At 30.3% G+C, this 69016-nt stretch overlaps 5 protein-coding genes and 1 pseudogene across 9 annotated transcripts; 2 read left to right on the top strand and 4 right to left on the bottom strand.

Moving 5' to 3' along the window:
- Positions 1–9885: 9885 nt before the first annotated feature.
- On the top strand, positions 9886–16273 carry LOC108489158 (lysine-specific demethylase JMJ28). Of its 4 annotated transcripts, none has more exons than XM_053019864.1 (13): positions 9886–11652; positions 11727–11872; positions 12184–12289; positions 12392–12524; positions 12626–12689; positions 12784–13525; positions 13839–14168; positions 14464–14997; positions 15074–15146; positions 15229–15314; positions 15505–15624; positions 15711–15778; positions 15889–16273. In XM_053019864.1, the coding sequence occupies exons 1-13, from the start codon at positions 10954–10956 to the stop codon at positions 15911–15913; spliced, it is 3126 nt and encodes a 1041-aa protein (XP_052875824.1). In that variant the 5' UTR covers positions 9886–10953; the 3' UTR covers positions 15914–16273. The 4 variants fall into 4 exon arrangements, with proteins under 4 accessions (XP_052875824.1, XP_017648970.1, XP_017648971.1 ...); XM_017793481.2 differs by having other exon boundaries at positions 15883–16273; XM_017793482.2 differs by having other exon boundaries at positions 12781–13525.
- A 201-nt stretch (positions 16274–16474) lies between these two features.
- Positions 16475–20142, bottom strand: LOC108489159 (uncharacterized). Its single transcript, XM_017793483.2, has 5 exons — positions 19831–20142; positions 18098–19436; positions 17748–18017; positions 17437–17592; positions 16475–17101 (listed from the first exon to the last, which is right to left on the bottom strand). The coding sequence occupies exons 1-5, from the start codon at positions 19836–19838 to the stop codon at positions 16982–16984; spliced, it is 1893 nt and encodes a 630-aa protein (XP_017648972.1). The 5' UTR covers positions 19839–20142; the 3' UTR covers positions 16475–16981.
- A 6634-nt stretch (positions 20143–26776) lies between these two features.
- LOC108488035 (transcription factor MYB102) lies at positions 26777–28649 on the bottom strand. Its single transcript, XM_017792353.2, has 3 exons — positions 28380–28649; positions 28144–28273; positions 26777–27682 (listed from the first exon to the last, which is right to left on the bottom strand). Exons 1-3 carry the CDS (start codon positions 28510–28512, stop codon positions 26998–27000), a joined length of 948 nt encoding a protein of 315 aa, XP_017647842.1. The 5' UTR covers positions 28513–28649; the 3' UTR covers positions 26777–26997.
- Positions 28650–37674: 9025 nt separating this feature from the next.
- On the bottom strand, positions 37675–41780 carry LOC108488589 (putative PAP-specific phosphatase, mitochondrial; annotated as a pseudogene).
- Positions 41781–46774: 4994 nt separating this feature from the next.
- On the top strand, positions 46775–50535 carry LOC108487294 (vesicle-associated protein 4-2). 2 transcript variants are annotated; one of them, XM_017791597.2, is made up of 8 exons: positions 46775–47331; positions 48174–48244; positions 48411–48492; positions 48639–48757; positions 49288–49365; positions 49474–49593; positions 49690–49753; positions 50143–50535. In XM_017791597.2, exons 1-7 carry the CDS (start codon positions 47070–47072, stop codon positions 49747–49749), a joined length of 792 nt encoding a protein of 263 aa, XP_017647086.1. In that variant the 5' UTR covers positions 46775–47069; the 3' UTR covers positions 49750–49753; positions 50143–50535. The 2 variants fall into 2 exon arrangements, with proteins under 2 accessions (XP_017647086.1, XP_052876228.1); XM_053020268.1 differs by lacking the exon at positions 50143–50535 and having other exon boundaries at positions 46781–47331; positions 49690–49925.
- A 1615-nt stretch (positions 50536–52150) lies between these two features.
- On the bottom strand, positions 52151–56308 carry LOC108487547 (sugar carrier protein C). The gene is made up of 4 exons (XM_017791917.2): positions 55925–56308; positions 55522–55844; positions 53538–54167; positions 52151–52766 (listed from the first exon to the last, which is right to left on the bottom strand). Exons 1-4 carry the CDS (start codon positions 56055–56057, stop codon positions 52287–52289), a joined length of 1566 nt encoding a protein of 521 aa, XP_017647406.1. The 5' UTR covers positions 56058–56308; the 3' UTR covers positions 52151–52286.
- Between the last annotated feature and the right edge of the window lie 12708 nt (positions 56309–69016).

The raw sequence follows: 69016 nt of genomic DNA, 5'->3' as shown, positions 1-69016 counted from the left end.
GCACACCTCGCCAGATTCCTTTTTAAGAAATATATTTATATTATTTGATATTTGAATTTTTTTTAATCTCAATTTAGTCCATAAATTTTTAATTCAATATTTACTTAAAATGATATTATATGTCTTAATGAATATTTTACATGTGTATTCTATAATTGAAAGCTCAACTATTAAATTGAACATTTAAACTAAACTCAAGCATCAAATAGTATATTAACCTTAAAAAATTCCCGCTAAGGGGTTGATTCCTTATCCACATTCCGTTTGTCCCATGAAAAGACAAAATCATTTAGATTAAAGGATATTTAAGAGAGTGACACATGACCGTTCTATCACGCTCATGCACAGATGTAGAAGACCCAAAATGGCTCACTTCTAAGGTCCCTATGGTAGACACTTGTTCCAAGGAGTATAAAGGAATAATATTTGATACACTATTAGTACGTGAGTTTCATACACTATCAATGAATAACAATAAGGGCGAACAAAATTCGATTTGATTTGAAACAATAAAAAAAAATTCGAGTTAATCAAATTGATTTGTTCAAGTTATTCGAGTTAACTCGAATAAGTAATTCGAGCTTCGAGTTGAATTGAATTTTAGAATTCGAATAACTCGAATAATTTGAATATTTCGAAGAATAAATTGGTGTAAATACTCATTTGGTCTCTGTCAATCTTGAAAATAAATAAATTGATCTTTCTCGACAAACATTAAAAAAATTTTAAAATAATTTTTAACCACTAATTAACGCGAGGGACTCTTGCCATCTTACCTAACTTTCCTCGTGAATAAAGCTAAAAGCGAAGATAAATTTGACATTAAGTTTACATATATTTTAGCCAGATGGGAGGGAGTATTGTCATATTCAAAAGTCATTAAAAAGCTTTTAACTAAGGAAGATAAGCTTATCATTCCTAAAGATAAGATTAATTTCAAATAAATTATTTAAGTTTATTTTGCAGAATTTATATTAAGTGATTTTTCTTAATAGGTAAATATTATCTACTGGATGCAGGTCTTATATTTAAGACGTGAATTTATTGCACTATTTATAGGTACATTGATATTATTTGAAGGAATATTCCACTCGTGAGCTTAAAAATGTTGAAGGACTATTCTATAAATAGTACTGTAAACGGGCCAATTTGCCCGGGCCCACGTCAGAATCAAAATACAAAATAAAGAAACAAAAAAACCAATAATTAATTAAATGTCATTTTACAGTCCAAAGCCCAAAATTAATTCAAGACCTTAAAGCCCAAATAACCCCAAATTAAACCCCAAAATTACATCGGCCCAAGAGGTCCAAATTTCTAAAACTGGCAGAAACCCTAAGGTCTACGTTGCGCCGCAACCAAGGCTCCGTACGATGCCAGCGTCGTGCACTCCGTACCGTCTAGCAGCCACGCCTGCGCCAACACAGTCCCGTACCCGAGCGCCTTACACCCGTACCTGCAAAAAAAACAAACGAGCAACAGCAGCATATACCCAATGCGAAAGCAAAGAAAGAATTTTGTATATTTATTTTTTTTTTCTATCATTTTCGGCTATAAAGCAAAAGCATTCGATCATTGTATTTTTTTGGATGCACAATAGGCAATACAAAAAGACAACCAATATCGGAAGATGATTTTCTGATCTAAATCTCCGGGCTTTCTTTTTGTGATTATTCTCTTGTTTTGTGTTATTTTTTTTATTTTTTTTATTTCGAAAGCAAATAAAGTGAAGAGGAAAGGACCTTACCGTGCGAGCAAGCCATGGATTTCTTCTCCCTTCTTCGTTGAAATCGGAGTTGATGAGGGATTTCGGGCTAAGATTCCTTCAGGCTCGAAGAGTCCCACATGGTGAAGATGAATCGGCATTTAGCAGAGGGGATTAGGGATTTGAAAATAAGCAGAATGAGTGCTTGTTGATTCGGTTGGCTTAGTCCATATAAGAGACTGGGAACGGCGCCGTTTTGACCAATTTTAATGGTCTTGATACGACGTCGTGTGGTGGCTTTCACCCAATGACCCGACCCACGCCTGGTTAAGACCCGCGTGTTAGGTCAGAGAGGGATATTTGTACCTTAAGTCCTTTTGTTCAACCTTTTCCTTTGTTTTAAATTTATTCCTTTAATTTACAAGCGAAGTCAATTCAATCCACACTTAAACGCAGCACTTTGGGATCTGGCATATTGCCAATTTTAGTCCCTATGCATCCGCGTGCGTTAGGCTTTAGTCCTTCCTCTAATTTCAGCAATTTATTGTATTTATTAATTATCTTTTTTGTTTTATTTTTGCTTCAATTGAGTTTCTTTTATTTATTCATTACTTTCAGCATGTTTTTCATTCTTGAAACCCTTTTATTTTTGAAATTTTACTTATTATTCACCATTTAATATATTATCTTGGAGTATTTTATTAAGTTTTGCATGGTTTTAGTTTGTTATTCATACTTTCATTTATATATGTAAATATATCAATACATGTAACTATATATATCTATTTATTTATTTTCTTTTAAATTTGTTTGTTTAAAATGTTCTTTTATATACACATATATATACACCTTCTAATAAGGTTAATTCTTTTTATGCATTTTATTAATTTAATATTATTTTACATATATAATTCCTTTTAAATTTATTTTATATATTATTACATGATCCTACATAATATATTTTTAGGTTATTACTACGTAAGTACATATATTTATTGATATCTATATTTGATATATATGTATATATATTATTATTAAATCTATGTATTTTATACATATAGTTTTCTTGATATATATATATATATATGTAAGCACGTTCTTAAATCCATTATATAGTTTATTATAAAATTAACTTAATCTTGTATGTATTTCTATGTTTTTTACAAAAGATTATTTTCAAAGTTATTTATGCATGTAACACCCCTTACTCGTATCCGAGGCCGGGCTAAGGTACGAGGCGTTACCAGACAAACATACAAACATTAAACTAAAATACGAGCCATAAAATTTTATTCATATTTCAAAGCGTTCATTCTCTTACACATAGTCCCTTATTTGAGTCTACGGAGCCTAAAATATACTTTAGAAAGGGTTTGGGACTAAACCGAGAACTTACGAAAATCTTGGAAATTTCATGCTTTAAGGCTCCACACGCCCGTGTCCCAAAGTCGTGTTCCATACACGGCTGAGACATATGGTCGTGTCTCTGCCTGTGTGGAATATACCTAGGCTATTTTCCAACCTTTGGTCAACCTTGATCTCTTACACACTTATACAAAATCAAAAGCATATAACATGGTATTCATTTAATGATTATAAATCCTCAATTAAACCACAAACATAGCATTTGTATGTCATCATACATGTGTCTCTCATACTCGTTTTACCTTGTTTATTATAGTACCACTTATACATTTATACCAAGATTATCATCTTACCAAATATCTTCAGCTTAATCATCAAGCATTCATATTTAAAGCTAGATCATATCTTTATAAAATACCACGATTCAGATGCGCAGAATAACATGTTTGCCTGAAACATTTCAATTCAATTCCATACCCAACAAGCATTACATTGAGACTAGTCATATATATATATATATATATACATGTCATGATACATAACATTCTCTTTTTGTTTTCTTATAAACACATATCATTTATTTCATTATATCAATATTTAATATACCATAGTTTCCATGTATTCCACATATATTTATTTTCCTCCTCCTCCTCTCCATTCCACATCCTTAATGTATATAGCATTCTTGTAAGTACGATTTCACAATTTACTAATAAATGTTCACATCAAACTGTCCACACGAGTCATAGTCACTTAATTATTTATAATTCGAGCTACAGAGCTCCAAATTAAGATCCGTAAATTTCCCCTGAAACTAGACTCACATATCGTTCCACCATAAAATTTTCATTATTTTTGGTTTAGCTAATTAGTACAGTTTATTCATTAAAATTTCCCCTGTTTCACTTTCTGACAGTTCTGACCTCTCTTCACTAAAAAATAATTATCTCACAGTACAGAACTCGGATAATGTTCTTGTTGATTTATCTTAAAAATAGACTCATTATGGATTTTAAAAATATAATTTTTAGTCTCTAATTATTTTTCTCCAAATTTTTGTGATTTTCCAAAGTCAGAACAGGGGATCACGTAATCATTCTGAATCAGTCTCACGAAAACATAAATATCTCAAAATATAGAACTCCTTTGCTTTCTATGTTTCTTTTATATGAAAATAGACTCATTAAGATTTAATTTGATATCTCATTCAGTCTCTAATTCAATTTATACTATTTTTTGTGATTTTTCAAAATCACATCACTGCTACTGTCCAAAACAGTTTTATTGCTAATTCACTCTTTCACACTTTCTTTGTATTAACCTCATTTTAACATACATATCACAAATCATTTTCACCACATTTCATACATCACAAGTATAGGCCCATGATCACAAGGTCACCATAAAATCATCCTCATGTATAACTTACTTGTTTATAACCTTACCACATCCTGGTCACTTAATGAACACATCATTCACGTAACCAAGTTCCTACAAATATTCATCACAAAACTCACAAAGCAATACATAGAGAGTCTCCTGTTGAACACTTCGGATCAATCCTCGATACTTGGTGGTTTCAGCACATAGCTCCACCCATCATATAGTTCGGCTCTCTTGTACACATAGTGAACACTTAGTACCACCCATGTGACCTAGCCAGTTTATCTCGTAGCTCTCTTGTCTACATGGTGTCCTTCACTTGGAACCACGCATGCGACCTAGATACATATATCCCGTAGCTCTCTTGTCTACATGGTGTACACATAGTATCACCCCTGCGACCTAGCTACATCATAATGTCTTGTAGCTCTCTTGTACACATGATGTGCACTCAGTACTATACATGTGACCTAGCTACATACCATCTGTATCATCCAATCTTTCAGAAGGTTCAACCGGATTTCTCTCTCTTTTCAACAATTTCACCAATCAAGTAATTATCCACAAACATATTTCCAATATTTTTATAAAATATCATAATACAAGTAATAGTGATGTATTACTTACATATAAACTTACATCTCATTTAATATCAACGCAATAACATTAAATTACACATTGTCTTATTAAAAATCATATGAACTTACAACTTCCCATAATATTCATAATCATAGAAATCACATTTATGTATGATAATTCAATGCACTTCATGTACCATAGACATATTTTTAAATCAATTCATAAACTTGGCACCATAATCATTTAATTTAACATAATTCAATTAATTCACTAAATTTAACTTTCAAATATAAATTAAACATTATTGTTGTATTATTATCATACCAACTTACATACTTTCAACACCTCAAGATCATAGTAAATATATCAATTTTACATTGAAACATGCATAAATTAATGCTTATTATACATATGAACTTACCTTGATATTAAAACGGCTATTTTACCAACTTTCCCAATTTTCGATTTTTCTCTCATTCTAGGTTCAAATCTTGTTTTCCGGGATCTAAAACATCATATTTTACTTATTTAATTAATGTACTATTCAAAACAGTCCTTAACTCGAACTTTTGAAAAATTACAATTTTGCCCCTAAACTTTTGCATATTTACACTTTTGCCCCTAGGCTCGGGAATTAAACTTCATCCCTTATTCTTATGTTTTATGACATGATGATCACTTTTCCCTTCTATGGCAACATCAAATTCTCACTCTAACATATACTTATGACTATTAGGTATTTTTACCGATTAAGCCCTTTTGCTCGTTTTCACTTAAAACCGAGTAGCACAAGTTGTCTAACATAATTTAAAACCTCATATTGTATCATAAAACACCAGAATACACAAATTTTACCTATGGGTATTTTTCCAAATATGAACCCTAGGTTGAATTATTGCTAGCATAAGCTAAATCAAGTTACCGGGACTCCACAAACGTAAAGAACTTAAAAAATAGGGTTAGAACGGACTTACAATTGAGCTTGGGAAGCTTGAAAACCCTAGCCATGGAGTCTCCCTTGGTATACACGTCCGTGGTGAAGAAGATGAGCAAAATTGGCTTTTAATTTTGTATTTTAATTCATTTTATCCCTAAATGACCAAAATACCCTTACTACTAAACTTTCCAAAAATTCCATCCATGTCCAATTTTTGTCCATAACTTAGAAATTGGTCAAATTGCTATTTAAGACCTCCTAATTAATATTTCAAATCAATTTCATACTAGAAACTTCTAGAATGCAAGTTTTGCAACTTATTCAATTTAGTCCCTAACTTCGAATTAAGCACTTTATGCATAGAATTTCTTCATGAAATTTTCACACAATCATGCAATCATATCATAGACCTCAAAATAATCATAAAATAATTATTTATATCTCAGATTTTGTGGTCCTGAAACCTCTGTTCCAACTAGACCAAATTTTGGGCTATTACAATGCATATATTTTGTAAATCTATTTTGTGTATTACGTCTCATCATGTATTTTATTATCCTTTCATATTATATATTATTTAAATTATCACATATTTTGTAAACCCCTAAATGAATTTGTGTTTAAAATATTTTACATGCAATTTGATTCAAACTTTTATTCTATAATATTTATTTCAATAATTATATATTATTAGCTTCTACATAATTTCGTCAATTTATATATTATATGTTTTAAAAATATTCATTCTATAATATATATTTTAATGATTGCATGTGTATATTAAGCTTGTCTTTACAAATGTTTTTTATTCATCAATCCTCAATTCATATAGTGTATCGTGTACTTATCATTATTCTAAAATAGTTTTATACCATATTGCTTCTTCGATTTGCATTTTGTTTTTGTGCATCTAGTAGTAATCATTTTATATTATGCCATGTCTGTTGTCGTTGCATGTTATGTATTCATTGTTTTATATTGTCATGTTAATTATTCTCCATGCATGATCGAAATTGAGTTATATTTCCAAGTTAGTTATACTTAATTGTTTAAGTGACTGTTAGTTGATTAAATAAATCGTATTATCTTCATTCTTCCGTTGTCGTACTTTTATGCATACATATATTATCCCATATCATTGTTTTCCACTTGGTCTACGAAATATGGTTTTATAAAATCCAAATTTTTATGATTAGTTTCGTCTTATTTCGAGTCGAATTAACGTACTTTAAGCTAGTTTTATAATCATTCATGTTTTCTAAAAAATCCTTTAAAACGAATGTGATGTTCGATATTTGGCAATTCGCGAAATTGTGCCCTAACGTGTTGGGTTGCAATTTCTCGTTTGCTCAAAATAATCAAATGTCCCTTTGGAACTTCATTCATGTTTTCTAAAAACTCTTCAAAACGAAGGTAATATTCGATGTTTGGCAATTCGGGGAATCGTGCCTTATCGTGCTGGGTTGCGATTTCCTGTTTGTCCAAAATGATCGAAGATTCCTTTAGAATTTCACTTATACTCTTTAAATTATAAAATAAGGCAATGTCTGACACCTAGAAATTCGAGGAGTCGTGCCCTACTGTGCTGGGTTTCGATTTTCTCGTTGGACTAAATAATTGGGCATCCTTTTGCGGTTTTCAACATATAAATTTTTGGAAGTCAAAATTTGTCATGTTTTCGAGGGCATAAAGGATCATGTCCTATTGTGCTGGATGTGGTGCTATATTCCTCTTAAGCAAGAGAATTTTGATGACCAACTCGGGTTATTCAAATATTATCAAAAGGGAACCACATTTCAAAAACATTTTTAAATCTTAGACATAAGGACAGTATTTAATTGATTTTGTACCAATTTTGGGCGTAGTGAGGATGCTAATCCTTCCTCATGCGTAACCGACTCCCAAACCCGTTTTCTCAAAAGTTCGTAGACCAAAATTGTTGTTTTAGTAAACCAGAAATGTTTTATTAAAATAGCCAAATTCTTAGGTGACCCGATCACACTAAAACAGAAAGATCGGTGGCGACTCCATGTTTTATTTTCAAAAGTCGATTCCCCCCGTTTTTTCATTAGATTTAAAATTTAAAAAAAAAGGGATGGTTTCGACAAGTACAATGATGAAATTGTATTTTAACTCTCATTAAATTTATAATTTATTTTCAGTCAAAAAATTTTTAATTACATCCTTAATTATAGGAATGTAATTGAGCCAAGTCAAACTCGAATAATAACAAACAAGAGCTCAAACTCAACTCTAAATCTAAGACATGATACTCAAACTTAAGCCAACATTATTTTTTAAATTCCAAAACTCAACCAAATTGCATAACCTTAAGTCATGATAAAATTATAATTCAATTTTGACCCCTAATATAAAAATTCTAACTTCGTACGTTACATCCCAGCCAGGTCGTCACTGTAATTTGTTAAGCCCGTTGGGCTTCTGTTTGCATGTATGGTGCTTAATTCATTTATGGAATGGTTCAATTTAAACATGCATAAAGAGAACCAATTGTAATGGGCATGGATTTCTCCATGGAACTGTACATGGAAACTGAAATTTATAATATCCAAATCATACCCACTAAGACTCCTCTTTAGATCTATTCATGAATTAGATAATAGATTGAGCCTTTTTTTTTTGGGGGGGGGGGAAAATTGATATATCTTTACATGATGAAATCCTTTTATGATATTATAGTTGTTATACTTCCTTACGGGCTTAGTCTAGCCCACTTAAATGGTCTTCTTCATTGAAATGAATAAAAACCAGCTCGAGATTAAAAAGATAAACTTAAACCTAGTTCAAAATGAGCTGAGTTGAGTCGATTCATGAACGATGATAAGTTTTTCTCTTAAATTTCTTATTTAAAAGCTCAACCCAAATCAGTATGGTAGCTTATAATATGTGGGATTTGATATATTTTTACAGGGAAAATATTGTATGAAATAGTGACGCCACATCATCTCTATCTCTTTTCCAATAGTTTAATGCCATATCAATATTTTTATCCTGAAAAAAATCAAATCCAAATAAAAATTCAAACATTCACAATAAAATTACTGATTGATGTGACATTAAATTATTGAAAAAGTGATAATATTACTGTTTCATACAATCTCTTTTTACTTTTACATGGTGAAATCTTTGAAGATATTATAATTGCTATATTTTCTCCTATCTTATCAATTCATGTTTTCTATATAGATATATTTAAAGTTTTATTTTATAAAAATAATATATAAATTATAAATTTTATCTCATTTTATCTCCAAAACATAATACAATCCGATAATAATGAAACACATAATATGCTCTTGTTAGACATTTTATACTTTTTTAGGTAAAATAAAATAGAATTGATGACATAGGTATCACTTCGGACAAAATATAAGTATCTAAACGAGAAAAAGTAGAATAGCTTAGGAGCCAATTTTGTTAACACGTTACATGATAAAGGATTAATATCTTTAGAGATGATATTCTTAATAGAGGATAGCCACAAATCCGGAAAGAATTAATTTCCGTGAATTATAGAATAGACCCCCAAAAAAAAACCACTAACACTATTGCAGAACCAGCTGCGACACCAAGAGACCCTTAGGCCTTAACTTAGAGTTGGTATATGGAAAAATAGTTGCTTGCAATTGTGAAAAAGAGCCAACCATTTATACAATTTTTTTTTAACATACTATACTATCTCTAGAGAAAGTTATGGCAAACCATACAAATGAATTCGATAGTTGCATTGTTGGTGTTAAATGTGGTAAAGATTCCAATCCAAGAAAACAAAAAGAAAATTAGTACAACTACTCCAAGCAAACTTCATTCAAAGAGCTGCAGACAAATTGAAAGGTGACTTAAATATTTCCCCAACGTAACATATATATATATGTATATGCATGTTGATCGGTTGAATTAAGTTAAGCATTTACATATATTATCTCAGATTGAAGAAACATTGTTGAGTGCAGCGTTGATGAGCTTTTTTTCTGTTTTGATAAGTTCATCAACACTGCATTCAACGATGTTTCTTTTTGCTCTTTCCACAACAAAAAAACACCCTTTTTTTCTGCAATATTTTGTGACTTTGTATTTGTATTGCAGCTTTGATGGTTAACCCCTCAATGCCAATAATTTTTGTGTTTAAAAGGTAGCGTTGGAACCAGAGAGAAAATGGGACCTGCAATGGTCAATTCAGTATAGCAAGAAAAAGGATGAGTTTTTCAAGGGTTCCACAAAATTTGCATTGATATTGCATCACTATTTTATCATATATGTTCTGTAGAATTCATGAAAAAATAGTTTAATCTGCAGCAGCATTCTAATGCTTGTTGAGTTGAATGATAAGAATTTCGGGTTTGAATAAGCAGTGAGAGAACTTTATTGTTATTTCGAGATTCGGTTTAGCTCGATTTTAGATTTGTGTCTTGCACTTAAGAAAGAAATCTGCAATATTACTGTTCTGCAACATATGGTAAGAAAAAACAAAAAAACATGAAATTGGTATATTTTCTGCTGCAAATTAGCTAGAGGAATGGTCAAAGACATTCAAATGAATGCAAAAAAGGGAAAATTTACAAAAAAAAAAATCCCCAAAAAACAGCTAAAAGAGACGTTTATAAATATTTCACTTATTAAAAGCTAATTAATAGAAAAAACTCAAAAAACAGATAGCTTTTTTCGATAAAAACTGTCAAGCTTTCCTCTCTGTGCACCATTTGGAAAGTTTCCAGGACCAAACCGGACTCTATATTTCTTCAGAATTACCATATCTGCCACTTTCCCTTTCACTCTTTCACACATACTCTTACTGTTCCCAATAAACCCTTAATCTTCAACTTTTTAAGTTTTTAACCCTTCCAAAAAACTGCTTTCTCCTCTTTCTACTCCAAACCCAAATCTTTTTCCCTGTTTTCTCGAGAACCCCATTAGTTTTTTCCCGGAAAAGATTTGATTTCTTATCCGGGAAAGTTAGCCAAACATGGGAATGGAGGGGGAAGGTGCCATACCGGACCATCTCCGGTGCAATCGAACAGACGGGAGACAATGGCGGTGTAAGCGACGTGTAATGGAAGGGAAAAAGCTCTGTGAGCTTCACCATATCCAAGGCCGTCATCGACAGAATAAACAGAAAGTGCCGGAATCCTTGAAAATGCAAAGGAAAAAGAGGAAAAAGAAGGTTTTTGAGAAGAATAAGCTTGAAATTAGGGCAAAGTTGCTGAAATTAGCGAGGCCGGTGAAGAGGAAGCGAGTGATCGGAGGGGAATCCGAGGCGTTAGATGAAGCTGTTCGTAAGATGAAACTGAAGAGAGGGGATTTGCCATTGGAGCTTATAAGGATGGTTTTGAAAAGAGAAGCTGAGAAGAAGAAAAAGAAAAGGAAAGAAAGTGAGTGTAGTGATTTTGATGATGATGATGATGATGATGATGATGATGATGATGATGAAAAGGGTGACTTGATGAGAGAATTGCCTAATGGGTTAATGGCTATTTCTTCGTCAAGTCCACATTTTGATAATGCAGGTTCATGCTCTGGTTCTGGTTCGGCTTCCGGTTCTGGTTCTGTTTCAGGTTCTTGTATTAATGTTAAAGTAGGAGAAACTGATAATAATGCTGTTGCCATTACCAGAAGGCGGTTTCGGTCTAAGAACATTGAGCCATTACCTGTTGGTACATTGCAGGTAATTTGTATGGTTTTATTTTGAAATTTTTATTAATATCTTCTTGTTCTTTTTGAATTATGGGATTCTTGCAGGTTCTGCCATACAAGAAGAATGGAGCAAATTTGAGGAGAGGGAGAAGAATAAGGTGCCATTGGTGTCGAAAAGGCGGTGCTCCTAATTTGATCAAGTGTTCTAGTTGTAAACAACAGTTCTTTTGCTTGGATTGCATAAAAGAACAGTGAGTGACCCTTTTATTTATTTTTAGTTCTGTTTTTGAATTGTGATTGTAATGTAGATATATCATATATGTTTGTTTATTGACAAAGAAGGCAAATCCTGTGCTACATGAGAATGTATAGTTTATCAAAATGCAATAGCTTTTAAGGCATAAGTTCCTGTTTCAGCCAACTTGAAATGATGCATTCAAAATGTATTTAGCCTTTGTCTCATCACTATAATTTGAATGTGGTCTATAATGGATTTTGAACCATTTGGTTGTGGTTAAAACATGGATGTTTATTGACTCTTATGATGTTGAATCGCATACAGCTATTTTTTTAAGCGAGAAGAAGTTCAGGTAGCTTGTCCGGTATGCCGTGGAACTTGTGGCTGCAGGGCCTGCTTAGTGAGTCAACATAGAGACGATGAATGTAAGGTCTGATATCATCTGAAACACCTCAATTTTGACATGCTGCTTGCATTTTTCCACACAGATATCTAATGTTTCACCTAATACAAAAAAGTATTTATATTTCAGGGGTTTCTAAGGGACAAGATCAAAGTAGACAAGGTGTTAGATTTTCATTATTTGATCTGCATGCTCCTTCCTGTTTTTAAGCAAATAAACCAAGACCAGAGTGTTGAGATTGATGTGGAGGCCAAAATCCAAGGTAATTTACAATGAGGCATCTTGATTTTTTTTTTATTTTTTTATTAAAGCATTCTGTTTTAATCAGTGGAAGAGGTTGTGATGTCTTCTTGTGTATCATAGGCAAAAAACTGTGTGATATTCAGGTTCAACCTGCTGAATCTGGTGGCAATAAGGAATATTGTTGGTATGCTCGTTGTTGCTTAAAATGTATTTCATAAAATTTATGTAATTTTGTCTTTGGTTGCTCTTTGGTGATGATATTAATTCTGGAGCAGCAGTTATTGCAAGACTTTCATTCTGGATTTCCATAGAAGCTGCCCAAAGTGTTCATATAGCCTCTGCTTAAGTTGTTGTCGGGATATCTTTCAAGGGAATTTATTCGGAACTATCAAAGAAGTTAACTGCAAATGCCCAAAGAGAAGGAAAACTTGTTTGCCCGGTATTTGCCTTTCAGATAGGAAATCTGTAAGAATAACTAGGCAGATCTCTGACAGTAGGTATTCTGATTCTTCTGTATCATTGCCTAGTCAGAAAGCTCCTGATGGCAGTGTTCCTATCTCATGCCCACCTAGTGAGTTCGGTGGTTGTGGTGATGGCCTTCTTGATCTGAGATGTATTTTGCTGCAAAGTTGGTTCAAGGAGCTGGAAGTAAGTGCCGAAGAGATAGTTGGCAGCTATGAATTGCCGGAAGCATTTGATACTTTTTCATGCTGCTCCTTATGTCCTGCGACAGATGATGAAGCCAAAAGGGTGAAGCAGTTGCAAGAGGCTTCTAGGAGAGAGAATTCAAATGATAACTTCCTATTTTACCCCACTATATTGAACATTCATGGTGATAACCTGGAGCACTTCCAGAAGCATTGGTGTAAAGGCCATCCTGTAATATTTCGGAATGTTCTTCGGACTACTGCTTTAAGTTGGGATCCAATATTCTTGTTTTGCTCATATCTTAAGAATAGTGTTGCCAAAGCTGAGAATGAAGAGCCAAGTAAAGCTACAAGTTGTTCAGACTGGTTCGAGGTTAGCTTTCTAAATTACAATGCCATGTCAAATTACAATTTTTGGAGTTAAAAAGGAAGATAAACTGGTCCTCTTTAGTTCATCACTCCATCTCCATAATCCTAATATAAGGCATTCATTAAAGTGCATTTAAACTTCCATGTGCATCTATCTTCTTGATTCTGTCGTATGCCCACGGGTTCTCAGATTTCTTGCTTGTCAGTCATTTTGTTTTTCTTTTAAAAAAGGATCATGAGAGTTGGCATTTAAGTTCTTTTCATTATGTTTGGCTGCCTTCTAGGATCATTAAATTTTGCCTTATATATGCTGGCAGGTTGAAATTGGTATTAAGCAGTTATTTTTGGGGTCATTAAGGGGGCTGGCACAATCTAGTATGTGTGATGAGAAGCTGAAACTGAAGGGCTGGCTTTCTTCTCCTTTATTTCAAGAACAATTCCCGGATCATTATTCTGAAATCATTCAATCTTTACCACTTCGAGAATATATGAATCCTGGAAGCGGCATTTTGAACATTGCTGCAAGGTTGCCACAAGAAATCACAAAGCCTGACCTAGGTCCATCTGTCTCTATCTCTTATTGCAGCGGTGAGGAACTTGCACAAGCCAATTCCGTGACAAATTTGTGTTACGGTTTATGTGATATGGTATGTCTATCTCTATCCTTCTCTTTTATCTTTGTCATTTTATCCCATTTGGAACTTGGTATGATGCACATTTTATTGAAGTTATCTTGACTTGAACGTAATTTGCTTTTGCGCTAAGATAATTGTTAATGAACAGTTTCTATATGTGTGCCTAATTGATCGACACAAAGCTTATATAATATAATTATTGTGGAGACCCTTTAATTCGTATGTTCATTATCCTTATTGTAAACATCGTACAGATGTAAGTAACCTTTTCTGTCTATTTGTGTTTCTTTCCTCCCTCCTATTCCAGGTTAATGTTTTGGCACATGCTACAGATGCTCCTGTTTGCATGAAGCAACTTAATAAAATAAGAAAGTTAATGAAAAAGAAAAAATTTCAAGACGAAAGGGAGCTTGCTAAGACTCACCTTGATCAAAAGATGGCTAATGAAGTGAAGGAAAAACCTCAGTCAAATGGTGAAAACATAAAAGTAGGATCGAATGGTATGATCAATAAAGAAATGCATTCTCGTAACACAGTTCCAAAACTTTCTCGATCACCTTCTGCAGTGCATGATGCACATGATAAGGAAGACAGCTCTGACTGTGACTCTGATTCTGATTCCGACTGTAATTCAAATTCTGAAGCTACACTACATCCATGCGATACCATTCACGGCTCAGAAGCATTAGAAGATCAGGAAATCTTTGGGAAAAGAACAGATTTGGCTAAGTCTTGCGGTGCAGAATGGGATGTCTTCCGCAGACAGGATGTTCCAAAGCTTATGGAGTACCTTAGAAAGCACTCAAATGAGTTTGGTCACACATGTGGCTTTCGAAAACATGTAAGACCAGTTATGAGACTTGCCAATGTGCTAGCAGAATGGACATAATGCTGATTGTTTAACACTCCTGCTGTAGGTGGTTCATCCAATCCTCGATCAGAGTTTCTTTCTTGATACAAGTCACAAAAGGAGGCTGAAGGAGGAGTATGGTGAGCGTACTCGGTTTTGTTATCTCTTGTTATAATTAAGGACAAACTTACTGAAATCCTTTTGACCTTGTACTGCTTCTAGAAATTGAGCCCTGGACATTTGAACAACATGTTGGAGAAGCTGTAATAATTCCAGCTGGCTGTCCATACCAGATTAGAAACGTTAAGGTAACACGTACTACCGATATCTTTAGTCTTGAATAACTGTTACAGAACTTACTGAATGAAGTTATGTGCAAATTTTCATATGCTTCTCCAATTTTGCAATTTTATGAATTACAAGTTAATTGTTTTGCTTAGAAATTTTACCAACTTATATGGCTGTAAGTATTCTTTTCTTTCCCCTGACAACCTGTAGTCCTGTGTTAATGTGGTTTTGGACTTTGTTTCACCGGAAAATGTGACCGAGTGTATCCGGTTGATCAATGAATTTCGTCTGCTTCCAGACGATCATAAAGCCAAAGCAAAAAGGTTTGAGGTAAATTTTCAAAATATGACTTAAGTTAATAGTGTTCATTTTCTGTATTAATGCAAATATAATTCTGGTTTTGCTCCTAAAATCAGGTTGAGAAGATGGCCCTGTATAGGATTAGTACAGCAATAAAAGAAATCCGCGAGCTTATATGTTCAGAGTAAGTTGCTTTTGGAATTATTAAGGTCTTTTATGTGCAAATAGCAATGATATTCATTAACTTCCACTGAAATTACAACTATAACATAATGTCTCATTCTTGAGGTTTAGGTCCAGTGCTGAGCTCAGTGAGTAGTTGAGGATGGATTAAAAGAACAATGGCATGTAATGTAGGAGATTCTCAGTTTATGGCTATTGCTGCTGGCGATTTCTGCTGTTATGGTTTTTTCCCCATTTTTGAAGAATTGCTCTCAGCAACTAGCATGTGGCATTCACAGAGATTTTGATGCAATTGTCCATTCTCTCTCTCCCCCCATTGTCCATTGAAGTTGAATTATATGAAACTCGGCCAGTTTGCTGCAATTGAATTTGTAAATGTGTAATATTCATCAACCATGTACTTACTATACCCCAGGATGGAAAATCATTCATACTATTTACTTTTTTCTTTGAATATATAACCACAGTTAATTTCTCCCATTTGTTCATATGAAAAGCTTGAAATCTGTACAATTGTCAATTGACTCTTGCTGTTTTTTATATTAAGTGCAAAACCATTAGTTTATTACTATTAATTTTATTAAAAATTTCATGTCAAAATGTGATATACGATCTAGTTATACAAAAGAATTAGTTTATTTTTTAATTTAATATGCTAAGACTAATTTCTCTAATTTTTAAGCAATCTGAAATGAAATTTAGAATAGGACCTCCATAAATGATATTACAGCAAAGAACAAGAGATTTACAGCATAGGAAATGTCATGTGATGCCCGAAATGCATTACAATACATATAGCTTCAACTCTAAATAAACATTCCAACCCTAAACTAATTAAGTTTATCAACTGTTTGTCCATCCATTTTATGCAATGAATTTAAAGAAAAAAGAATAGTTTTTTGACTTTTTATTCCTCTCGTGTTGCCCTTTAACTGCTTTCACCTGTGAGTCATCAGGGCTTAAAGATATAACGGCAATGAATAGGGGATAAGTAACAAATAATTACATGTGGATGAAACTTCACATAGCTCAAAATTTCAAGTTAAAAGATCAATGATCCTCATTATGCTTTTCACGACCGGTATATTCTAGCGTCTTGGCTCTATCAAAATTGTTTCTTTTTTTCTTTTCTAGAAACAGAAATACATGATCCTAAAGATCCCTTGGGAGGACGCATTTGGCTAACCGTACTTCGGATAATGTTCTATGGAGCCATCAACCCATCGATAGTGTAAGAAAGAGATTTTGCCCAGTCAGCTTTGAGTAGCAATGTTTGTAGTGTTTGCATTACATCATATCCTGGATCAAGTTTCCTTTGCCAACCCTACAAATTTAAACAAGTACCAAAATGTGATATCGAATTAAATCAATAATCTAAAATGGTAAAAATGACTAGGTTTATCTTCATATTATGAAGGCATTTCTGCAAGTTGGAACTAGGACTATTATGAGACAATCCTTAGATGGGAATACATAACATCTATTTTACTCTGACGACTATGAAAATATCTATTTATTTTATTTCCTGCAGAAAAACAGAAAGCGCGGTAAATAAGCATGAGTAAACATACGGACGGTAAGTTATTTCTAGCAGGTAAATGATGCCAAAAGTAGAACGAATTCATATAAGACATCTCAAATGTTTGATCAAGACGATACCTCAAGAACCAAAGTTGTGACCATCACAGTGCATACATTGCCATCAATATTGACTTTATGACGCCTTACTTTCTCAAGCAATTCTTGCATGCATTCAGCCGGATGGACTAGATCACCCTCCGGAGTACCCCAGAAAGTGAAGGCTTCTTCTACTTCCTGTTGGAAGTTGGAACAAGGTATTAAAAAACCAAGCAGAAAAAGAAATTCTAAATTGGAACGTTTATGACTGACCATTAATGCATTCATCTAAAATGACAAACCAACAGATGATGGAGGATAAAGAACGGTTTGGGTTAATCTATATACATCACCTCAATAAAAGCCTTCGGGTTTGGGCAATTTTGTCTTTGTGATAGTCTAAGCGTGCACTCTGCAGCAGTACGGCCATCTCTACGGGCAACAGCCTTAAAAAATTCCAATAAATTAACACGATCACCCTTTGAAAGTTCAGCAGTCATGCCTACATCAAGGAAGATGACATGAGGCTTTGTTTTAAAAAGCTGTTTCCGAGAAGCCTTGCTTTGAGACACCCGAACAAGGATATTTCCCGGATGCATGTCAGCATGAATAAAGTTGTCAACCTGAAAGAAGAGAATTATAATCTCTAGAAAACCAGAATTGCCATACTTTAATTCTCAAGCAGACAACATAAAAACGTTACCAGAAGCATCTTTAAAAGTGCATGAGTTCCAATATGAGCGAGTGCAGACTTAATCCGATCATGTCCTTCAAGGCCATCAACATAGTGTGCAACACTTTCCCCTTGCTCATAAGTTTCCACTAAAACAGCGGGATGCACAAGTGGATACACAGGCTTAGGAAAAGAAACATCCCTCCAGCTTCGGAAGTTGTATATAAAACGGTTCAAATGGGCAGCTTCCCTTGCAAGGTCAACTTGAGACATCATGAAAACAGCAAACTGCTGGACACTCTCATCCAATCTCAACCATTTCAGAGTAGGGATGAACGTTGATAACTTAGCCACTGAGTTGATAATCACAAAATCTCTCCTAATTGATTCACCAACACCAGGATGCCTAACCTTTACTGCAACTACCATGGGCTTGACCCGCTGACCAGGATAGCGGAATCTCAAAGAAGCCCGGTGCACCTGAGCTATACTTCCAGATGCCACAGGTTCTTCTTCAAAAGCCTCAAAAATTTCAGATAGCCTACGGCCAAATGCTTTTTCAATAGTTTTCTTTGTGTAGGCAAAGCTATGCTCAGGAGCTTTGCTGTGAAGCTCTGACAGTTTGATGCATAGATCTCTAGGAAAGAGATCTGGTCTTGTTGCTGCCCATTGACCCCACTTTATGAAAGCTGGACCTGCTTTTTCAAGTGAGCGATGCACAACTTCAAGCCACATTTTCCTGAACTGTGGACCAAATGCGTCGGCAAATGGTGCCATTATTATGCTAGGAGAGAACAAAACCGCAAGAAACAAAGCTCTCACCAGCAAAATAACACCTTCTACAGCTGAAAGTAGTATAGCAGAAACAACAGCGTGTCCATCTCGTGCACGCATTGATAAAGTATTCTGTGATGGGTAGTAATCTGTTTCTATTAAAGTCCTCTGTGCCAATGCTATTCGTCCACATGTCAAGCCAAAAATACCAGGTACTATCAAGTGCGAGTGTGACAAAGCTAAGCTGACTGCTTGAGCAGTCATGCTTATCTGAGGGAATGTTCGACCACCGGCAGAACATTTTTGTGTAAGCCTTTTCCAAGCAACTTGGGCACGATGAGTTACTGCACTACTTGCAGAAACGAAGGAACGGTTCTTGGCAAAATAACCTCGACACAACCCTTCCTTTGTATTCTGCAACAAGATTGGAGCCTTTCCTCCACTGTTGAACCTATAATGGGAGAACACTCTATACTGTGGCAAATGCAACCCGACAGAAACCACTGTCGCATACTTCCTAAATTCCGAACGGTTCGACCTCTGGTTCGAAATAGCAGATTCCACAGCTTTCCTAATATTTGCAAATCTCAAAATTCTGCATTCCAACAATTCACTCATCATCTACCATGTAAATTATGAAAAACCTTAGAACCAATTCTAAATCTTACACAGAAACACAAAAGTATTAAAAATCCAGTCTTCAATTCCACTCAACAAAACAGCAAGAAGTTTACTTACTTCATTTCAATAAAATTCAAGCCTTTAATGTAATAATTCAAAACAATTACACTTTGCTAAAGCCCAATAAACAGCAGACTAAACCTTCTTCAATAACATTTCATTTTTTATTTCACTTTCAAACTGTTTATAACAACAAAAAAAAAAAAGAAAGCTTTAACACCATTAAACACAAGTAATCCCCCAATAAACCCAAGAACCCTTAAAAAAACCCAGAAAAAAAATTAGAAATAAAGGTTAAAGAGACGAACCTGGACATGGCGATATAGAGAGAGGGAAGGTAAAAGAGGGAGCTTTGAAGAGGCTACAGTGCTAAGGCGGTGGAAAATTGAAGTAGCTGAAGAATATGCTGTTGAATGCATTTTCTCATGGATGATTCTCTTCTGATTGACATCAATTTTGTGATGTATAATTTTGGTCCAACTTCATTTCTCTTTCTTCTCGTGACCTAGCGGCGGTAGAGGAAGAAGAGAGAAGGAAAGAAGAGGAGAGGAGAGAAAGGTCAATGGCTGGCTTTGATGGGCCAAAACTTTGATTGGTTTTCATGGGCTTCATTCATGCTAAAGCTTGATCGGCCTCCCCCATATCTTAAATCCTTTAAGCTAGAGATGTTAATTGACTCCAACTCGAAAATTCAACCCGAATAAAAATATTTAATTAATTTTTATTAAAAAAATTCGATTTGATGATAAAAAAATCTTAAAATCACTCAATCTAAACTTGAAAATAATTTAAGTCAAAAATCTCGTGAGCTTAGAATAACTTAAACAAGATGAAATGATTTGAACTCGAGCTCTAAATCCAATAAAAAAGCCTCGAAATGATTAAACTTTAAAATCAGAAATGATCTGAACTTGAAATGATCGGAACTTAAACTTGTACCTCCGACCTAAACTCAAAAATTTGATTCGATTAATTTGAACTAAAAACTAGATTCAATTATTAAAAAAATCAACAACTTAAACTTATCAAACTTGAACACGAAAATGACCTGAACTCAAAATGACTATACGGAGCGAATGCAATCTCTGAAATGGAGATTTACACTTCAACTCCCTTAAAACCATTAAATTATAAATTTATATATGATAAAATTACAATTTACCCTAAAAAAATTATTTTTTTTAAAAATACGAAATTATAAACTAATAAATGATAAAATTATATTTTGACTTCTCAAGCTACTCGAATCCAAAATGACACAAAATTAATTATCAAACCTGAATAAAAAATCAAAATAATCAAACTAAAATACTTTTATTAACAAACTAAAATAATCCTAACTCGATTCAACTTAAACAGTAAGCCTTTATCCAACCCAAAATCAACCTGAGCTAATAAATTCACTAAGAGTAATGGCTAAATTGTGACAGTTGAATTCATTTGAGCCCATTAATTATTTACCGGAGATAAGCCTTAATTTTGGAAAAACAAAAAACCCTTTATGATTTGATAGGATTTTGTACCCAAAAGATTGGCACCTGTTTTGCCTTCAGCAAATTTTGACCAACTTATTTTAGGGTATTCATACTTCCATTAAAATTAAATTAATCGATCGAAATGATTCAACTCATTTAATCGATCGTTGACTGAATTTAATTCGGTCGGAAATCAATTAATATTTTTTAAATTTCGATTATCAATTAATTCGATTTGAAATCAAATAATTATCCGAATTAACCAAAATAAATAATATATATTATATAATATATTTTTATATTAACAATTTATTTTTGAACTATTAATTTTATATTAATCGAAATAAATATTATATATTATATTTTTGAACTATTAAATAAATAAAATGAACATTAGTAATTCATTTTTAAATATATTTTATAATTATTTTAACCAAAAATAAAAAAATATAAATTTCGATTAATCCATTAACTAGCTGAATTAACTGAAATATTTCGGTTTAATTAATGTATTTGAAAAAAATTCAGTTTGATTAATGATTAAAGATTTTTACATTTCGAGTAATTCAATTAATAACCAAATCGACCATTTAATCACCCTAGCTTAGCTAATGACAATTTCCACCTTATAAAAAAGATAAAGCAATTTTTCTTTTTTACTCACACACTAATTTTGAAATTTGACAATTTTTATATTTATTTTTAAATTTAGATTTCATTAAAATACGATTATACGATATTCTTTTGTGAATTTTTTTAAAAAAATTCATATAAAAATTATTATAAATATAAAATATATATTTTACAAAATTCAGATAATGACGTAATAAAGTCGGCGAGTATCATATTATAATATTTTAATAGAAACTAAACTTTAGAACTAAATTGAAAAAAAAGAAAAAAGACGACTAAATTCAGAACAAGAATAGTCCAACACCAATTAACCATTTCTAAGTCATTTTCCAGATAGCTAGCTAGCTAAGGTTCGATTAACGAAATTTTACCATTGTCCAATCACATATACACACACATGTATACAATCGAAAAAGTCTACTATCTTTGCTCACAATTCACATTACAATACGTTTTCTTATCGTCACATCTACGAAATATTCCATGTTTTTGACATATTAGAATTTACCTTTCATGCTTTGGGGTCAAAATTTTTTTATATTATAGGATCATAATTGAATTATAATTTTATAATACAAATTTTCATCATTTCATATTTTATAATTTTATAAATTTTAAGGAATTAAAAGAAAATTTTACCACACAAAACATCACCCTTAATGACATATCATTTAAAATAATATATATTGTTTATTTAAAATGTGGAATTTTTATAAATGTATTGTTGAGTTGGTGTCCAATTGATAACCAAGTTGATAAACATTCAAATTAATTAATAATGATAATAATGGTAGATAAATATATTGAAGGTGTTTGGTAAATAGAGTTTTGGGTATTTTTTTTAGTTGATTTGGGCACAAATGGGAGATTAGGTAGTCAAACCCTCTAATTGTAGTGTTTGGTAAATGGAAATTTACAAGAGCTTATTAAGCTAAAACCTCTAATACAAAAAACACTCTGATAAACAATTTTTTCACTGCTGATTGGGAATAAGATATGTGGAATGACATATTTGACAAAAATTACTCCTTTTGCCACATCCTCTTAATTAGTAGCCTCCATTCTCTCATTTTCACTTTCACCTCCAAATTAAATCCAAAAAAATTCACTAATTGATTTCCATAATGGATGTTTTAATTCCTTGGTAATAGTGTTTTATTTCAATAATTTCACCTAATAAAGACTTATTATAAACAAATAAATACTTAACAATAAAATGTGTCATACCCTTATTTATCATTTTACACATATCAAGTTTTAGCTAAGTTTTACCGAACACTTTTAAATAAACAATTAATAGAATCAATTGGTCAAATCAGCTACTGTAATTAGCAATAAGCTATCAGCTAATTGCCAAACAAAACCATTAACTTATTTAGATGATAGATTAATTAGCATCTACTATATTGACAATGCATGCATCAACTATAATTTTTTTCCCTTTTTCAAAAAAATCATGACTTTTTAATCTCACATTCCAAATTAGAAAAATCTTTGTCACAAAGACTTTTCTTTCTTAAACACAAAATTCTCCACATTTTCCATATAAGATTTAAAAAAAAAAATGAAGTGAAACCCTAAATGCATAATTAAGACAGGAATCCCACTTTCGAGTGTATTTCAACATGTTCGAAAGAAGAAAATGTCTTTGGTCGGTCGAGAAATGGTGTACTGTCTATTTCTCAGGCTGTGGTCGGTTCATAGTCAAAGAACCTTACCCCTTACCTTCATAAACTCAAATTTTTCTACCATAATTGACACCTTAAAACCCTAATAATATCCTTATATTCAATTTTCTCTACATTGGACGTACAAATTACGTAAACCTTACATGGGAGGCTTTGACTTTTATAATTGGTAAAAGAGGAAAAGAACCTTCCAAGTCTGCTTATAAATAGCTATTTATTAAATTAAATTATGAGTTTTAATCTTTCTAGTTGTGATAATTTGTGCTTTCTACTTTTGATAACATTACTAATAGATCAAAATTGAAAATATTATTAATCGTAAACAATTAACAGTGTTAATAGTATTAACAAATTTATGGATATTCACATTGTTTCTCTAACAACAACAGTTACTAATGTTATTAATTTGGATCTACTTATAATGTTATTAAAGTAGAGGGACCAAATTATTTCAAACTAAAGTACAAAAAGAGATTAAATACAAATTACCAAGAAGCTGTTGGTTGAGGTGGTAGATGTGCACAAATTTAAAGGAGTAGAATTTTACCATTATATTAATTTATAATATTTAAAGAGACCTTGAAAGTAAATTTATCATTTTGAGAACCAAAGATCCTGCTTGCCTCTTTGTAGAAGTCTCGCGCAACACAAATTCTAACTTTTTGGAACGTACATTTATCGGGAGAATTTTACCATTAATCTCAAGTTTAATGTGACTTGAAGAAACCCTCGGTTTAAAAAAACTAAAAAATTTCAAATTATAAAGTGTAAACAAAATCGTGTCGTCTATCCATTGTGTAAACAAAAGTTGGTTGCGGATATATGTGAAGAGATGAATGTGATCAAAGGCTTTCCAATTTCCATCCATATATATTTCCTTGTGTTCATAGTTTCTGCGTATGCAGAAATCAATGCAAAAAACAAAGCCGAAATAAATAAAAAAAACTTATTTGAAGCAAATATACGATAATATGAGCATCCATGCACGAGTTTCATGTGTCAAAAAAGCAAAATAATATAAGAAACAAAAACAAAAACAATGTGAGAAGGTAAAGATCCTTCTTTTCTTAATCAGTGGTCGAGGATTCGATTTTTATCCTGAATATGGAACAGCTTTAAAATTAGCGACCAGTATCTATCTCTTAATGAGCTTACAGAATACGAAAGATTAATTACTGAGTTCGTTCCAATAAATACCTTGATAAGAAAAAAACAACAATTGTTGAAAGGCAACAGCAGTATATAAATAAAGAATATGTACCAAATAAACTTTACCAAGTGGGAGCCAAAAATTAGAATTTATCTTTATATTAATTTATAAATTTATTATTTTTTAAAGAAATTAATGTTAAAATTTTACAATTTTGGGGTTCAAAGACCTACTTATAGGTAAATTCATAAGTTTTTTTTTCTTTGGGAAGAGAGGCTTGTTTAAATTAATTTTAATCGACCTTAAATTACAAATTAATGAAAATCTTTTAATATTGAACTAATTTTTTATACAATATAATCTTAAACTTATACACTCATGTATTACATTACTAAATAGGTGAATTTCTGAATTGAATCAAACTTGAGTTTCATCCTATATTAATATATTTTTTTAAGTTTCACTATTATAAATATAGAACATAATAAAAGAAGAATCGAATAAAACTTACACATGACATACACAAATAATAAAATTAAAATCTACATGTCATAATTACACATTATAAGATTTGAACTTAAATACTCAAATATCAATACTTCTATTTCATTTGGCCTAACAAGCTTTGGTGCACAAAATTAAGTGTGAACTATGTTAATCATGGATTAATATAAAATACTATTAATTAGCATGATTATGTGATTTTTCTTTTTTGCATAAAGACAAAGTAGTAAGTAATTACATGTTAATGACAAGTAAGAAAGTCAATGTTAAGGTTAAGTGTGGTTACCCGGTCAACCGGTAAGGCTTTTAAGTGTTTCAAAAAAGTCAAAAACCCCATGCATGATTGAGTCCACGTGTCCCCTAAATGCTGACGTGATGAGAGATCATTAAGACACAAGAGCCCCGCCATGTTTTTTAATGGTGGTCCCCTACACGAGCCCTTATGGGACAGGTCGACACGTGCCCTTCTCTTTTATTGTTATTATTTAGGTCAAACCCCGCAATTTACCATAATCCCCCATGCAAAATTACCTACTTTATCACTACCTGAAAAGACAGTAGCCGTAACAGGTGTCATGTACACGTGTCGTATTCACGACCTCCGACGTTGTTATGGACGGAAAGCCCGCCGGTATTTGAATTCTTGTCGGGATCTATGAAACCAAAATCTTTCTCCTATAATATATATATGTTTTAGGGTTAATTCCACAAAAGTCCAATTTTAGGGAATTTTTTTTTAACCTATCAAATTCAAGTCATCCGTGTAATACGTGGAACAGTTTTTTTTTTTTTAATTTGATCCATGTGATTAAAGCAATCATTTAATCAAGGACGGTGTCAGAAAATTTTTTTGGAAGTCAAAATTAAATTATAAATTTTAAAATGAATTAAAGTACAATTTTATCTTTGTGTATACTTATTATTTTAGAATTTTAAAGAAATTATACTAAATATGTTTCATCTTTAGGAGGTGGCGAAGTGTATTTTTATCATTAAACTAACATATAATTTTAAAAACTTAAAAGGACTAAAATGATAATTTATCATTTGGGGTTAAGGTCCTGCTTACCCTTCCGTGTCGTTCCTACATAACAATTAGGGTAATGGAAAGATATAGCTAATATGATATTGATATTTTGAAGATCCAATTAAAATGTTTTAAATTTTGAAAATTTATTTAAATTTTAAATTATAATTTAAGGATATCTATTACAATTAACCCTTATTATATTTTTTATGATTGAAATTATCAAGCAACACAGTAGTTAGATCTTCATTATTTTGTAGTTTAGTGGTTTAAGTTAAAACACTTTCTTGTTGTAGGCAAAAGATTGCACATATTAAGGAAGGGCTAAAAAGATACTTGCTTTATTTATTACGAGATACTTGCTTTATTTATTTCGAGTGTCAAAAATCTTGTGAGCAAAGCCAACACCATCATCCTTATGTATGATTTGATTTCTGAGTCTCATCATATTTGTTCTTTTTAAAATAATATTTAAAATTATTCATAATCTATTCTTAATTTATAAATAGAAGAATAATACATTTTAACATATTTAATCTCATGTCTTCTTGTATTTATAATAATACTCGTTGTTAGACTCAATCCACTCTTAATATATATATATATATATATTTATGTGTATGTTTATATAGGAGGAAGACATTTGTGTTTATATTTGACATGATTTGAATAAAAAAATGATAAGACGACTAATCTAATAATAATATGATAAGATACAAAGCAAGATATCGAAAATAATAATTAAATAATGGTAGGGACATATCAATAATGGGAAACTTTTCAATGTAATAAAAAGGACTAAATTAAAAAAAGGTAGGACCTTACTTCCTAATACAGTAAGCTTGAGAAAAATCACAACAACAACCAAAAAAAAAAAAATTTAGCAGAAGGTTTTACACGTATCAACAACAACAACAACCCCTTCACTGAATCCAAAAAATCAAAACCTCATTTGTGAGTATTTTGATTTTTTTAATTTTAATTTTTTTTTTTGCAAATTACATGAATTCATTAACATCCAAAAAATCTGGGATTTCAAACTTCAATATATCACTGCTATAGCTTTCATCTTCAGTGCTGCTACTGTTGATGTACGTTGAATTATTTGAATTCAACGGCGTTGGACTCGATGAAGACGGCGTCCTGAAGCTCGGTTCTCCGTTTCCGCCGCCGTAACAGTTTGACGGTACCGGAACGTAATTATCTTCGGTCAAATATGGGAGTACGTCATTGGCATTGTTTTGCCAGTCAGTGGAACAGCCATTAAATGGAAACTGATCTATTATTACATTAGGGTTGTTGTTCATCACCGGTTCTGCTACATTTGTGTTTTGCATTAATGGCGGTTGCTGGTATTGATTTTCATGGAAAAGAAAATCTGGGTTTTGGTTTTCACGTTGAGGTGATGACATGATAGACGTGGCTAACCTTAGAATCTCAGGGTTCACCAAGGGTTGAACACCACCGCCGCCGCCGAGCAACCTCGTCGACATGTTCATTTGAGACTGGTTATAAAAAGAACAACAACCTAAGATTGAAGACAAATCAAGAAGATCCAATCGTGGACTGTGTGTCACTGGATCAATCCCCATTCGAAGCAACCTCTTCCTAATATGTGTGTTCCAATAGTTCTTTATTTCATTATCTGTCCTTCCAGGCAACCGTGCAGCTATGGCAGACCACCTATACATTACACATATATAATCAAAAACATTATAGAAAAAAACAAGGTAAATGGGAAAATTGCTTTTTAGTCCCTTAATAAATGTCACTATATGATAAAGTTGCACTTTAGCTTCCAAAAAATGAAAAGATTTCTGTTTAATACTTTCAAAGGTGACGAAATCATAAATTAATACAAGATAAAATTATATTTTAACCACACAAAAAGTTATAGTTCAATTCCGCCCCTTTAAAAAAATTTTGGATTTGCCCCTGACTGAGAGTTAGATTGCATTTTGCCCCTTCTATTTAAAAAATGGGCAAATTAGTCCTTACATGTTAGATTAAAGAGTAAATTGGTCTTTTATGCTAAGTGTATCCTGATTTTTAAGAGAAAGACCAGTTTTGAGAATATAATCCGACTCCTTTAGGGGTCTCCATGATGATTTTACCAAAACTGAAACAACTGAAATGAAACTCACTTGTTGCCCAACACACTATGGAGTTGAATTATGGCTTCTTCTTCTTCAAATGAAAACCTGCCTCGTTTTATGTCAGGTCTTAAATAATTAGTCCAACGAAGACGACAACTCTTTCCACACCTTTGTAACCCTATTTTATTCAACAACAACCGAAAAAAAAAACTCCATTATAACATACCATTATATAACATATTCATCAATGGAAATAAAGGTAAAGAAGAGATTCAGTACTTTACCAGCATTCTTGGGCAATGTTCTCCAATTACCATAACCATGTGTTTGAATATAATCGATAAGTTTCTGATCTTCTTCAGGTGTCCATGGACCTTTCTTCAGACCATTTTTATCACAGCAAGGTGCTCTTCCCATGGTGGAGTTTTTTCAACGAAGCTTTTTCTTGTTTTTTGGGGGGGGGGGTGTGGTATGTATATATGCTAATGAAACGCAGCAAAAGAGAGATGTGTAGGGTCCGTAAGGGGACGTACCTGTATAAATAAGCTAAAGTTTAAGCCAAGTCAACAAGATTGGGTACCGTCCTCTGTTTATCACTACGGCAACGTGTCCCTCCTTTGGGGAAAATTTGGTTAATTTCTTGTTTTGGTCCCTTAACTGTATTCATTTTTGGAATTTAGTATTTATACCTTCATGGTATTAACTACTTTGGGGTAAAAGTATCAGGGAAGCCTATGTATTTATAGGTGGATTGCATTTCGGCCCATCTACTAAAAACTGGGCAAATTAGTCCTTATACATGTTGAAACGTACAAATTAACCCTTTAAATTTTATCTTTAAATGATGATGGAAAACGTCATATCCATGCTGGAAATTATTTTTTTATAGATAAACTATAAAAATTGTCACCCTATTATGTATTTCTTCCTATTTTGGTTACTCAATTATTGATTTTTTAGTTTAATCACTAAATTTTTGAAATTAAATATTTTAGTAGCTCTAAGTTAATGTCGACCTTTTTTATTTGTCTAGTAATAAAATTAACCTATAATATTCACACATTTTATCAAATTGATCTTAAATATAAAAAATTAATAAATTTAATCCTCAATATTTACAAAATTTGTTATTTTAGTTTTAATTTTAAAATAAATAAATTTAACCATTATTATTTACAAAATTTGTCAAGTTAATCCTAACACTAAAAATTAAGAGATATTTTTAATTTTTATAACTCATCGATTAACCTATTGTTCGAGTTTAAAAAAATTGAGATAAAACAAAAAAAAAATGAAATTTAAGATTAAAAAAATAAAATTTTTATCTTTGCCTATCGTTTTCCATAGCGTGGGGAGGGTTCTCCTTACTTTCTGGAACCATATTAGCTGTCAACAACATAAAATAGCCACGTGTCTATCTTCTTTTCAGTGTTTGCATTTCACAAAGATTGGGGCTTCACAGGACTTGATATATAAAGTTAAAAAGACTGTTTTACCCTTTGAAGATGACTTGCTGGACCAATTATCTTCCCACCACATGAGGGTAATGCAATCAATTTTCCTTTTTAAATATTTTTTCACTTCATTAATTAAATTCTTATTATTACAAATAATTGATTTCGGTGTGTTGGTACAAAATTAATTTAGTTCATCACCCCGTTAGCCAGTTATCTTTTTCTGCATAGATTTTTAGAGTAGAGAGGAGAAGACTCTCTAGCGAAGAAAGAAAATAAAACTTAGGATTATCTGAAAAGCCGACCTTCCTCAAAAAATATTTAAAAATGTGTATAAGGGAAGCTTTTTCCAGTCGAATTAAGATATATTTTATTTTATTTTAATTTTATAATACCATGTTTGCCGAAATATGTATATCTTACATTTATATTATGGAAAGATATTAAACATACTTCATATTTCATGGGTTTAAATGGAATAGTCGGGATGAGTTCGAATAAAAATATTAGTTTTTATTGTATCTAAAGACAGGGGTGAAGTAAAAAAATTTTGTTTAAAGGAAGTCTAGATAAAATTATAAATTTCAGAAGGTGAAAGCTAAAATTCTTGTATTAAAATATTTAAATTAAATTATTAATTTTTCAAATTCCATTTAATCAAATGTTAGAAAAGCCTAAACTGTATCTTTTAATTTTAGGGAGGGACTAAAAAGCAATTTACCCATTTAACTGAAGGCAAGGCCATCCTTATCCCTTTCGCTACTCCTTATCCAAAGAAACTTAAATTTAAAATCCATTAAATAACCTCCTCAAAATGATTCGAATAACTTAAAATGTAGTGATGTAGTCAAGGGTCAAGCAACCCCTTGATTGATGGTATAATTTCAACCTTAGTCACTCCCAAAAATTGACAATTCAATTTAATCCCTTCTACCATTTTTATTGAATGAAAAAATTGCAATTTTGATCCCTCTCAAGAATTAAAATAAAATTCAATTCAAGCTATCTTAATACAAATTTTTAGCTTTGCCCTCCCAATTCTTTTTAAATTTTTATGGTCCCCTTACACAATTTCTTACTTTACTCCCTCACGAAATGACCTAAACCCTAAAATAATCAGAATCCAAAGGGTTCTATTTGAAAAATTCAAATTTTAAACCCGAATGATTTAAATCCAAAATAACTTTAAATATCAAGTCTTGCCCCGATTGACTAATCTAATCACAACAATGGTCATGGAAACTTTCTAAATTAAAATTCTCAAATTTTGTAAGAAATTGGAAATAACCCTAGAACACGTTAAGCTTGCAATCTTATGGTCCAAATGGTTTTACAAAAAAAATGGAAAATTAAATACATCATCGTTTTGTAAGAAACTTAATCAATAAGCCCCAATTTCCTTTTTGTCTCAGTCACATTTGACATACGATTATATATATATATATAATATATATTGTTGCATCCAGCAAAACATCAAGAACTTAACTTCATTGACTTAATCCAAAATTCGAAGAAACAATTATTAGTTTGAAAAAATGGCTTGCTTCTTAAAACCAATGGTTTTCAAAAGATGGGTCCTTTTGAAAAAAAAAATAGAAAATAACTTTTCAAAATTGTGGTTTTGGACACATTCACATACTATTTTTTATGGATACTATCAATATTTTTAAAGTCAAATTAATCACTATTCTTTTATGGGCTATACAGCGATATATATTTATGAAAGTTAAAATATAATTTCATCATTATATTGGTTTATATGTATATGGCTTTCAAGATGACTAAATCAAAATTCTAACAAAATTTAAGGGAAAAATTATAATTTTATTATATATTAACTTAAAATTTTATAAAATTTGAGAATGACTAAAGCAACAATTTTCCATTTTAGGGAGGGTAGGTCCTTGCCAGCCTCTCTCTCTTCACCCTGCAGCGATTGAATTTGAAATCAATATCAAGAGAAAATTCTACAATTTATAAGTGACTCGACCATAAATTTATACAAATAATTATTGAATTTCTTTAATTAAAATAGAGTAATTATTGAATATAAAAAAAAAAAGAGGGAAAAGGTGATTGTTAAGAAGAAGAAAAGAAATAGTGAAAATGTAGGAGTTGTTAAAAATTTCAAAGTTACTTTTAAGTCTAAACTCGAAACCAATAATGGAATCATTCAATTGGGTCCACCATATTTCATCCTAATTCCTTTTCAACAACATTATTGAGAAGATGATGACTAAATGTCACCACAAATTTTGAAAAAATAAATTTGCTAAAACTAATGAATTAGTAGTTAATTTATGTATGCTATGTTTTAATATAATTTATTCACGATGTATCAACTTAACGGGTCAAATTTAGACTTTATATAGATTTTAAAATTCATTCCATTTTTTCCCAAACAAATAAGTTGGTTTTAGGTGTACCATAAATTTTGTGATGTATGAGGCTTTTATTATTATTATTATTATTATTATTATTATTATTATATAAATGATAAATTATTTACGAAAATAGATTATTTATTATAATGATCGCCGGTATCGTTTGACACATCGACGGCACTACTCTCCTTTTCTAGTCAATCATTAGTTAATTATATGTTTTTTTAAAGAAAAAAACTTTGAAGTCGCTTAACGTGTCGGTGACATTAATATATTATTTTTGAAAATACTAGTGAAATTACATGTATATCAATAAAAAAATAAAAATAAAATAAAATTTTTAATGGTGGTGCCGGTATGTCAAACAGTATAGGTTAAAATTTAAAAAAAAATTCACTATAAAAAAAAAGCATCGATCACGGACTCTCCCTTTAATTTCTTTTTTCAGAATTTTTTTTCATTGAGTATATAAAAGGATTTTTATCCCTTATTGCTGACGAATACTATAACAAACAGTTCATTTTATAAATAAATTATTTATTAACTTATTTTCATAATTAATTAATTTTTATATTTTTATAAAAAACGAATGTATGAACACTTGCAAAAGTTTGAGTGATGGAGTTTTTTGAATTTTTCATATTAATTTAGTATTTGAGTTTATTCGACTTATTTTGATAAAATAGGTTTTCTTTCATTATTTTTAGACTTTTTTGTTAAAATTTCACAATTTTATTATAATATTTCTTTAAAAATTCAAGAAAATAATAAATAATAAACAGCTCTTATATATATATATTAGTTTTTGAAAAATATTTTTATAGAAAATTAGAAGTTATTTTCACTATATTTAAACATAAAATATTTATTTTAATAAAAAGATTTGATTTGGATAATTATAATTTTTAATTTATATTTCAAAACTGTTAAAACACTATAATTTAAGTCGATTTTAATTTTTCAATTTTCCTCACCCTTAATTAAAATAAATAAATTATGGATATTTAAAAAAACTAATTAAAAACATAATATTTATTTGCATGCATGATGGTATCTTATTACTATGAACCCTTTTCATTTTTCTATAAATATTCCCCGATTCAAATCTAGTGCTATGATCTCAAGCTTATACGTGTCAGAATCAGAGGCATTTGATTCCTAAATTGGGGACCACACCTCATGAAATCGGCTGGTTATCAACCCATCATAAGTCCATCACGTCATGAAATCTAGATTGTACACGTCATAACAAAAGCAAATCTTACTTAACAAAAATATATTTTAGGGTTTATCATTATTTAGTTCTAATTTATATTACACTTTTTAATACAATATTTAAAATTATTTATAATCCGTTCTTAACCTTTAAATAAAATGGTAGTACTCTTCAATGCTCTTCCCGTATTGATAATAATATCAACACCTAAATATATCCTTGGATATGTCATAATTTAGTTGTAATTAATTATTAATTTAGTCTCTAATTGTATATTGCTCCTTGCATGCTTATAATATTATTTTTAAGATAAATCTCAAAATTATACCTGAACTTTGATTTGGTACAATTATGTACATGAAATTTTAATTGTGTTTCAATACTGAAACTTTAATTTTATTTCAATCATACACGTTTAAAGAAATAAGTCATTAATTTATTTTTATATTGGATAAATATAATTATTTGTATATGTAATATATAAGTATAAAATGATGCTATATCAACAATTATATTAATAGATCAAATCAAAATTTCATATATAAAATTTTCATACGACCAGAAAATTATTTTATATTAATAAGCCTTGATTAACATATTAAAATGGAATTATAATATTTGGTTTATGTCCCCATGCTTGCTATCATGGGGACACTAATGTCAAAGAAAACAAAATGAAAAAGAATTATTTAGGAATATATTATGATTCATGGAGATTTACGAATTGAAATTAAAAGATAGTATTATAATTATATGCTTACATAATATGATATTATTATATGTTTAATAGGGTAATTACATGTCCAAAATCTAGGGTTTGCTTCTGCATGGGTTTTCCAAAAGAAGTTGCATACGTGTTCCTTTTTCATGTTTGACTATGGTATAGATACAGATTACCTCAATTTATTCTACTATTTATTAATTAAAGAATTATTTTTTTGTTAATTATGAGCTGTATTTTTGGTGAATTACAAAAGAAGAGGAGAACAAAACCCTAACAACAACGCGACTAGTATGATTTAGACTCAAACCACACCTGGAATGGTGAACACCGCGACTATCAAGCCAATACACAGTTCTTAATTGTGTCAAAACATAAACATTTGCCTCAAACCCATATCGTGTAATGCTATTTATAGATTACGTGATCCAATACAGCTGATAAAAAGTTAACAAAAAAAAACTCGAAAATTAGTTCGAACGCTTGTGTTTTGGGTAGTTTTGGTTTATAAGTTAAATAAATTATAATTATTCGAGCCAAATTGAATTTATATTTTAAATAGTGAAAATTGACTTTTTTATTTACTTGAAAATTATTTTTTTAAAATACTTACTAAAAACAATTGAAAGTTTATTAAATAATGTCTAAAAATTATAAAACAAAGTTTATTTTTAAGGTATTTTTATGTCCGTTTTATAATTCATATTTAATGTTCGTGATTTTTTTTTAAATAAAATTTATTTTATCTAAATAAAACCTAGGACCTGAAATTAATTATATGAAATAATTGAGAATAAAATTATCATGAACAGTCAGACCAAATGCATTGCATTTGGGGATATGATATAAATGTATATACATATGCATGTGCCATGCATGAAATTTTAATTGTTACTATTTATAATTAATTTAACCATGTCTATTTGAACAACAAACAATGCTTTTGCAAGAGGTCGAGAATTTTCCAAAAGAATCAATGGTGTATTTGAAAATGAAAAATAGCGACCCAAGTCCCAAGTAGGCCTCGTATTAGTTTGGTGTTAAATGTTACTTCAAATTGACAAATTAAATTTTAATTATTGCATGAATATTTTAGATTTGATGTTTTTAATACAGTTCATCAATAATTACACATGTTTGATATTTAATCAATGTATTTTAAATATGTTTCACGTCATATTTGAGCTGACATTTAATATCAAAATTGATAAGTAGGGTTGACACAAAAACCTAATTGATAGAAAATAACACTTTAAAAATTCAATTGCAACGTACATTTTAAAGTTAAATGCTAATATATCATCCGATGATGTTGTAAGGTTTTTTTGGAGGGTGAGCAAACAGTTAATTCAATTGGTTTGATCGGTTTTTTTCTTCCAATTTAATTAATAATCTACCATTAAATACACAATAATCAAACCCATCAACTTATATGGTACAAATAGACGTAATTGAATTAACCTAACATTGGTAAGTTAGCCAATTTATTTAAAATAAATATTTAAAATATTAAACATTAAGTTGGTTGGTTCGATTATGAAATTCAACAATTGTTAATCGACAAACATAACCAAATAAACTAATCCTACAATTAATTTAACCACTTGAACTATTTAAACTGAAATCACATCAGATTTGAGGTTAAGAGTGAGTTTAGTATTACTTCTAAGAAGCACTTTTGGGATGAAAAATTACTTCTAAGAAGCACTTAACCAAAAATTAATCGAAAGTATTTTTGTTCAAAAGCTAAAAAATTTAACTTCTCTCCAAAAATGTTCTTTTTTTTCTTTCAAAAAATATTTTCGAGAAATATTCTTAAACTAGAACTAATTCTATCGAGCCAGAATAAAACCCTTCTCATAAGTGTATTTCACATTACATTGGAATTTATATTTTCGTCTTTATTCTAATGAGGTGCTACCTTCTTTAGATTCACGAGATGAAGACGTGGTGAGAGTGGATTCGTTTGAAATATCCAATGAGAAATATAATTATGGAACATTACATCTATATATAGAGCTAGAATTTTCATGACTATGATCAAATACAATTTTGACACATAGATAAGCCTAAGTCTTATTTTTTCATGTTTTTAGTACGGGTGAAGTCTAGAAATCAGCATATACATAAATATATGTATATATATTGAAGTAAATAAGGTTGACTTAAAAAAAAATTAAAGCAAACCCCACCCCTTCCAACATAAAAATCTTCTTGTAACTTGAACTTTTAACTAGCTTAGATCTTTTGCTGTACATACACTTTGATAGGTTTTTTTTTTTTGTATATTTATTTGGGTCTCGTGCATGTGGTTGGCAAATGAGAACTCGGGCGTTCTTAAATGAATTCATAGGCTGCTATTTGCATCTATCTCAGTCACTTCATTTATGAACAATCCATTAACCCTACGCCACGGCATTATTATCGGCGGCCAATTAAGGGGAAGCTTAGTTACAGTGGCATAAAATATAATATTAAAATATATTGTAGGTAAAAACTATTATGTAATAAATAAGGTTTTCGTTGAAATTGTAAAATTAAAATATTTAAGGTTATGATGATTTAGATTTGAATCTTATGGTGTGCGTTTTTAACAAAATTATTTTATAATATTGTTGGTTATTGTTTAAAATGAATGGATTTTCGATAACCTTTAAGTAATAATATACACAATATGTATCAGGGGTGTAGTTAGGGGATTTGGTAAGGTCTCGATCCCCCTTAAAATGAAAAGTTTTCTATTTAGGTCTTTTAAAATTTTAAATTAATAAAGGTAAAATTACACATTGGTCTCCTAAAATGATAAAAATTTGATTTAATCTTTTAAAAATTATAAAAATATAGGCTATTCAAATAGGGAAATTTTATTTTTACTATCGTAAAAATTACAATTTAATTTCAATCCCTTAAAGAAAATTTCTACCTTTGCCCCTGATATGTACCAATAATTGTTCGGTGCATTAATAAGACACATTATACTTCCGAGTAAAGAACTTACGTTTGAACCCCTAGAGATGACATTATTTTGAGAAGTAATTGCGAACCTTAAAAATATTAGACTTCAATGGCATATATATTTACAATAATAAAACACATGACTGAGTTGATGTCACGCTTCAACTAATTCTTATCTCAATTGAAAAATTACCAAAAATTCTTTTCTCTTTACAAAATAATTTATATTGTTCCAAAGATTTTTTCTATTTTTATTTTTTAGATTAATAAAATTTAAGTAATGATGATATTAAACTTTTAACTCCATTTCAATTAAAACATTATTTGAATTCTCTATAAATGTTTAATAAATATATTTGTTGCTATTAACATTATCTAGTATATATAATATGCCGGTAAACATTTAGTAAATTAATGTCAATTCCATCATAGGCACATAGTGAGTTTCAGTACAAAATTGAAGTAGATACCGTTCCAATCAAAACCCATGTTATCCATATTAAATTTAATTTCCAATAAGGATAAGTATTTGATACAATACATTCCCTTTTCATATATTTGAATAATTGTACCTCTAATTATGAAATCAATCCTTTTATTTTATGAAAACAGAAAAAATTATTTTTCTACTTTAATTAATTTACTATAATTTGATCATCATACTTCATGAAAACTGAAAAATTAGTTTAATTAGATAATAGAGTTGAACTTTGCCGTTAAATTGTTGAAAATAAACAATTTAGTAATTTCTACGCAAAGAAATAACAAAAAAACATTTTAGCAAATTCTATATAACAAATTAACAAAAATCAGTAATTAAGTTCATGCATTTACTAACAATTAAACTAATTTTCTAATAAAAGACTTAAATTTTATAAAAGGATGAAACTCAAAATTAAATCAATGATCGTACCATCACACATTCATACTCACCTCCAAATACTTTAAAGAAAAAAAATTAATAATATAAACCAGTATTACTTCATAAAATTTAACAAGCCAAATATTCCGAGGAGACGCTCAAAAGGTGTTTTAGACAGAATTTCACATCCCTTTTTCAACCATTAAAAGACATTCGGAAATAAAGTTTTCTTTTAACTCCACAAGTGAAATTAAAACTGTTATGTGCCCTAAACCTCACTTTTGAAGTTAAAAAGCTCCATCACCAATATATCAATTAATACTCCTTAAAAGACTAAAAGCATTAGAATAAAAGATGACTTTACATTACCAATAATTACATATTACACAATACACATGCCTAGAAGAAGTTCCTTCTTCTGACTATATGGTAGTTAATGGAATAATTGAAAATTTTTCAATATATTCCTATGAATAAACTAAGTGCTCATTTTACACATTGCAGGATGCCACAGGATTGAATGAAACATGATGATATTCAAAGAATTGAAAAATAGAACATGAATAATCATACCATATTTTAATTCAATGTCGCACAACTGTTGAACTGGAAGATATCATCTCCACTATCTGCTGATGGATTTTGCCATTAGTCACAAGAACCCCACCAGCAGGGCATATGATTCTCCGTTTAAATTGATCTGCTGCAAGATCAAGTTCACTTCCTTTCCAATCCGTCACCTGAATTAACGATGTCAATTTATTGTACTATCGTTAGCAAATCAATTAATGATATAACAATCTTATCGAATTTGGAAGTAAAAATTTGGAACAGTGATGCGGCCAGTATGACAGGACAAATAAAGAAGTGGTCTGTAAACAAAACAAGGATATCAAGCTCAATGTCTTTTATTCGTAAGATTTAATATGTCCTACGGATGTCAGTTTTTGTTTTTTCGTCTTAGTGTTATTGGCTCGGCGTGGAACAAGCAATGAGGAAGCTACGGAAAATGTCTTGCACAATGACCACTACCAGACAAATCTCATCTGATGACAATATTCTATTACTAATGAGGTGTAACATGTACCTTTCCTCCAGCTTCATGAACACATATCATACCAGCAGCATGATCCCAAGCCTAAATTGTAAAGGAGAATATAAGTAATTATATTGCTACAGAGTTTTTGTGCTCAATAAACTATTAATAAAGATTATACCTTGGTCACTCTTTCAGGTTTAACTTCAAGAATGAAAACAGATGCCCCACCAGAAGCCACCATTAAGTACTTGCATAAACTGCAAACAAACAGAGACGTATGTCATGAACATGTCATTGATACATTACTGTAAAACTCTCACACAAGAAAAGAAAAAATATAACAGAAAAAAGAATTGTGCTTTAGATACCATGCAATTCGGTGAAAGCTCCATCGAGAATCACACAAGTAGAAAAACATTGTGATAGAAAGCCAACAAACCTTCCACAACAAAAGGGTAAAAGACGAATTTCCTTATCCCCGATATCATCATTGTCATTGGTTGTTGCGTCGTAGAAAACTGACAGTGGCAGTGACTCCCATGCTTGACTATCTGGAATGCAGAAGTTGGCTTTGTGTACCAAAGAACAACCATCAACAAAGCATCTGGTCCAATCGGATGAAGGTCTGAACGAGCTATCAAACATGTGCCTTAACCTCTTTGTCCAAGTTCCACAGCCAACATGAGCAACCATAATGATCCCCAAACCAGGTGAACTGTTTTTATAACCTTGAACGTCGGTAATGGACCTGTGGAAAGTATCTACAACCCAGTTAGGGCAGCCCATGACTCCTAACATGATCTCTCCTTCAACTACAAGAGACAAACCTACCTGAAAATTCAGAATATGCCCTCAGCCATGAAGGTGAAAAAGAAAGATTATGCTTAACTGATAGCAAAAGATCACTAAAAGAAAAAACTTCAGTTAACAACAGCAACAACAAAGTTTACACCAACCACAATCCTAAAACTTGTAAATGTCAGTTTTTTTTTAAAATGAAACTAAACCAGAAATGTAAATTATGACAATAACTATTTCTTTTAGAATTTTCAAGCATGCATATTACCATATGTTTTATTTGAATGTAATGCATCATTCATGCAGAATAGAATATTGTTGACTATCTTGAATCCTGTACAATATCAGTAAATTTTGTTAAATAATGCAGGCCAATAAGTCAATAACAATACACAAGTTTTGACCAAGTTTAAATTATGTTTCATGGCATGAAGAAAATGTTTCAAATGAAAAGAATTAATTGAACCAAGGCATACATACCACATATAAGGCTTTGCTTCCTTTTACAAACCCTCGTGTGCCATCAATTGGATCCAGTATCTCCATCAGGTTTGTGGACGTAAAAATGTCAAAAAGTACATATCCAGTACCTGGAAACTCTTTTATTTATAATCAGCAAAAGTCAAAGCTGCAGTTTATGGACAAGCTTAAGTAGACTGTATAGGCTTTACCCAATACGTGGCTGGTTTTGTTCCGAATTCAGTCCTATCCCCTGGATCGATTGCTTCCAGCAATCAGCATGTGAAAATGATTCCACATGAAAGCTTGTTTTATCAGAAACTGCACTTACTACAGGATCCACGAGATTTTGGGACTGTAAAAAACCAGAGTCCTCTTCCGCCACCAATGGAATTGAAGGGAACAATTTACCCAACTCTATCATAGAATCAACAGAAGCAAATTTTCAATTATCTCATTAGTTAAACTTTCTTACTTGTTAATCAAACAATAAGCACCCTGATTTTTCAATTGTCATCATAAATCATATATTCTCGCATGAAAATAATAATAAAACTGTAAAAACTACTCTAAAGGAGAATGTCACAATTATGAAACATTATGCCAAACTCTATTTCAAACTCCATTTTCTTAATTCTATTCTAAGTAACATGCAATATGTTCAATTAAGCAAACAAAAACATAAAGGCATTAACGGAAACACCTAAACTAACAAGAGCCTGGACTCCAAAATCTGCCACTGTAACTGGAGTTTGGTCATTCTTTTCCAGTATCCGCCCATCAGATAATGGAGACCTTTGTACCTACAATCACAAAAAGTAAAAAACTCAATTTTAATAAATAAAATTACAAAAGTGAGAAAAATGCATTAGAACAGAGCAATTTAATCAAACAATGGCTAAAGAACAAGAGTCGAGATTTTCAAAAAGGCTAATTACATCACGCAGATTCCATATTCCAATTCTAATTATATACTCAAAACTACCGTTACTGTATCAATCTAGTCATCAATTTAGCCATAAAATGTCAGCTTGAATCGGAAGTAAAATATATTTAAAATACGTAAACAAAATTAAAAACAAGATCACAAAAGCAACTTAAATTAACAGTGTTAAAAAAGATAGGTAATATAAATAAAATTAAGAATATTATTTTCTTTTTAACACGTCAAACTCAAGTTGCTTATTGTAAAATCTGAGCTGCATTTAAAGTTGACTAGGCCGACGTAAATTTGAACTGTCATTTAACTCTCAAACTAATAGCTCCTCCAATGTATTCAAATGATGGATATAATACTAACACTTTAAGATATCAATTTAAAATCTGATAATAATTTTAAGATATCTGCTACGATTAACCTTCTTCAAATTTTTAACTTACGTCAATGCAAAGGCTACAAGCTCTCTCCACGAGCTCCACCGCAGGTTCAAGTTCTATGTGGTACTTAGCTTTCTCTTTTGCGAAAGGAAGAATCGAGCTGAAATATTTTGCGAAATGCAGAAAAATAAATAACTAATAGTAAATTAAAGAAGTAAAACTTTTTGAAAGCTTCATAGTTTGGATAGAAGTGAGAGACCTAACTGTGACGAAACGACTGCGGAAAGGTGCAGGGGAAGGGTAGCGGCGGAAGAATCGGACTCCGGGAGGAGGCCGGAGGAGATGAAGATCCATGGCGGGAATCATGGGAGTTGTTGAAAGGCGGAGAAATAGTGATTTGTTGGTGAGTATTGAGTGGAAAGGAAAAATTGGTTTGCTGTTGCTGAGGTGTAGCAACAAGGAATGCCAAGCGTGTAGGGGAGGGTTGGGGGAGGGCTTGAAACGGTCCCTTGTGATATTGGACTGGGCTATTAGATTTTCTTCCGTTTTAGGTTTCTCCTAATTTATTTATTTTGGAATAGCTAATGGGGTTGTAGTAGGCCTAGTCAGCATTCTATCGAATCAAATGAATTTTTTTAAATAATCGAGTTGATAAATTTTATTTTATCTTTTTAAATTGATTTGAATTTTTTGAATTAAATGAGATATAATTGAATAGAATTGAATATATTTGTTCGAGTTTAATTAAAAAAATGAGTTTGGGTACTTGTACCTACTATCATTTACTATAATCAAATTTACCCACCGTAATCAAATTTGTTATTAACTTTCATTCCCTCATAATTTATTTATTAATTTTTATATACGATTTAGCTTATTTGCTTGCTTAGTTGTTTCAATTATATTCTAATTCTTGTCACAATGTATTTTGAAATTAAAAATATATTAAATGTAAAAAATGTGATTTTTAATAAAATTTATTTTAAAGATAAAATGTGAAATTAATATCATCATAAAATTTTAACACGAGTATTTTATGACATCATCAATAATTCAATTTTAACATAAATTGATAAAGATTCAGATGATTAAAAATATAAATAGTACAAAATGTGAAATTTAATTCAATAATATAAATAATAGACAGAAATTTGAGAAAAAAGTTTCTTTTTTTGAGGGGGAAGTGAAATGTTTGAGGGGAAGTAAAAGTTTGGGAGAAAATAAAAGGAAATTTTTTTTAGGGTTTGGGAGCAAGTAAATTTTTTTGGGGGAAAGTAAAAGGGCTGGGGGGGGGGGAGGAGAAGGGAAATAAAAGAGATTGGTATTTAGTTTATTTAAGTTATTCAAATTTGAAATTTTAACTCGAAATTTGAAAAAAAATTTGAGTTGTTTCGATTCACTCAAAGAATTCTATTCTAATAATTCAAAATTTGAGTTTTTTTTTTCGATTTTTATTTTTGAGTTGGATAGAATTTCGCTCACCTCTAGGTTGGGTAATGGTAAAAATATCATGAAGGTCATTATATTAAGAGCAAATTGCATTTAGTCTGCTTTTACTAAAAAATGGACAAATTAGTTATATCAAAGAGCAAATTGCATTTAACAAATTGTACGATATATCAAATAGCAAACTGATCATTTTTGTTAAAAAATTTATTCATTTCTACTGTTAAAAACTGACATTGTTGATAGAATAATCAGACAATTCATGTGGCATGCCACATATACCTCATTTTAACATATAATGAGTAATTTTTAACAAGAGAAATAGATGAAATTTTTAATAAAATGACCAGTTCACTCTTTGATCTAATGTACAAAAACTAATTTGTCCATTTTTTAAGTAGAGGAGGCAAAATACAATCTAACTCTTAGTATAATGGCCTCCATGATACTTTTACCCCATTGGACAATGCTTTCCAATTGATTTCACAATGGTCAAGAGCAAGGCTGGAAAATTGTTTTATGTGAATAAAAAATAGTGAGAGGATTAATATGTAATTTTATTATTATACTAACTTATAATTTTTTAAAAATTAAAAGGATTATATAGAAAATTTTCTATTTTAAGGAGTAAGGTTACATCCTGCCCCTTTCCCTCCACCCATGACTAAAGGCAAATCTAAAAAGGCAATAAGGGCTTTGGCCTCGAGTTTTTATTTTTTCAATTGAGTTATTTTATAAACAAAGAAACTATAAATTAATATATAATAAAACTACAGTTTGGTGTATCAAAATGAAAAATTTTCAATTCAATCCCCTTGTAAATAAAGAAATTATAAATTAATATATATTGCACTTTAACTAGACCTGCTCATGGGTTGGGCCACCTGGCCTGGCCCGAAGGCTTGCCCGAAATGTGGGAGAGTTTGGGTAAAAATATAGACCAATTTTAAAAAAAATAGGTTGGGCCTCAGGTAAGGCATTTTCAGTCCCGGCCCGAATTCACTAAATGACAAAAAACTATTTTTTTTTTGTTTTTTAATATTATTTTCTTATTGTTTTCTCACTATTTTGCTACCATTTTACTGTTATGTTGCTACTATTTTGTTGTTATTGTTTGGATATTGTATAAAACTTATTTTATTGTTAATTTTGTTATTATTTTAAAGACATTTGCTTAATTTTATTATTATTTTAGAGGCGGCATTTGCTTGTTAAGTTGCACCTATTTTAGTGTTATTTAAGTATACATATTTTTTAAAATTTATTTTCAATTTGTTGAAAAATATTTATTTTGATGTTTTAGTATTTTTATGTATTATATGTTTTTAAATTTATATAAAAATAATATAAAAATTAATATGGGGTGGTCGAGTCGAGCTTGAGTTTTAACATTTTATCCGGGTCGAGTTTAGAAAAATTTTAGGCCTATTTTTTAGGCCGAACAAGCTCGGCCTAAATTTTAGTTGAGCCCGGCCCGACCCATGCATGCCACTAACTTTAACCCTTAAAATAAAAAAATATATTTAATCTTTTCAAAATAATAAAATTATAAATTAATACAAAATACACTTACATATTAATCAATAAAAAATTATAATTACATTTGGGATCTCTTAAAAAAATTTAGATTCCCTACCATGACGCTGGTTGATGCCTATATCTTATGTTTTGTTTAAATTGTTATTTAAAAAAAAATTAAAAGTATGACATCAATTTCATATATTGAATATTTTAATTTTGAAATATTTCTATAAAATCAAATATTGATTGATAAAAAACTTATCTCTGTTTTATTAAATCATTACTTTAATAAGGATTTCATAATGTTATACGTGGATCTGATTTGGATTTTTTCTTCCCTCCATCATTAATTCCATATGCAAACAATTGATGAAGAAAAAGTCCCCACACGCGATTTAATTTTGCTTTGAATTTCGGATTGTTTAATTTAAAGATTTGATGAAATTGTTTATTTTTTTCTCGTCATCCTTGACTAAAACATATCAACATCGTTTTCATCATAATTAATCACATCACCACCAAAAATATCTAAACCCCCCCAACAGGAATTCAGAATCTTAAATTATCCGAAACCAAACAAAAACCCTGCATGATAAAACATCCAAATCAAACATGGGCAAATAGCATGGGCCCATATGAGGTGTTGTCTATCTTTGTCTTGTCCTTATCACCTTATCTCGAATCTTCATGTCTTGTAATAAAATTCATACACGTCGTCACCATTGCCCCTCGTTTTCTTCCCTGTAACCGCTGATTAAGAAAAGTCACACACCCCATAGCCACTTGTTTTCTCAAAAACATGGTCCCCTTCAACCTCTTGTCTATATATACACCCCAAAGTTCCACCATTATCAAAATCCTTCATTAAAAGAAAAAAATCATTGTTTGATTATATTTATGAGCTTGAGGTACGCGAGTAGGGTGTTTTACCAGTCAGGAATGAGGGTGGTGCAGTTGGTGAAAGACCATGCATCCAAGTTGGAAACTAATCTAAGGTCCCTCAAAGATTCTTCTTCTTCTTCTTCTTCTTCATCTAAGCAAGCGAGGCGTTTCTCTAACACGGTGGATTCCGGGACTGTGAAGGCGGCTGCCGCCACGAATGAGAGGTTGAAGCAAGCGGAGGAGTCATTGAGGACCGTCATGTTCTTGAGTTGTTGGGGTCCTAACTCATGAACCCCCCCCCCCCCCTCCCTTATTTTATGTTAAAAGTACAAGGGAATTGTATAAATTACTTGGATGTACATACATATCTTTTTTTTAATCTTATATATGAATTATATAGATAATAGATATGCAATTGTTTGAGGATTTTGCATGAGGTTTTTTATGTCTATATTTCCTCTAATAATAACAAGTAATGCTCTAGATCATGTTTTTATATCTACTTTAAGTGGATTTTATCTTTTGTTTAGATCTTCCACTTTTTATTCTCGGTACAAGTTTTTGTTTTACATCATTTAATTATTCAAAATTTTATCTGTCATATAATTTTTTTGTTCGTATTGTTTGTATTGAAAGTTTTCTTTTCACTCCTCTAATACAGTTCAATCTTTTTTTAGTGAAATAGTTTTAGAAGTGACTAATATGTGAACTAAAATTTAAACAGTTTTTTTTTTAATCTTTGACATCTACAATCAGATCGACTTAGATTTAAGGTACGTTCTTTTACTCATTGGTGGGTATTGATTCATTAAATCGATTATCGAATCTTGAAATTTGTTGATTGAAATTAAAAAAACATAACAACCTAATAATTTAAATAAAAACTTTTAAATATTTGAAGACTTAATTAAAAATTTTCAAATAATTAAATTTCTAAATTGTAACTTTTTTAATTAACCCATAATACTATAATTTACCCTTAACTAAGGACTAAAATAGCATCAACCACGAGCATGCAATTTCTAGGATATCATTACTGAATAATTCAAATGTTGAATATTTTTCTTTTTGGTTCATTAATAATGTTGAATATTCAATTACGAAAATCCATAGAATATTTGTTCCATCGTCTTGCAAGAAAATACAGTCGGAATTTGTGAAAATCCCATTAAATCTAGACGTTAGTCCAATCCAATTTAATTAAAAATATTAAAAATATTCCATATGTCCCTTTTTTTTTTTGAAATTTTAGAATTTAGTCTCAATATTTCTATCTCATGGAATTTAGTTCTTCTATTTTTCAAATTTCAAAATTTAAATTCAACTATTATCACTATTAATTTCCTTTATTAAATTTATTGCTGTGACATTTTTAAAATAAAAAACACCACTTAGTGGCCATGTAATTAAAAAATGACTTTGTAATTAACTTGAATTAACAAAAAAGTTTTAATAGTGTTAAACAGCTACACCTGAATTTTAAAATATAAAAATTAAAAGGACTAAATTCGGTAAAATTAAAGTATGAGGACTAAATGCTAAATTTTCGAAACGTACAGGGACTTGTGGCAGATTTTAACCAAAAAATCTCACCTACTTTTTGCTTTCCCATAAACTCAATCTGTAGTAAAGGTGGATTTTGATTTCATAAAGTCGTCGTTGAAAAACAGTAAAAATGCGGAAGAACAGTGAAGGCTACAGACTAAAGCTGCGTCGTTTTGAACTTTGTATCTTCACCAACCGCTAATCAAGCTGTGTGTGGAAAGTTAAAGCGGACTTCAAAATCTCACCACTTAAATACAGTTCAATCCATGCTTTGAAATCCCGTCTTCTCTACCCCTACTGTTCCTTTTTTTCACGAGTCTCTCAATTCAAACGTAAAAACGGTGCCGTATTTACCCTTGTTGGTGAAAGTGCGAGATGGCGATAGGAGCAGAACACAAGTCACAGTCCGATGGTAGAGTTTGGGGGTTTTTCAAGCTGCCATTTCGGCAAACCGGGAATGCTACCGGTACGACGTCATCTTCTTCCTTGTCGTCGAGTCTATACGGTGAAACTCAACCTCAGAACGAAGGATCGAACCGTCATGCTTCTGCCAATTCGGTTTCCGCCGTTGCGAAGTCGCTTTTGCCGACTCGGCGTCGCCTGAAACTTGATCCCGCCAATAAACTCTATTTTCCATGTAAGTTCCTCTTTTTTTTTTTAAATACTTTTGTTTGCTTAAATCTAAACACAAAACTATGCTTGTTTTTGGAAATTTACAGTAAAATCAACAAGTATTTAAGAGTTCAGATTGTCGATTAATTAAAGTAACTGGTAAAAGGTAGCATATATTTTATAGTTTTAGTTTTTTTTTTAAAAGAAATTTAAATTTGCTGATAATTATTTGAATTAAAAAAAATTACTGCGAAATGAATATGGCTAATTGGCTAGAAATAAGGAAGGAATTTTTGACGCGGTTCATTTAATTTCCTATTTGATTTATTTTTAAAAGCTGGTTAATTTCACCAAGGGTCCCAAACTGTCCTCCAGATTTTAAATTGGTATTTAAACTTCGTAATATTCTATAAGTATAACTATTATATTAGTTAGATCTTTCCATTATCCTAATCGTCAATTTAGATGTTAAATGTCAGTATGAATATGAAATAGAATATATTTAAAACATGTATATAGCTATCACATACACAATTTGAATCAAAAATGTCACTATATTTAGAATAATTATTTTTTAACACGACATATTTAAGTTGTTCATGCAATCACCATACATGTGCTTACAGTATGTTCTACATGTTTTGCTTCATGTCAGATTTGAATTGGTCTTTAATACCCAAGTTAATATTTAGGCTGATAGAAGTACTTAATTGATACGATAGGACTCGATTAGACCATTTTGAAATTTAGGGACCAGTTTTAAAAAATTGGGTCGTAGTTTGAGGTTGTTTAGCGTAATTAACCGTTGTTATTATGTAAAATAATTATTCTTGATTGAGTATTTTTGTTTTGTTTTCTGTTCTCAAGATGAACCTGGCAAACAGGTGAGGAGCGCGGTGAGGATAAAAAACACTAGCAAGTCATATGCAGCTTTCAAGGTATACTCCTTTAAATTTAAAATTTAAAAAACTTAAACCTTTGAAGCATTTCATCTTCATCATTGCCCTGTATTTGTCTTTCTTATTCTGTTAATAGTTAAATGTGGTATCGCTTTGATGAATTTTGTAACGAGCTAGCCATTTTTGTTTCTGTTGGTTAATTTAGTTTCAAACAACAGCACCAAAGAGTTGTTTCATGCGCCCTCCGGGTGCGATCCTTGCCCCCGGTGAGGGCATCATAGCAACGGGTAAGTGTTTCTTCATGCTTGCACGTTTTCGTTTATTAGTTCTTGTCCGTGTTATGTATTTGGCACGAATATATGTCTTGAACGTTGTTCATGTCTTCTGAAAGATTCTTATGAATTTCGTTTCGTGTTTCGAATGGATCTGCTAGTGTTCAAGTTTGTAGAACCTCCAGAGAACAATGAAAAACCAATGGATCAAAAGCGCAAAGTTAAGTTCAAAATCATGAGTCTCAAGGTGAAAGGTCCAATGGACTATGTATCTGAGCTGGTGCGTCGAATTTCTCCTATAAAACTATGTGTTTTTATATGATTCACAAAGAAAAAGAGACTTTTTTTAATTTGATTGCATTTAGATGCTGGTGATCTTATGATGAATAAAGTTGAATTCTGTTGATGCATATAATATTTAGTTTATGGTTAATGCTGTGCTAATAATTGGCTTGATAGGATAATGTATTACATTATAAGTACTGTCTGCACTCTGTAACATAATTAAATTACTGTGCTATGGGACCGTGTTTTCTTTTGTCATCAAGATGTCCTGGTCTTGCTGTAAATTGACTTCTGAATGTGACGTATGCCGGATTTTGATACCTGATGGGACGAGAACCTCTTGTTAGCCCCATTTTTGATATAGGCTTGCATGGTTTCTTTCAACCATTTTTGGAGTTGTCTGGCTGCCCTTGTTTGATGCTCTATTAATTGCTCTTCCACCTATCTGAACTTTTCTTCCCCTTCATAAAGTCGGGCACATTTCAACTTACGGTGTAATTAATCTTAGGTGACCGGTTTTTGCAGTTCGATGATCTGAAGGATCAAGTGGCAATAGAGCAAATACTACGAGTCGTTTTTCTCGATCCTGGCCGTCCTTGTCCTGTAAGTACTATTAGCAGCATACCATCTTATACATTTGCTCATCAAGATTGTTGCGAACATAAAAACTTATCTAAACCTTTATGGTTTGTGCTTCTTGACTTTATGAAGGCTCTGGAAAAACTGAAACGCCAATTAGCTGATGCCGATGCTGAACTCGAGGCACGCAAAAAGCCTCCAGAGGATGCAGGTCCAAAGATTATCGGGGAAGGACTCGTCATAGACGAATGGGTAAGTTTCTTCTTCTTCTTCTTTCTCATATATATGTTTTTTTTTTTACTTGTATGACATGCATTATTCAAATCACTGTCGATTTCTATTCTCCAGAAAGAGCGAAGAGAACGGTACCTTGCTCGGCAACAGGTTGAAGGTGTAGACTCGGTTTAAACCGGTAATTGCTTTATCATGTCATTGTAATTCTATATATTCATCTCTTTGCGTATGCCCCTAAAATCTTTTCATGTAACGTGTTTCATCTGGAAGAATGGTCGGAAACTCGATATCTTTCGATGTTTTTATTGTTATATATATATATATATAAAAGTGAGCTGAATTTTCTGTAATTGGTAACTTGAAAAACTCTACTAGCAACCATCTGGCTTTTGTAGATAAGTGATTGCGATTTTGTTGCTTCCCAAGGGAATGCAACTGTTCTCCATTGCCCCATGTCATTGTTAATCACCGGCGAATCCAAAAAAATATTCAAGGAGTTAGAATTAAATTATAAGTTTTTGAGTGACTAAATTTTTGGGATCTAATTCCAATCTTACCATTTTTCAGAGGCTAAGGCCCGTGTGCCTATCTCAGCGGCTCCGCCCCGTGATTAATGTCTGAGCATCTCCTTAACTGCGTCAGTAATTTCTGTGCGAGACTCGATAAGAAATTTCATAGTAGCTGAATTCCCATACCTTGTTCTAACGTGCAATGGAGTTTGACACTTGATAAGAATTTGTTCAACAAAATCTAATCTACATCTTGATTTAAAAGATTAGGCACAGGCAGTATGTTTGTGGTTTGCCAAGTTAACATGGAGCACGTTGTCATGGTTTGTGGTCTTCAGTGGCTCAAGTTAATATTGCCATGATTATCAACTTCGTCTTGATTGTTGTTCTCTTTTTCCTTGTTACCCAATTTTTTTGAAAAAGTTAAAATTCAATAATTATAGAGCTATAAGTTCTGATCTAATCTCAAGAACACGATTCAATCAACTCGAATTCAAAGTTGATCCAATTTAATTTTATTATAAAAAGTAAATAATTCGAACTTGTTTAATTCAAACTCAAATTGATTGAATCTAAAATAATTTGAATCTAAAATAATCCCACTTAAAATGACTTGAATCCAAAATGATTCAAACTAGTAACCCAAATTGACGGTAACTTGAAGTAACCAAAATTTAGAATGATTGAACTCAAAACAACATTAAACTTGAAATTGATTTGAATAGAAAACCCAACAAAAAAATGGTACAACTACTTTAGAGTCCAATTAAAACTTGTAAAATTATTAGTTAGTATAATGGTAAAATTTTAATTCTTGCCTCCAAACAATTATAACATAACACTTTCTTACCCCAAAAATCTCTAACTTTGCGATGAACAAAAATGACAAATTTTAAAATCCAAATTGATTTGGATCCAAACTCAACCCTCATGTCTAAATACAATTTACGTAATGCATCTTTTTTTTTTGTCCAAAGCAAGATATGCACCATTGGTAGTAGTGACTGATTCCCTTGCTGCATGTGCTCTCCAAAAAGATAAATGGTTGGCCATTAAATATACTTTATTTCCATGGGTTGGAATCAAACCCCTGACCTCTTGATCAAGAAATAAAGTGAGCAACAAACACACCACATCTCATAGTTAACATAACATATTATATACATATCATATAAGTTTAAGAGGTTATTAAATTATTAGTAAATTTACGATTTGGTCACTTAATTTCAAAAAATTATAAAATTATCATTGAACTATTTAAAAGTTTTAATTTAAGTCATTGGGCTATTAAAATCGCTAGTGTATAGTTTTTTCCATTGGCACCGCCTGCACTAATTGAAAATTCTTTTTCTCTTTCTCTTCTATAATTTAATTTTTTTCATGAAACAACTTTAAACATCACAAATTTACAACCCAAAATCCAAACAACTTTCTTCTCCGATCTTCGATACTAATCATCAGATTGACTTGGATTCAAGGTATACTCTTCTACTCATCGATGGGTACTGGTCCATCGTGCCGGTCGTTGAATCATCACTTGAATTTTGTTAACTGGACTTAAGAAAAACTTAAATAAAAATTTTCAAATAATTCAATCACTTAAGTAAAACCTTTCGAATAGTGAAATGACCGTTTTATATATTTTTAAACTTAAAAACTAAAATATAAATTTAATAATAGTTTAATAATTTTAGTTGTAATTTACCTTAAAAATAAAATAAAAGTCACTTAAAAAGGGTCTGATATTTTGGGACATAGAAAAAGATTGCCTTTCCACAAAATAATAAATGACATAGTGTCATGCGATTCTCCTGTGTTGCGTCAGTGAAAGACCGTGAAGAAATTGACAAACAAATCATGCCCAATTCCCTCATTAATTCGTCTCAATTACTTAGCCACAAAATCGAGGCTACTTATAATGATATTGCATTAATTAGCGAAAATTTTTATAAGCATCATTAAAGGAGAAAGGCTAAATTTTAAATTTGAGCATATTAGAGAGACTAAAATTAGAATTTAATCATTTATTTTTCATTTTGCTTGTGTAACATTCTGATAAATCAAGGTTTTGTTTTCAATTTCATCTATAATTTGTTTATACTTCAATAAGGTGAACAACATTTATGAAATCAATAACATATGTACTACACAACCAACCAAAAGCTAAAATTTGAAATGAGAAGGCAATCAATCAAAGGGGAATTACACATTTTTTGGACCTTGCCCTCCCTTGCTCATCTCCATGCCTCCATTGGGGTAATCGAGGTCTTCGACGAATCGGGACCAGTACCAATGTGTTTTCCATACTTGGTTCATTTCTTCGATCGGAATACCCTTTGTTTCGGGTAAGAAAAAGTACACGAATATGGACATTATTAGCACGAAGAAAGCGAAGAAGAGGAAAAGCCCGAATTTCAAGTGGCAAAGCATGGTTAAGAACACTTGAGCCACCGCAAACGTGAAAAGCATGTTGACGGAGACGTTGATACTTTGCGCAGCCGATCGGATTTCTAATGGGAAAATTTCACTAGGTACCAACCATCCGAGGGGTCCCCATGACCAGGCAAACCCGGCCACGTAAATGCAAATGAAAAGCACTACTACAACGGCATACCATTTGGGTAAGTCACCAGGGTCACCGTTGGTCCCAAACCTAGCACCAATGCAAGCTGCCACAACTGCCTGAAAAAGCAGCAAAGGTAGCACATTTTAGCACCAATTGCTACTAACATTGGTTTTTAATAAACGTGTAAATTTTTACTCGAAATTGAAATTGAAATTCAATCCAACTCAATTTAATTATATAAAATCAATAACTTAGAACTCAAGCAATCCAAATTCAACTCAAAATAATTCCAACTCAAAAATTAGTTGAATTTGAAATAGTTCAAACAAGTGACTTGAATTTACTTAAACCTGAACGGACCAAAACTCAAAAAATCAGAGCCTCAAATCCAATAACTTAAACCTAAAACAACCCAAAAATGAGTTGAATTCGAAATGGCCCGAACAAATAACTCGAATTGACTTAAATCAGTTTAGATCAAAAATCAAAAATCAGACCCTCAAACCCAACAACTTAAACATAAAACAACTAAAACCAAAATGATCTGAGCCTAAAATAATCTCAACTTGAAATTTATTGTAATTCGGAATGATTTGAACTTAAAGTGACCAAAAAGTAATTGAAATAAATTAAACTTGAATTGACCAGAACCCGAAATAATGTAAACATGTAATGACATGATTCAAAAAGCTCAAACCTCTAATTTAAATGACCAAAATTTAAAATAACTAAAATCCGAAGCAACGATTAGAACTCAAAATTTATGGCGATTCTATGATCCAAATTTGAAATTGACCTAAATTGAATTAATTCAAAATTTTTAAAATCTAAATTAACTCGATTATAATGGGTATAATTTTCAAGGTTAAGAAAAATCTCAAAAGTACCTGGCAGATCAACATTTGAACTCCACCCTCTAGGAAAAGGAATCTCCGTCCCCACTTATCAACTCCATATATCGAAACCAACGTTGCACCGACGTTAACGGCACCGGTAATTACAGCGGACATGAGGGCAGCGTCGTCTTTGAAACCGATGGTGTTGAACAAAACGGGAGCATAAAACATAATCACATTGATTCCAGTCAATTGTTGAAAAAAAGGAATGAGGATAGCCATCGTTAAATGAGGCCTATACTTCCTTTGCAACAAGTTCCCCCACGGATGTTCGACGAGTTTCGACGCATCGCTGGCCGCTACGAGGTCCCTGAATTCTTCGTCGACATCGTCAACACCACGGATCCTCTTGAGCTTGGCCTTGGCTTCCTCGGTTTGGCCACGTTCGATCATGGAATTGGGTGTATCGGGGAGGATTAAAGAGCCAACGGTGATGATCAAGGCGGGAACCATCGCGCCGCCTAAGCTCAGCCGCCACCCCCAGCCGCCTTCGATCTTGTTGAAGAAATAGTTCAGCACGTTGGCAATGAGGATACCGACCGTAATTGATAGTTGGAAGCCTATGTTCAATGCTCCTCTGTATCTGTATGGCGCCATTTCCGAAAGGTAAAGTGGCACAGACTGTAATAATTTACAAAACCAATGTCAAATTTTAAAATGGAAATCAGGTAATTTACTTTTTAGATCCCTGAATTTGTAAGACGCAATTTTTAATTTCATCCAATTATATCTTTAAATTCTTATAATTAATAAATTAATGATGTAATTTAATAAAAATTAAAGATTTGTGACCAATATGTAAAGACAAGTTAGAAAATCGCTATTAAAGTATCAGTAATAAATAATAATTTTTGAAAAATTAAAATGCAATTTTATGATTATATTATTTTGTGATTTTAATCATATTTGTTATTTTCGACACAATGTTTAGAATTACTCATAATTCTTCTCCTAATGCATAAATAGGAGGATAATGCGCTTCAACACACTCGAATCCGTGTTCTTTTACATTAACAACAATATCAATATCAGTCAAATTAATACTTAAACGAAAAATATTTAATTATTTTAAAAAACTCATAAAAGTTAAAATCTATATTAAAAAAAAACCTAAGGGAGGGACCACATGGCTTTGTCAAGTTGTTAATGTTTTTCTAATATTGGATTATATATATAGAAAAAAACTGAAATTAATTTATTTTTCAACCCATCGAAGTCACGCTTGTAGGAAAACAAGACATTTTAATATTTTATATAGAAAAAGAAGGATTTTAATTTCAATTATTAATTTTATATTCAACGGCCGTTCCATCAAGACGTAAACTTTAGCCAAAAAATTTAGTGCAAATAGATGTCACGCAAAGAAAAACAAAGCACATCCATATGTAATAATAAAACATAAACATCAATTCCATAATTACATTCAATTCGGGCCAAATTTAAATTCAAATTGGATGTGGAAATTTTCAAAATTATTTATAGTTTCTTTTAATTCATAAATAAAAAATAATACAACTTAATATTCGTTTATATTAATAATAATATTCATACTAATAGATTTAAGATTAAACTGACTTTTATAAAGGTAATATCTGGAATGACGCAAAAACAATTTTGTAAAAGACATGTATTCTTGTCATTTTCCAAAGGCTAATAAATTGTCTGCTGTATTAAAAGTATATACCCTGGACCAACTGAAAAACAGATTGGAATCAACCTTTTATTTTGAAATAAAATCTAAATTAAAAATATTAAATACGAAAAATTTGACTGAAAAATATTATAATTTTAATTTAATCCTTTTGGAAATCGTAAAAGTAAAAGTGTTACTTAAAATGTGAAATTTACTTACGGGTCCTTTAAAAAATTATAAAAACGTAAATTAGTATAAGGGTAAATTTACATTTTCACTCCAAATATTTATAATTCTAATAAAAAGATAAAGAAGACTGAGAGCTGAAACCCGGTTAGTTACCTGATTAGCGAACCCGACACCAAACCCGAGTAACATCCGACCGACGATCAACATCCAAACAGCTTTGGCAAAGCCATTGATTAAAGCTCCGGCGAAGAAAAGCAAACCACCGAAAAGCATGGACAGTTTCCTTCCCAGCTTTCGTGTGACGGTGGACGCCACCAACGAAGCCAAAAGAGCCGCCAAATACAAGGACGACGTGAACATCGTCAACGTTTGGCTGTCGTACTGACAGTACTGGTTCTTCGTCTTGTCGGCTTCCTTTTTCCTCCATACACTTGGAAAAAATTTCTGCAAAAATGGCGTCATCGTCGTCACCCCACCTATAGCCAAACAAAAAACCCCATTAATTTCTACGTGAAAAAGGCTTTTTATTTTTATTTTTGTTTTGAAATATTATTACCTGAGATTCCAATATCGTAGCCGAAAATCAAACCCCCCATAGCTGCAACAATACAGGTGACAAGGACGTATAGGGTGAGGTTACCCGGGTATTCCTTGCCGGTACCCGGCCCGATTCCTCCTACAGCAGGCATTTTCTTTTAGCTTTATTTTACTTCAATGGTGAAGAAGAAAGAAGAGAGAAATATATAGGATTGGAAGAGGCGATTAATACAAAGAAGGAATCAAGGAACTGTAGGAATCGTGTAAAAGCCAAAGAGAAAGAAGATAGAGTTTTTAGAACAGCATGCTGGTTGTTTATATAGAGAAATTAGAAAGATCCATATATATATAAAAACATGTATATGTATGTATAATACATATTATATATATTATTTGTTATAGTATGGAGAAGACTTGAGCTGTCAATATATATACATATATCTTGATTTAAAAAAATCGAATTATTTCTTTTTCGGGTGTAGACAGACAAAATATTTATTTTCACAACAAAAATAGCTAAATTATAAAAATAATCACTTTTATTTGCTTTAAATTACATTTTAGTCACTTATATTTGAAATTTACGTCTTAGTTATGTTATCGTTTTGTTACGAGGTGGTCACTCCACCATTAAGCTCCATTACCTACCTAACAACAATCCTACGTGGCAGTCCAAATTAAATTTATTTAATCAAATATCCATTTTCATCTTAGCAACTGGAATCCAAGTTGGCATTTAAAACTTATTTAGATTGCCATGTAGGACTGCCGTTAGGGAGGTAATGGAGTTTAACAGTAGAGTGACCATTTCGTAACAAAATGATAACATAAGTTACTAAAATGTAACATTTCAAACATAAATGACTAAAATGTAATCTGAGGCAAACAAAGATGACTATTTTTATAGTTTACCTTAATTTTATTCTATTTGTAATAATATAAACAACTTGAGTAATAAATTTTCATATTAATATAGTTTAAATTAAGGTTCAGGTGAATCCATCACTAAAGGTTTTAATTTAGACCTCAAATTATAATTTTAGTTTTTCTATCATACTAAAATTTGGAATTTGGTGCATATAATATAATTTTAACATTCTATTTTATAAAGTTATTAGTTAATTAAAATAATTTATCTTGTTAACTATTTTAAATGGTTGATTGAGTCTCAACTAGATTAATATTGAGATTGTTGTTAGCGCGAGAAAACGTGAGTTCAAATGCGTTAAAACGTATTTATCCTCTTATTTTAAGAGTTGAGAGGCTACACATCATATTGATATATATATTTTACTTTGGAAATGATGTTTTTAAGAAAAATTACATAAAATTTTGTTAATTTTGTATATTAGAATGACGATTAAAATGTTCAGTATTCACTCCCTCAAATATAACTTAGATTCGAGTCCCACTAATTCCAAAAAAAAAAATATATTAAGACCAAAATTTGACCTCATACAAACAAAATAGGAGTGAAACGGGCAAATCAAAATTTGGGTCTTAATTGGACAATATTAATGCTTTCATACGGTAACAAAGTTTCAAAAGTGAGTTTTTCTTTTAATAAATTCATTGAAAAATTATATTAGAGATTCGTTGAAAAAGTAATTTTAAAATTAGATTGATGGTTGAATGAGTTAGATCATCAATTTGTTAGTTTAATTGGTTTGATTTATTCAATTAATTTTTAGTCTAATTTAATTGACTTGTATCAATTCTTAGATTAATCAATCTAATATATTTCTCCAAACCGATATTCCAGTTGATTCTAAATTAAGGATGATTCTTGAAGAGAAGCAATCGATGAACGGCAGTTGGGAAAAAATGGATGAAATCCAACACGTATGATATCATTCAACATTCCGAGTAAGGAAAAAAAAACTTAGACTCTCCCCACCAAATTAAAATTTAGCCTTACTGGAATTTGGATGATGTTTGGATTTAGTATCATCGAAGCCAATAAAACGTGACATAAAAATACCTTTAAATCAAAGTCACTACAAGAAAAAAATGGATACTACGTCTAATGCTTAATATTTTAGGGTTTAATAACAGCCGGTTTTGTTAAGAATTCATAAAGGAAAATTATGTTGTTGCGATCAGTGAATAAAAATTTAAAATATATAATGGTATTTTAAGGTTATTACTAATATTTTAATGTTTAACGGCAAATCGTATTATTGTTGTTAATAAGTAGAAAATTAAATTATGTAACGACATTTTAAGATTTTTTCTAATATTTTAACATTTAACAACTTGTTTTGTTGTTACAAATTTGATTAAGGATTTGCAACAACGTACGGATCGTGTCACTGCAATGAGTAAGCATAAAATTAAATTACATAACAACAGTTTAAGGTTGTTGTTAATATTTTAACATTTAACAACAACTTATTTTGTTGTTACAAATTTTATCAAGAATTTGCAACAACAAATCGTGTCATTGCAACCAATAAGCATGAAACTAAATTACATACCAACATTTTAAAGTTGTTGCTAATATTTTAATGTTCAACAACAACTTGTTTGATCGTGCATTTTATTAAAAATTTGTAATGATAAATCATGTTGTTACATAGAGTTCAATATAATAAAATAAGAAATTGAAATATTTCATCGAAATTGTTCGTTCGGCAATTTCCTGGAAAGCTAATCATAGGTTTTTCTCTCCATCGGAACAATAGGGTCATTATGCTCATTACTAAACTTGTTGAAGAGATGAAATATAACTAAGGTTTATCTTTTTGATCAGAGGTTTAATCGATCATTAGAAGAAGAATTAGACAAAAAATAAGGGTACATTCTGAGAAAATAAAACTTCCATTGAAGAGAAGCAAATGAAAGGCTTTCATAAAAATTCTACGAAATTAAATTATGTAATGATATTTTAAAGTCGTTAATATTATAATATTTAGAATGAATTTATTTTTTTCCATACATATAAAATTAAAAATAAATTAAGTTTGAAGGTTGGAGTTGTTTAAGTGGTGGATAAGTACTGACTTCAAAGTCTTTGCATTAAGCCATGATGTCCCCAAAGTCAAGAAATCATTTTCTTGGGTTTCTTTTTTCTCACCACAATGATGATGTGTTCTTACAATTCAGTTTGGAAATTTCAGTTGCTTTTACATGGCCACCTCTTTTCAGTGTCTCTAAAGTAAAACAAATTCCATAGAGAACTTATTCCCCAATGAAAATTGGAAGTAGCTTTCCCACTTCAGATTTTTGTTGGGACTGATTTTTTTTTTCTGAGTTCTAATAAAATCAATTATTATAAGAATTAAATTCAATAATCATTTTAACTCTATTGAATTAACGGGAACAAAGCCAGAAATTATTTTTGGAGGTCGGAATCAAGTTATGTATTTTTTAAAGCTAAAATGTAATTTCATCATTATATTATTTTATATTTTTATAATTTTAAAAAATAAATTAAAATTTTATCATTTTAAAATGGTCAAAATATAATTTGACTATTTACTGTTTTATAATTTTATAAAATATAAAAGAATCAATATGATATTTTTCCAATTTAGAAGAGACTTGAACTCCTGCCAGCCCTTAGTATCACCCTACTAATTAACTAACTAACCAAAATAAATTTAAAAGAAAACCATGTAAGATTAAACTTTAACATAAAATTACAAAATTTCCAAACCTAACTTTATTATAACTCAAAGCATAAAACCAATGTGACCAAAAACATCGGATTGCCCAAACTACTGGCTTGACTTAAAACTTTCTAAACCTTTATGATTGCCATTTCATTCTTCCAATTGCACCCCCAATGTGGCATTCAAATAAGGTTGTTTTTCCTTAAAAAAAATTTGTTTTGAGTCAAATACATAATAGAATAAGTGTAAGTTTAGATAAATGATTCGGTGTAGTGTATTTAGTTTAATTTTTGTCTCGCACAATAGTATCATAGTATCTAATCTCACTGTTACTATTATTTTTACACTAACAGTAGTTAAACGTCCCACTCATCCAAACCCACTCTAAAAGTGTCATGAATTTTGTTTTAAATAAACTTGAAACATAAAAAAACAAAAATAAATTATTGAGTCGTGTCAATGCAAATCAGAAGACCTTAGGGATCTAACTGAATGAACCATTTATAAATTTATGTGGGCTTCAATTAATATTGATGTATCGAGAATGGTATTTAGATACTACTCTTCTAACAATAACAATTTCAAAATTCGAACTTAATTCAATTTTACTAGAAAAAATTCAATTTCCATTTCTTTTAATCTTTTGTTGATAAAACGGTACAATCAACAAACATCTATTTCTCCAAATTTATAAACATTCGAAATTTTTATTATATTTTTATTGAATTCTAAAGAAAATATCTGTACTTATTAATTGAAAAGAGTATGTTATTTAATAAGTATTACTTGCCCACCATCACAGGGATAAGAAGGATACAAATGCAATAATATTCAAAGTCCAAAGTCAACAACTATATACAAATTTAACACCATCCCATAATTGATATTTTTAAAGTCAACTTTCAATAATAATTAAAATAAAAAAATAATATTGGCAAATAAAGGGCTAATGAGAATGGGGTTTAATATCTGTCTCCCAGTAAAGTATGGGTTGGCTTTTTTTCTCCACAAGTCTTTGTCAATTGTCAACACCATGCCTTCATTTATTTATTTTTCTTTTATTATTATTCTTTTTTCTCTTTTTAAGTCTCGGTTTCTATTTTAAATTTTAATTGATCCAATTTAAAAAGTTTGAAGTGTAACTCACTTGTTAAAAAATAAAATAGAAAAATAAATTTGAAAAATGTGACTATACTTTGTTCATTAGATATTGATTAAAAAAATTACACATAACGACAAATCTCTTATATTATTTTTTTCAATATTAGTGAATTTTTCTTCTTTTCATGATTTTTCCGATAAAGATTATTCACGTAAAATTTATGTTTTTTTAATATTTTTCTTATTATTTTACGATTATTCTTATTATTATTATTGATGTATAATATAACATTTTATTCATATATTCAGTCATACGAAAATAAGAAATTTTTGAACAATTTGTTTCTTTTTGTAATAAAGACGATAGCCATTGCCTTGCCTTGCCGGTTGCTTTGATTTGCTTAACTTTTTTGCCTTTTTATCTTACAACTAAACCCATTCAGCTGTCAATTAACTCCAAATATATAGAAATTGTCGTATGAACATCCAATTTGCTCCATTTTGGAATACAAATTAAATATTTGGTCATGTCATTGTTCCCATCCTATATTCAGATTTGGAATTTAGTTTAATTTCACATAGCTTTTATTTTTTATTTTTATAACAGTTTATAATTATAATATTATTATTTATTTCAATTAAAACGTTGACTTATTATAACACAAAAGAATCTATATTAAAAAGTAAGGATGGTAAAATTCAACAGGATTGATGGATTTGAATTAATCCACTCTAAATGAAATAGATTTTTTAAAAAATAAAAGAAAAGTAGATGGTGATTGAGGTGTAGACTTGACCCAATTTGAAAGTCCATTCGAAAAGCGAGAGGGTTTGGATAAAACATAGGCTTAAAAAATAGGCATAGGTAAAAAAAAAAAAAGACCCATTTATAAAAACAGTCGGGCCTTGGGTAAGTTTTTTTGATCCAGACGCAGCTCGAATTTGCAAAAAGAAAAAACTATTATTATTTTGTTGTTTTTCTACTGTTTTGCTACCATTTCACTGTTATATTGCTATTATTTTGTTGTTATTATTTGAATATTATATAACTCTTGTTTTATTTTTTTTATTTCATAAGGTATCTACCGGAGCGAACCTAGTAACTAATCATTTGTATTCGGTAGGCCCGCTAAGGGGGTAGATGCTGGCCACGAGTTTTAAAGTTGTTCCATACTCAGTGCGAGGATTGAACCCTTGACCACTAATTAAGATTTCAAATAGTCTTCTCAAGTTGTATTATTAATTTTGTTACTATTTTAAAGGCATTTACTTGTTAAGTTGCACCTATTTTGATGTTATTTAAGTATAAAGATTTTTCGTAATTTATTTTCAATTTGTTGAGAAATGTTTATTTTAATCTTTTTAGTGTATTTGATGTATTATATTTTTTAAATTTATTTTTATATAAAAATTTTAATACAGGTGGGTCAGGCTCAAGTTTTTTATTTTTATCCGAGTTAGGCTTGGGCAAAATTTTAGGCCCATTTTGGCTCAGGTCCAATCCTATAAAATAGGCTTGGAATTTTGTTACAACTCGGCTCGACCCATGATCACCTTTATTGAGGTGAAATGGATATTCTTACAGTAGGTACGGAGCAGTAATGGTTATTACTTACCTACTTCATTTTGTTCCGCTATATGAGATTATCATTTTATCCTTATATAATCATTAACATGACAATTTTTTTTAAAAAAAATTGTTAAAGAAATTTTATGTTTAAATAAATTTTAAAGAATTAAGTTTAAGTATTTAATTGCCTTTAAAAAAGATTAGTAATATTAGAAATAATTAGTAAAAATTATACATTGATAGTGAAAAAAGACAGATGATGAGCAGAGCTTACCAACTATTGAACGATGATGAATTTCGTAACATGCCAACACCTACCTCCATGCCTTTTCATTGTCATCCCTAATTCAAAGGGATGTTTTTACGAAAATAATTTGCACCAACATTTTTAGTGGCGTTAACTAACTAATGATATCATAAAAAATAAAAAGATCAAATTATTTAAATCAAAGTATAAAAATTAAATCTCATAAAATTAAGAATAGTAGACGGATCAAAACCATAAATTTATCAATACAATTAAAATTTCACTTTTATCCCATTTTAATTCTGCTAATTTTTTCCCTATTTCACTTTGTACTTTTGATTGAGAAATTAATTATTTAAAAATAATAATTCTCTCAAAAAAAAAAAGCAAAGTTGTGAATTAAAATACCCCAATTGGCTTCTTCTTGAAAATATAAAATAAATTTCCTTTTCCTTAAATTTAATTAAATATTTTAAAAAAAAACAAGTTACTATTATTATAATTATATATAAACAGGTACCTGGTAACGTCTTGATTCTGCAAATTACAAACAGACAAATCAGTTTGCGCCGCAACTCATTCATCCACCACCATTGCTTTGCTGGTTTTATTATCATAATAATTACATTAATTTAATTATTTAATGCATGTATATATCTTCGTCAATGATGTTAATTTTGAGATTAATTTATAACATAGTTTTGTCCTAAATCCATTGGCTTTTATGTCAAGATATTAATACAACATGCCAACAATTTATACTTATTAAATTTTAATATATTGAACTGATTGAGTCTTATCTCGATTATTATAAACATTGTTATTAATGTAGGAAGATATAGGTTTAAGTATACTAAAGTGCATCCTCCTCTTATTTATGTGTTCGAAAGGAGCTATCAGTAGTTCTAAGTATTATATTAAAAAAATAAATATAATCAGAACTTATAATAAAAAATTTAAAAATTGTTTTTAAACGTGGATATAGAATGCCAACTTTTCTTGGTTTTAGGGTAAATGAATGAGAGATGGGCTAAATTGGTTTTTATTTAGGATATGAAGATAAACTTAATATGTTGGATCAAGTTGTAAGAAATTAAATATTTTTTTGTTAAGAGGACGTAGGTTCAAGTACACTGAAACGTATCATTCTCTTATTTATGTATTCGAGAGGAGTTATGGGTAGTTTTAAATATTATGTCAAAATGAATAGATATGATCAGAATTTATAATGAGATTCTTTATAATAAGATAAACTTATGATGCCAACTTTTCTTGGTTTTAGGAAAAATGAACGAGCAGATGGGTTAAATTAGGTTTTTTTAGGATATGAAAATACAACTCAAGTTGTAAGAAATTAAATGTTTTTTTAAATAAGATTTTAGATTCGAGTTTTATAAATAAATAAATAAAAACTATGATGAAAAAACATTATCTTCATTTGAGAGTACAAAATTTTGGTTTGACTTCAGGTTTAATCTAAGCTTGATATGAGTTATCAAATATTAAATGTATGATGTTAGATTTAGTTCTCAATGTTTATATTTTTTTGTCAATTTGATCATTATTTCTTTCAGTTAAATTTGGTTCTCAATTTTTAAAAAAAAGTCGAATTTGACGATAAGCTTTTCAAAAAGAGTCAAATTATTGTTTGACTATAAACATTAAAATTTTAAATATGTTAACATGCATGATAATTCATATGTACTTCATGCTTTATTTATTTTTTAAAAATTAAGATTTTTATATTTTTATAATTTTATTTTACAATTTCTAAATTATTTGTTGACTTGGTATGTCCGCATGAAGTGTATGTGGATTGTCACGTGGGCTGCTATGCCAACATTGCTAAAAACTTAATGTTTTAGTCAATATTTTTGTTCAAAAAAAGGCGATTTGATTATTTTTGAAATGTTGAGAGTCAAATTTAACTAAAAAATAATAATGATGATTAAATTGACAAAAGATATAAACGTAGAGCTAAATTTAACATTACGTCAATATTAAATATAAGATGGCAAATTTTCTCGGTTTTAAGTAAAACAAACAACAGATGGATTTATGTTTTCCCAAGACGATTGAATTTTTTGCATGTGAAAACAATTATATCCATTTAAGATTTTGAGTTCGAAACTTGTGAATGAAGAAAATAATGATAAAAAAGTTTTACCTCATTTAAGAGTTCAACTTAACTTTACTCCAAATTTAATACGAGCCCAGTAAAGATTATAAAATATTTAGAAACAACATACATTTATTATTGAATTAAAGTATTAAAAAACTAATAATTCGTTAATTAACGACAGTTTTTGGAAGGAAGGATAATTACAAAGAGAAACATACGGTCCCCATTTTGTTTACGGAAAGGATAGGACCAAATTGCAAAACTCATGCTTTGCTTCCATCGTTTTTGTAAACAAATTGGTCATCCATGGTTCATGAATATATATATTTAAAAAATTGGAACCGAAACTTAATTAATTCATATAATCACTCATTCAATAATTTTGAGATTTGAGTTGTCCCATTTATAAATTATTCCTTTATCATATAACCCAAAAAAAAAAAAATCTATCATAAGATGTATAAGACGTGTGATGTATGGATATCTTGTGCTTGCAAGTTGTTTATAATGTTAATCATCTGAATAATGTGTGATGAGGCTTGCATAAACCTATAAGTTTAGCAAGTTATATTGATTTTGATTTTGAGTAGTTTTAATCCGGTTTGAATTAATTTGGGTTTAAAATTTTTAAATCATTCAATTTGAGTTATTTTTAAGTTTAAATCAATTTTGGGTTTTTAGTTTGGGTCATTTAAGTTTGATGTTCATATTATTCAAGTCCAATCATTATATGTTTGGATCATTTCGAGTTCCTTCATGTTCTGGGTATTTCGAGTTACTTGTTAAGATTATTTCATATTCGGATCATTTTTAATTCAAGTTGAATAGGTTTGAACTGTTAATTTCTGTGATTGAATTAGATTAGACTGAATTTAAATTCAAATGTATCAAATTGAATTTTTGATTTCAAATAAAAATTGATATGTGTAATGAAGTTACAAGTTCTAAGAAATCTAGCAATTGTTATGTAAAGGGTTTTTTTGCCTCAATTTTCTACTTGAGTTTGGTTTTAATATTTAATTTGGTATCAATGTTTTTTTTTTTTTAATTTGATACTTTAGTTTTTTTTATCTTAATTAAGCACTTGAGTTTGGCATTAATGTTCAATTCTCGATACTTGATTTTTTGTCCTAATTAAGTACCTACATTTCTTTACCAAAGTATACATGTGAAATATTCATCGAGTGATATGATGCCATTTGTTATGGATACCAAATTCAAGTACCAAATGATATGTTGACCCTTAAGAAATCTAGCAATTGTATATATATAGAATTAATATACTATTTGGTACCTAAGTGTTAGAGTTGTATGACCCGAATCCCGTTTGATCTAGCCTGAAAAGTTAGATGTGCAACTCACTTGTTAAAGAAATAAAATAGAAAGGCAAAATTAGGGATCTATTGGGGTGAAGGTCCGAGGTCCATTTGATCACAGAGCCTCCGTGGTATGGACCTTTCTGCACAAGTTGAATCCATATAGGAATATACTTTTTCTATTAGACGGGTTGTGTAAGCCTTAAAAACTACACATAGCCGCAAACCTCTTGTATTATTGTTTTTCAATATTAGTGAATTTCTCTTCTTCTGCCCGTAGTTTTTCTTGATAAGGATTATATACATAAAATCTTTGGGTTCTTATTTTTTTTCTTATTGCTTTGTGATCATTCCTACAGCCATTATCAATGTATATTATAACAATGAGTTTGGCTTCAATTCTCAATTTTGTACTTGAGTTTTGTCAATTTGATAGCTGAGGTTTCCTTCCAATTAAGTACCTATGTTTTTATTTTTTATTAAAACACACAATTCAAATATTCACCGAGCCATGTAATATTGTTTGATTTGAGTACCAAATTGAACATTGAACCCAAACTCTAGTACCATGTTAAGACAAAAAAAAAAGTATCAAATTGAATATTAAAATTAAACTCATGTGAGAAAAATAAAAAAATATAAATTATTAAAATAATAAAATTACATTTTAACTTTTATAAACGTTTACAACTTAATTCCAACTTTCTAAAAAAAATTCTCATTTCGCCTCTACATCAAATTGATCCCTTTTTACTCTATGTTTGACCATGAATCATTTACAACACATTGACAGTCAATCAAACGAAAAAAAATAAATTAAAATTGTGTTCCCCATATGATCAACTTGTTGTTTTGTATCCATTTTTCACTTACAAAGTTTCATTTTTTCGAGTTATTCTCTGTTTAATTTAATCAATCAACAAGTTGTAAAGATTCCATAAAAGTAACAATTTTAAATTTAATGGATTTTTTTATTTGGTAATTTTTCTTTTATATTTTTTATTTTTAAAATTTGAATGCTCATTAAACAATAATTGTTTAATTGATTAAGTAAAATTCTAATATTTTCAAAATCGACTCTCTAAACCAATTATCATATGCGTAATATCATGTCAACTTATTATTCCTACAAATTATTCACTAAAATCCAATTAATGAATTATCGACTCTCATTTGCATTAACATTGAAATTTCAAAATCCGAAAAATATATAGACTTAGAATGATTCAATTGGAGAAAATGACTTAAATCTATAATTGTACGTATAGTACAGGACTAATAGTTGAATTTAACTAAACAAATTTTCAAAATCTGAGAAATACAGGACTAAATTTAATCAAATAAAAGTACAAGAACTAAATCTATAACTTTTGCAAAGTACATAGAGTAATAGCAGAATTTAACATTTATTTTATTTGCTTGAAGAAAAAGAAAAAGACAGCTATACCATTAAGGATAAATGAAGAGAAAGATATTAAAAGCAAGATAGCAAAAATACTTATGGGTTTTTTTCTTTTCTTTTTGCACATTCCCTCATTTTACACATGTTATTGCTTTAATTTATGGGTTTTTTCTTTTCTTTTCTTTTTGAAAGGAGAACCTACAAATAATGATCCATCACCGATGAGTATGTATGTATGTGTATGTGTATGTATATGTTATGGGGTAGCTTTAGATATTTTATTCACCAAATGATTTATTTAAGTTTAAAAGACTTCTTGATATTTAAAAATATTTGGTTAAAATAATAAACCTAAAATAAAGAAGTTAGACAAGGTTGAAGCTAAAAAAATTTAGGGTAGAATTAAATTGTATATTTTACAATAGTAAAATAAAATTTCACCATTTTGATAGCTTATATTTTTATAAATTTTAAAGTATTAAATTGAAATTTTATCATTTTGAAGGGTAAAGTGAAATTTTACCATTATTAATTTAAAATTTTATAAATTATAAAAGAGTATAAATGAAAATTTTCAATTTTAAGGGTTGAGACTCTTACCAATTCTCTAACTTCGCCACTAATATTAAACAATGAACTAAGATGAAATTTCAATAGCATAACCCTCAATATTTATTTCATAATATGTTTTATATATACTACCTAGTTTACATAGGAAAGAGGCATTTACCCCAAAAATTAGAAAATTGGTTTTAATTCTTTCATTTATAATGAAAATAAAATTTTATATATCATAATATTACATTTTGAGCTTCAAAATAAAAATTTCTATTTTATTCTTTGGAAATAATGAAATTATAAAACAATATATGAGACAAAATTATACTTTAATTGTTAAAAAAATTATAATTAAATTTCGATAGCGTATAATATTTTGAATTCCCCATTGGACCTTGTATGATAGTTGAGCCTTGACCCAATCTATAAATATATTTAATCTAAAAGTTGAACTTCTTCTTATTATATTATTATTTCATTATTTTAAAAATACATCTCACAATCAAAGAATGGGTCTCACACATGTCAATTTGCCTCATCTGAGAAATGATTGGTTTGCTAGGACCCAAATACTTTAGGGGCCTTAAGTCAAAGGATTATTGAGCTCAAACTCAATTCAAACATGGTATGGAATACCAATTACACCTAGTCCAAGTTTTTCAAGTGGATCAACTCTAAAACTATCCAATGATGGAATTCAAATTTGACATTAATTGAAATTTTAAACATAAATATTTTATGCTTCACTTATAATTTTGATGCAATGTCCAAGGGTTAGTTTATTATTGTTTCTAAGAAGTACTTTTAGAACAAAAACATTCTTAAATAAGTTGTTTTTTTAAGAGAATAATTTTCAACTCTTCCAAAAAAAATTTTTTTCCACAAAAACACTTTTAAGAAACATTCCTAAACTAGAATCGAAATCTAATCGTAATTTTGCGCTCAGTATAAAAGCCAATATAAATAAGAAACAAAAGCATTTGCGGGTGAATTAATGCTGTAAGAATCAGATTATGGCCAAATTTATCTTATCAACAATTTTCAATTCAATCATCGGATTAATCATCACAAAATAAAAATATCAAAAAAATCTAAACAAATAAAAAAATCAAAAAAATTAATAAACATAAATAAATAATAATATAAATATAAATATAAACATAAACATTTATTTTATAAAT

Source organism: Gossypium arboreum, chromosome 10 (genome assembly GCF_025698485.1).
Source record: "Gossypium arboreum isolate Shixiya-1 chromosome 10, ASM2569848v2, whole genome shotgun sequence".
Lineage (NCBI taxonomy): Eukaryota > Viridiplantae > Streptophyta > Magnoliopsida > Malvales > Malvaceae > Gossypium > Gossypium arboreum.
This window is presented reverse-complemented; position numbering and strand designations above follow the sequence as displayed.

What these genes read in the sequence shown, in the direction of transcription:
- LOC108487294 (XM_017791597.2), top strand. Translation starts at nt 47,070, where the DNA reads ATGGCGATAGGAGCAGAACACAAGTCACAGTCCGATGGTAGAGTTTGG. An exon ending in CAATAAACTCTATTTTCCAT is followed by an intron (nt 47,332 to 48,173) that starts GTAAGTTCCTCT and finishes TCTGTTCTCAAG; the next exon opens with ATGAACCTGGCAAACAGGTG. An exon ending in GACTCGTCATAGACGAATGG is followed by an intron (nt 49,594 to 49,689) that starts GTAAGTTTCTTC and finishes TCTATTCTCCAG; the next exon opens with AAAGAGCGAAGAGAACGGTA.
- LOC108487547 (XM_017791917.2), bottom strand. Translation starts at nt 56,057, where the DNA reads ATGCCTGCTGTAGGAGGAATCGGGCCGGGTACCGGCAAGGAATACCCG. An exon ending in CTACGATATTGGAATCTCAG is followed by an intron (nt 55,845 to 55,924) that starts GTAATAATATTT and finishes GTTTGGCTATAG; the next exon opens with GTGGGGTGACGACGATGACG. An exon ending in TTCAAATGTTGATCTGCCAG is followed by an intron (nt 52,767 to 53,537) that starts GTACTTTTGAGA and finishes CTGCTTTTTCAG; the next exon opens with GCAGTTGTGGCAGCTTGCAT.
- LOC108489158 (XM_017793480.2), top strand. Translation starts at nt 10,954, where the DNA reads ATGGGAATGGAGGGGGAAGGTGCCATACCGGACCATCTCCGGTGCAAT. An exon ending in TTGGATTGCATAAAAGAACA is followed by an intron (nt 11,873 to 12,183) that starts GTGAGTGACCCT and finishes AATCGCATACAG; the next exon opens with CTATTTTTTTAAGCGAGAAG. An exon ending in ACCAGATTAGAAACGTTAAG is followed by an intron (nt 15,315 to 15,504) that starts GTAACACGTACT and finishes GACAACCTGTAG; the next exon opens with TCCTGTGTTAATGTGGTTTT.
- LOC108488035 (XM_017792353.2), bottom strand. Translation starts at nt 28,512, where the DNA reads ATGGGAAGAGCACCTTGCTGTGATAAAAATGGTCTGAAGAAAGGTCCA. An exon ending in AACATTGCCCAAGAATGCTG is followed by an intron (nt 28,274 to 28,379) that starts GTAAAGTACTGA and finishes TGAATAAAATAG; the next exon opens with GGTTACAAAGGTGTGGAAAG. An exon ending in CATAGTGTGTTGGGCAACAA is followed by an intron (nt 27,683 to 28,143) that starts GTGAGTTTCATT and finishes TGTAATGTATAG; the next exon opens with GTGGTCTGCCATAGCTGCAC.
- LOC108489159 (XM_017793483.2), bottom strand. An exon ending in CACTTTTAAAGATGCTTCTG is followed by an intron (nt 18,018 to 18,097) that starts GTAACGTTTTTA and finishes CTCTTCTTTCAG; the next exon opens with GTTGACAACTTTATTCATGC. An exon ending in TCACAACTTTGGTTCTTGAG is followed by an intron (nt 17,102 to 17,436) that starts GTATCGTCTTGA and finishes TTAAATTTGTAG; the next exon opens with GGTTGGCAAAGGAAACTTGA.